The sequence below is a fragment of the Nicotiana tabacum genome, chromosome 11, assembly GCF_000715075.1.
Source record: "Nicotiana tabacum cultivar K326 chromosome 11, ASM71507v2, whole genome shotgun sequence".
In the NCBI taxonomy this organism is placed as follows: Eukaryota; Viridiplantae; Streptophyta; class Magnoliopsida; order Solanales; family Solanaceae; genus Nicotiana; species Nicotiana tabacum.
Genome location: NC_134090.1, coordinates 69,045,831 through 69,117,919, shown reverse-complemented (window position 1 = coordinate 69,117,919; position 72,089 = coordinate 69,045,831). Strand labels below are relative to the sequence as shown.

The window sequence follows — 72,089 nt, the reverse complement described above, 5'->3', positions numbered from 1 at the left end:
CTTTAAGCCCGTGACGGGCTGGTCTTGTTTGGTAAGACCACGAGCCCGGGACCGTTTAGCCCGGGTCCGGCTGGCGGGCCTAACGGCTATAATTTAAAAAAAAAAATTTAAAAAAAAATAGCCCAACGGCCATATTTAAAAAGTAGCCGTTTGGGACTTTTTTTGACCGTTTGGTAGTTTAGAAAATGGCCATTTGGCCCCCAAACTTTATATAATTACACTTTTCCCCATTTCTCAACTATAAATACCCCCTCATTCTTTCATTTTTATTCACCAATTCATCAATATCTCTCAATCTCTATCAATCTCTCTACTACAATTACTTAATCTATTGTTGAAATTTCGTGAAAAATTGTGAAGTTGTTGAATTGAAGTTTTCAAGTGTTCAACGATTTTCAATTTTCAAGAAGTTGTTCGGCAATCCAGTAAACTCGTTTCAACTCTTACGTTGTAAGAATATATTTTTGTGTGGTTTAGATTGCATAATTATAATTAATATGGCATTTTCTTTGAAAAAAATGTTTGGTAAAGGAAAAGATAAAACCGGTGAAAGTAGTGGCCAACCAACTACCCTTCCCCCGGCTCCCCGACCTAGAAAAGATAAGCAAGTTGAAAGTAGTCGCCAACCTAGACGTCCTCCTCCTTCTTTAATTCTTGATAGTGATCACCCTTGTTTTCAATTTACCGATAGTGAATTTTACCATAATGTTGCACCAGGTGAAAGATTAGATGATGAAATTATGAATGCTCTTTATCCTAATGAAACCATCTTAGAAAATAATGAGGAAAATGAGGATGATGATGAAACCCAAGCACCGGATTTAGATGATACACCAACTAGTCTTCTTAATAACCCAACTGATGCACCGGTCGACCCACCTGTAGAAACTCCTACTTTTAATAGAGAACCTGCTAAACGCCTAGAAACATCATTAGTTTGGAATTTTTTTACTCAAGTAAGAGAACAAAATAAGGCTATACTGAACTTTCTATAACTCATTCCACTACCAGGGTAACATTCCATTTTTTTCTAGATATTGTTAGTCTTAGACTCATTTGAGTTCATTCAGGCTATACTGAACTTTCTATAACTTAGAGAAACCATTAGCTTTCTTGTTTTCATGGGATTAATTCCGGGGACTAATCCATTCTCATCACTTTCTTACTCGCCCTTTCTCGTTCTTACTCATGTCATAAAACTTTGCCACTTTACTATACTTTATCTTGGGACCTATACATATCTATTTATACTATTCGCGGCCTTCCTTCAACTTGCTTGTACCATAGATTTCCTTATGTTATTCTGGAACATCAAGCGAGACATCACATCGTCTCTCACTCTTCTTTACTCTCTTGACTATATATCTCGGTACTTAGAAACCATAGGCTGGAAGGTACACCACTGACGATGCTGCTATCATTCCTGGATATTGAATCCTAGTGCTTCTAGCCTTCTATCCGAAGCATGGACTATTCACGATCTTCTGCCTTTGAGTATCTTGTACGTTGTTTACCTTTACCTTACTTACCTTAAAATATCGCATTGTATCTTTTATCTCTTTCATGACCTCCCTTCTGCATAGGTAGAATTCACTTCCATAACTTTAAGCTCTATTATAATACTTGCACCTCTGGTGCCTATACAATTTGGTGGGAGCTCTATACCGAATTCTTATGAGGCTAGTATTTTTCTAATTGGCTTTATCGTAGAGGCGTTATAGAATATGGTTGTTGTACTATCCCTTTGGTACCTCTGATATTAAGAGTGATCCTGTAATGTTCTCAATCACGATTTCTATAATTTTCTCGGTCCAATAATCAGATTCTTGATTTACATCGTTGATGTATCTCCTTAGTTTCTGCTTTTTTCTGATCAGCCTTTATGTAGGATTAAGCTACCTCCTGATCTACGGTTCATGGTATTAGTTATTACATTTAGCCTTTCATGGGAGCTAAGGAATATCCATGATACAATCCTTTAATAATTCAATCCTTCGTCTATGACCGGGGCTCAATTCTTTCTTTTAACTTATACCGGAATCTTCTATGGCTGTATATACTGCATGTATAAAACTCCAAACTCTTAAGTATGTTCATAACGTAACTAACTCTGGATCATGAATCGAATAAATCTTTTTGTTCCATCTCAGCTTTCTTCAAACGTAAGCAAATACTTTTCATGGTCTTTCTGCCCCCTTTTGTGTGCATACTTAGCTTATCTTGGTGCCCATGCATATTTGAATTCCATACAACTCATATGATCTGGAATATCACTTATGATTTTACCTCGTGTTTATTAGCCACAATAGGTGTCATTTTCTTATAGAGTGCATACAATATTGTTGTGAGACTATTGTTATAAAACCATTTCCTCCTTAGGTCACCCAGCTTAGGTTGAAGCCTTCTTCCTTATTTCCTCAGCTAGTTTTTCGTTGTAGAACTTAGGGAGAACCCTTGACTCTTGCAAAGTTGTGAGCTTATTACGAACCTTTTTATGTCCTTCCTTGCCTATAATTATCTGTAGTTGCTTACCTCCATGCCCTTATGCTTGTAGGGTTGCTTCTGAACTAATATTTTAACTGTCTTCACAGTGGCTTTTTTTTTTAATTTCAGTAACACTCATATGGTACCTTTAACTACCCCGACTCCTATCTGAATATATCTCAAGTATTACAATGACATTCCTATGAGGTTGAATTCACTATATTAGGTTTTACTATGCTTATCATGCATGATCTGCTGATTTGTTTGTGTTCTCTTGTCTAGCCATTAACTAGGCTCTTCTTAAATCAACTACTAACTACTCGTTGGCCCATTCTCATATCAATATTCCATGTAATCTCCCATGGGTTATTTCCTTTGTCTTAAGTTACGTCGCTTACTGGCTCCTTATTTATCAATAACATCTCGGGAAGGAACCCTTACTTCCTCTCCTTGACGCCGTGTTTGCATAATGTTATGGAATTGTAGCATATCTGTAGGCTCTGAATAAGTTCAATCTCGTCCCTTTTTTCATTTTTTATCGCATTCTTCCTTTACCATTTCATATTCCCTCCTTTAGGGGATTACTATGGATCTACGATGACCTTCCTATAGATGTTTTTCCTCTTTATCTTTCGCGTCTTTTCACATCATCAATAACCCTCACTCGCCTTGCGGTAATCCTTCTATACCAAGGATAACAAATTTCCTTACTCACGAGGGAAACACCTAGTGTAACTGGAACCTATAGTCATTTAAGCTTAACTTTTCTCACATTTCTTACTTTTAGGAAGCGTCTTCCTAAATGACCATTCTCTGAATTGCTCATGAATCTTCTTTTGTGGTCCATTCTATTATCGCCGAAATGCAATCTGAAATTTTAATGATGCTGACTATTATCAAATCACTTAACCCCTAAATCATGTTTAGTTTATCTTGTTCACCAGCCCATACTGACTATTACTTTGGGGATTAACTCACCCGTCTGGTAGTCGCGTTGGAGTCACGAACTTATTTCTCGAAATGAAGATATAACTTTATGGCCTATACTCTTTTGTTTTCTGAAGGCCTGACTCCTCTTATCTTTTCCTTCACTTGACTATATATCCTATAATACTGTCATTTTTTTCTACTGTTGTCATCTATGCATCACATCTTACTCATAACGCTTTATTAACTCTCTTCTCATTTCCTGCTAACATTTTTATCTAAAACTTTATTTTGAAATTTTCAACAGGACATTCCTTTGCTTTTATCTCCCCTTGCTCTATCTACTGGCTCTTCGGGTCGCCTAACATTCTTTATTTACTAGGGACGAAAGCCATACTAAGGTAACATTTATCCCTTTAAGGCTTCCAGTGCCTATTTTTATAGTACTAATATCTAGCTGTATTATTTTAGAGTGTACCATCTAGGTGACTCACAAGGAGATTTTGTTTGCGCATTTACAATATCCTTCGGAAATGTAAAGTAATGCAAGCTATCCAACCATCATTTTGGGTTACTCTTACCCTAGCCGGTTCCTGATATTCATCCTTCTCTTAACTGTTTCTGTTAGCTCCCATGGAGCAAAATTGAGATGGGTGTGACGAATTGTACATACCTCTGTTAGAATTGAAGGTATCTCAAAATGCTTATATTTCTCTGCTTGAATTGTAAATACTGTTAATTTTCATTAACCGGGTACCTCGTACCCTTCATTACCTTGCTTCTTTTACTTGCTGAAACTTGTGTCTACCTTCTGATTCTCTTATTCCTTTTTACCGTAAGAGTGGATAGACAATCTTGCCTTAGGTATCCTTATCAAGAAACTTACACATCTTAGTACGCATATGATCTGTTGAATACCTCAAATTTATCCATCAAAGCATGATGCAAAAATCGAGTTCCTCTGAATCAACTCTTCCATAGCTATATCTCTTACCAACCATCTTTCTGAATGTAGGTATCGTCGTATTATGAATAAGATAGAGATCGGAAATTGAATTCTTACAATTGAGCTCTTTGACACGATCTAGAGTAAGAAGAAAGAGTGACAGTCCTAATGTCCTATAGCCTCCTCCTTATAAATGTGGTGTACGACACACCCATAAACAAGACAATAATAGACGCTTATATACTTCCTAGGACAGAACTATTGTGATACCACTTTTGTCACGACCCAAACTGATGGGTCGCGACAGGCACCCGGTACCTTACTCAACCGAGTACCATCATAACGTATCTTTTCATGTCATACTTTCATAGATAACTAAGCCGGAAGGCTGCCGTGCAATAAGTAGAATACAACATGTGATACCAACTTATACATAAGACATACGGACCTGTAAGACCAAAATAACCACTCGTATACTGAACACAGGACGACAAGGCCATACAATTATTTACATACATGACATCTGTCTAAAAGCCTTTAAGAATACATAATTTTCATAAAGGTCAGGATAGAGTCCCGCCATACCAAACAATACATGTCTAAATCATACTAACGCAACAAGTAACTTCGGAGCAAATGAAGCACACTAACATCTTTCGCTGAGCTGATAGCTTAATTGGAGGGCTCTCAACCTGTCTATCGGGACCTGCGAGCATGAAATGCAGCATCCCTAGGCAAAAGGGATGTCAGTATGAATAATGTACCGAGTAGGGAAGGCACATAAATAAGTACATAACAAACATGGAAGAAATATAGAATAAATGACTCAACCTGTAAGTCTGGATAACTTTGTAATTCATGAAATAATTATAGTGTCGTGAATATGCATATGAATGTCATGCCGTGCATGGACATGTTTCATAACATCATCAGACCTCTGAGGGCATCCCATCATATCCTCTTGGCCACTGTGGGCAAAATCATCAACGTTTACCAGCTGATCAAGTGGTGGTACGTATATAACGTCGTAACCTTTTCCCATATCCCATATACATATTGTCACGACCCAAACTGGAGGGCCATGACTAGCACCCGACCACACTTGTCGAGCACCAACGTACATTTCATCTAACCTTCATTATTATCTTTTAGGGCTGACGAGATCAATATAAATGGTAGACCTGGATCATGGACAACCAGCAATAAAATATGATGGCATGAACATACATAGCAGGGGATGACCAGACAATCAAGAAACTACATATAAGGTATGAGCTACCACGCTACTATGAAAGACTATACAACGAAAACTAGCCGACAATGCATACCAAACTATACATGAGCTGACACCTGTCTATGAGCCTCTAAAAGAACATAAGTGCTGCAACATAGCCGGAACAGGGCCCCGACATACCCATAATGTCTATAACAAAAATTTCATACCAAGACCAAGGCAAGTCCGGAGAAGGGATCTCGCCAATCACCGCTGAACTGGACAGTCTACTGTGGTGGGGGAGCTGCACCTGCCTATCTATCAGGACCTGCAGCATGACATGCAGCATCCACAAATAAAAGGACGTCAGTACGAATAAAGTACTGAGTATGTAAGGCAAGGAACCATAAATACGATAAGTAATGTAAGCAAGGATAGAGAATATACAACCTGTAACATTTTAGTACCTCTGAGGGCTACTTACATGAAATGCATGATACATATGTATAAATACATAAACCTTTAAAGCATTCGCCTCTGTGGCCATCATCATCATCATATCGTACCCGGCCATAATAGGCTCGGTAAAAAAACGTACCCGGCCATCATAAGGCTCGGTAGAATCGTACCCGGCTACGTGGAGCTCGGTTAAACCCAACTGATCAGTGGTTGCACAATAGGTGTCGTACCCGGCCAACTATAGCGTGGCTCGGTAGAGTAAAATAGATACATATATATAATGCATTCTCAACTCATGGAATCGCATTCTAAACCTTTCGGAGTGACGTAAGGTCGGTATCCTTTGTACACGTTATTAGGTCTAACTCTTCACTATGAACCTTATATGAATCAGGAAGTACCAACAACATTGATAACATAAGAATAAGAGAAGCAACATTAACATCAATCGTTCCATAAGAGGGAAAACAATGTAAGTACTGCTAGCTTCTAAGAGTAGCGTATCTTGGAAGCTCGTTCATTACATTATATACAATCGGAGTCGTGCAAAAGAAGGAAAGGGATAGCCTCACATACCTTGTATATACTGCCCCAATCTCAAGCTATGCAATTGTCAAAACTCCTTAGTCTACAATAAGTGAAACGATACTATCGTTATCATTTAAGCGTCATAACTATTATGTATCGACCACAACCTATTTTACGATGAAACGGACAGCACCTCCCCTATATATATGATATCACACCATTCAAAACAGTCACCAAACATCCCAAACAACATCAATAATAAACATATTGAGCCTCCCAAAATAGTCCACACACAGCCTAATCACTCCATACATACGACGACCACCGTAGTCGTGTCAAACAACCTGGAAATGTTACGAATAACTATCAGCCCACAAACCTACATATATATGGTGTTTCTACACACCCTTCCTCCTCCAAAACTCCACAAGATAGTAGTAAAATACGCAGCCCAACAGCAACGCAAAACAGTCCACAAAACAATAACATTACTACCAAGCCTTTCGATATATATTTCACAAGTTCTAGCTTCAATGGCTTAGCCGCAACTTGGATAATCTTAAATACATATAGAGTAAGAGGTTCCTTACCTTTATACAGAAAGAAAAACTCCAATTTGACCTTAAATTTCCATGAAATATCCCTCCAATGCTGCCACAACAACAAAAAAGCGAAACTAGCGATCAATTAGTATTTTTCGGCACTAGAATCACTTTAGAAGGCTTGAAATCACCTAGGATTGATATTAATAACATGAGGGAGTATTTACAGAACATAAACCCTTTAAAACAACCTCCCACACGAGCTGGAACGACACAAAAATGAGCAACAACAAGAAGAACAAGAGACTTACTAGCGCCACGGAATTCCCGACACTTGATTTGTGTTGTTTACCCTTTTTTTGAGTCTTGAATCTTGAGAGAACCTTGAGAGGATGTTCCTAGGGTTCTAAGGTCTGAAAATAGTGAGAAGAAATGACTTAAAACGGGTTGGAGGCATCCTATATAGGTCCAAATATCCTAAACCGCCTTAGTGGGCCCCATAGAGAGGTGTTTGGCGCAGTCTCGCGAAAATGCGAATATCTCTCTACTCCAAGATCGTATCGATGAACGGTTTAATGCGTTAGAAACTAGACTCATAGATATTTAATTTGGTTGGTAGATCACCCCGTAATTCCTTGTAAATTATGAGAAAAGATTAGAATCATTTGACCTAATGTTTAAGTAAAATTATGAACCTAAGTTGCGACAACTTTTGTCGACTTTTGTTTCATAACTCGTTTGACGTCAAGACTTATGATACGGATATTATATGATTAAAATACCTTAATAAATGACCTCTTGAGTGTATTAAGCACCTCTAGATTACCTGAAAAATACGAGTTACAACATTCTTGATTCGTTTAACTTCTAATACTTGTTAATCACCCTTATACACTCTTGTATCACTTAAGACCAATAGGATTGACTTCTTATCATCTCAAAGATAATTATTTCTTGGATTTATGTTAACTAATATATGACATGAACTAACACATGTGGATATGGGTTGTAACACCCTCCCCCCCTTAGGAACATTCGTCCTCGAATGTAAGGGTTTATGGGGAGTTTAAATCATCATGGATTCCAATGGAAATTTCCGATCAATTTTCCCCTATAAAATGGTCACTAGCAAAACTTGCAAGTAATTAAGCCCAACATATGGCTTCACAAGGCTACACAAAGCATTATGCGTATTTACATTATCTACATATCACCATTTTGTATTAAGGAGGAGTATTCTCAAATTATTGCTTACCTCATAGAGCCGTTTCACCTTCCAATGTATCCTTTCTTCCACCAGCATCCTTGTTATCTTCATTCTGGAATAAGTAAGGGTATTTAGACTTCATCTCCTCTTCTGCTTCCCATGTCATTTCTTCCATATTTTTGTTCCTCCACAATACTTTGACGGAAGCTACATCTTTTGTTCTCAGCTTGCGGACTTGCCGATCTAATATCTCCACTGGCACTTCTTCATATGATAAGTCCTCTGTAACTTGTACATCTTTGATAAGGACGACTCGAGAAGGGTCTCCAATACATTTTCTCAACATAGATACATGGAATACCGGGTGGACAAATTCCAATTCGGATGGTAATTCTAACTCATAAGCAACCTGTCCAATTCGTCGACGAATTTTATATGGCCCGATATACCTTGTACTCAGCTTACCTTTCTTCCCAAAACGCATAATACCCTTCATTGGTGAGATCCTCAGGAAAACCAATCACCAACCTCAAACTCTAGATCATGACGTCGGACATCAGAATAAGATTTTTGCCTGCTTTGTGCCGTCCTCAATCGCTCCTGTATCACTTTCACCTTCTTAATAGCTTGGTGAATCAAATCTGGCCCATATAATTCTGTTTCACCGACTTCGAACCATCCAACTGGTGATCTACATCTCCTCCCGTATAGTGCCTCGTATGGGGCCATTTTAATACTGGAATGGTAGCTATTATTGTAGGCGAATTCTATGAGTGGAAGATGATCATCCCAATTCCCCTTAAAATCTAGAACACATGCTCGTAGCATATCTTCCAGTGTCTGAATGGTACGTTCAGCCTGTCCGTCAGTCTGCGGATGAAATGCAGTGCTGAAATTTACTTGTGTGCCTAAGCACTTCTGGAAAGACCTCCAAAAGTTAGCCGTAAATTGAGCTCCTCGGTCTGATATAATAGATACGGGCACACCATGAAGCCTAGCAATCTCCTTGATATACAACTTCGCATAATCTTCAGCCGTGTAAGTTGTCTTCACTGGCAGAAAATGGGAACATTTTGTAAGTCGATCAATTATCACCCAGATGGAGTCAAACTTATGATAAGAGCGAGGTAATCCAATAATGAAGTCCATATTAATCACCTCCCACTTCCAGGTCGGAATCTCTATATTTTGAAGCAATCCACCGGGTTTCTGATGTTCTATCTTTACTTGTTGACAATTGGGACACTGGGCTACAAATTTTGCAATAGACTTCTTCATATTATCCCACCAATACTGCTCCTTGACATCATGATACATCTTTGTCGAGCCGGGATGGATGGAATATCGGGATTGATGAATCTCATTCATAATCTTCTCTCGCAACCCTGCCACATTAGGCATACACAATCGGCTCTGGTATCTCAGTGCCCCATCTTTTCCGATCCCAAAAGCCATACTTTTACACTGTTGAATGCTTTCTCTTAATCGTACTAAGATAAGATCTTCATATTGTCGTGCTTTTACCTCGGCTACCAAAGATGATTCTGATGTATTCTGTACAGTAACACCTCCGTCATCAGAGTTTAACAATCTGATTCTCATATTGGCTAGCTGATGAAGCTCTTTAATCAACCCCCATCTACCTGCCTCAATATGTACTAAGCTTCCCATTGATTTACGGCTGAGAGCGTCTGCCACAACATTGGCTTTACCGGGATGATACAATATCTCGACGTCGTAGTCTTTCAATATTTCAAGCCACCTACGCTGCCTCAAATTCAACTCTTTCTGCTTGAAGATGTATTGTAAACTCTTGTGATCTGTGTAGATGTCAACATGGACGCCGTATAAGTAGTGCCACCATATCTTCAAAGCATATATTACTGCAGCCAATTCCAAATCATGGGTTGGATAATTCTTTTCATGCTTCTTCAATTGTCTTGATGCATAAGCAATCACATTCCCACGCTGCATCAATACGCACCCCAAACCTATACCTGAGGCATCACAATATACCACACAACCTTCTATTCCTTCAGGAAGAGTGAGCACTGGTGCAGATGTCAATCGATTCTTCAGCTCCTGAAAACTACGTTCACAAGTGTCAGACCACTGGAATTTGGTAACTTTCTGTGTTAACTTAGTCAATGATGATGATATAGAGGAAAATCCTTCTACAAACCGCCTATAATATCCTGCTAGCCCTAGGAAGCTGCGGACTTCTGATGGTGTTGTAGGTCTCGGCCAATTCTTTACTGCATCGATCTTCTGCGTGTCGACACTAATACCCTCATCAGATATCACATGGCCAAGGAATGCTACTGAGTTCAGCCAGAATTCACATTTGGAGAGCTTAGCATATAACTTACGATCCTGAAGCGTCTGTAATACTATCCGCATGTTCCGCCTCCGAACGAGAATACACTAGAATGTCATCAATGAATACAATCACGAACACATCAAGATAGGGCCTGAATATAGTATTTATGAGATCCATAAAAGTTGCTAGGGCATTTGTTAGCCCGAACGACATCACCAAGAACTCAAAGTGCCCATATCTTGTCCGGAAGGCCATCTTTGGAATATCCTTCTCCCTAACCCTCACCTGATGATACCCTGAACGTAAATCAATCTTGGAGAAATACTTGGAACCCTGGAGTTGGTCAAACAGGTCATCAATTCTTGGAAGTGGATACTTGTTCTTTATAGTAGACTTATTCAACTATCGATAGTCGATACACATCCGTAACAACCCGTCTTTCTTCCGCACGAATAGGACTGGTGCACCCCAAGGTGAAGTGCTAGGCCTAATAAAGCCCTTATCCAGCAAGTCCTTCAACTGCACCTTCAACTCTCGCAACTCTGTCGGGGCCATTCTGTATGGAGGAATAGAGATCGGTTGAGTGTCAGGCAACACATCAATGCTAAACTCAATCTCCCTTTCAGGAGGAAGGCCTGGGAGTTCATCTGGGAAAACATCTGGGAATTCGTTGACCACAGGGATTGATTGTAAAGTAGGCGGTTTCGCCTCCGCATCCCTAACGTGAACGAGATGATAAATGTAACCTTTTGAGATCATTTTCCTTGCCTTAAGATAGGAAATAAACCTACCTTTCGGTGTAGCAATGTTCCCTTTCCATTCAATGACGGGTTCACCCGGAAATTGGAACCTAACCATCTTCGTACGACAGTCAACATTTGCATAGCATGAGGCCAACCAGTCCATTCCCATTATCACATCAAAATCAACCATTTCTAACTCAAATAAATTTACCGAGGTTTGACGACTACAAATCATCACAGTGCAACCTCTATATACCCTTCTAGCAATCACAGAATCTCCTATCGGAGTAGATACCGCAAGGGGTTTACTTATCAATTCAGGTTCAATGCCAAACTTATTAGCCACAAAGGGTGTAACATATGATAATGTAGATCCTGGATCAATCAGCGCATATACATCATAAGAAAACACAGATATAATACCTGTAACAACATCTGGAGACGACTCGAGATCCTGTCGACCTACTAGAGCATAGGTTCGATTTTGAGCACCACTCGAACTCAGCACTGCACCTCTACCCCTACCACGACCTATCGACTGCTGAAAACCCTGTGCTGGAGGTCGAACTAATGAGGAAGAACCAGACACAGATCCAGTTGGCTGAGCCATACCATCACCTCCTCTATTAGGACAATCCCGCATCATATGGCCAGGCTGTCCGCACAAATAGCATGCATCAGAACCTCGACGACACAGTCCAAAGTGGGCCTTGCCGCACTGATCACAATGTGGTATTGGGGGTCTCATCTGACTAGTATCCCTGTGATGTTGCGAGCCAGATGCCCGCGAACTCTGACCTGGACCAGAATAGGATCGATCATATCGAGGCCTCTGAAACTGTGGAGGAGCACTAGCTACAGGTGGCACCGAACTCCTCGAAAACTGTGGCCTGATGCGGCCTCTGAAGTCATCAGAATACCCTGCAAATCTCGCCCTCTTATGCTGGCCTCTATCCTGCTCCCTAACTGCCCTCTGCTGGCGCTTACGATCCTCTAGGGTTTGGGCATAAGCTTGAATACGGGAAATATCCATGCCCTCCACCAAGGAGGCTGTCGTACACTCATTTATCAGATGTAGTCCCAACCCATTCACGAACATATGCACCCTATCACTCATCTCGGCCACCATATGGGGAGAATACCTTGCCAAAGAATCAAACTGCATATTGTACTCTCGCACACTCATATTACGTTGTCTAAGGTTCAAGAACTTATCAGCTCTAGCTCGTCGTATCTCAACTGGCAAGTAGTGACGAAGAAAGGCCTCAGAAAATTCCTTCCACACAGCTAGAGGAGGGTTCGGACCCCTGGATCTCTCCCAACTATCATACCAGAGAACCGCTAAATCCCGTAGCCGATAAGAAGCCAACTCTACTGCCTCTGTATCACTAAAATGCATAACCCAAAGTGTACGATAAACCTGGTCAATAAAAGTCTGTGGGTCCTCCTTGGTGTCTGATCCGGTAAACACTGGAGGGTCTAAATTAATAAAATCACGAACTCTTGTACTAACTAGTTTCTCAGCAGCACCTGTATTCTGCCTCTGAGCCTGAGCAGCTACCAAGCTAGTCAATAACTGCAAAGCACTCCGCATATCGTGGTCTGGAGTGCCAGACGGAGGAACTGGAGGCGCTGGGTGCCTTCTAATATCCTCTGGAGGAGATGGAGTAGATGAGGTATGAGAGGGCATCTCACTCTGAGCCTCACTTTGTCCTGCTCTAACTTGGGCCACCTGACTGGTACCCTCTCCTGCTGTTGTATCAAGCCGTCTACTAATCATTTGCTTCCTAGTCGAAGGCATCACTGAAAAAAACAAGGTGAATATTAGAGACGAACACTTACGACTTAACTCTACGCACGATCTAGATTCAGGAAGAAGGTAACAACCCTAGATGTCATGTAGCCTCCTGATTATAAATGTGGCGCGCTACACATCCATAATCAAGACTCTACTAGACACGGCTCATAGACAACCCCTAGGACTGACTTGCTCTGATACCAAGTTTGTCACGACCCAAATTGGAGGGCCATGACTAGCACCCGACCACACTTGCCGAGCACCAACGTACATTTCATCTAACCTTCATTATTATCTTTTAGGGCTGACGAGATCAATATAAATGGTAGACCTGGATCATGGACAACCAGTAATAAAATATGACGGCATGAACATACATAGCAGGGGATGACCAGACAATCAAGAAACTACATATAAGGTATGAGCTACCACGCTACTATGAAAGACTATACAACAAAAACTAGCCGACAAGGCATACCAAACTATACATGAGCCAACACCTGTCTATGAGCCTCTAAAAGAACATAAGTGCTGCAACATAGCCGGAACAGGGCCCCGACATACTCATAATGTCTATAACAAAAATTGCATACCAAGACCAAGGCAAGTCCGAAGAAGGGATCTCGCCAATCACCGCTGAACTGGACAGTCTACTGTGGTGGGGGAGCTGCACCTGCTTGTCTATCAGGACCTGCAGCACGACATGCAGCATCCACAAATAAAAGGACGTCAGTACGAATAAAGTACTGAGTATGTAAGGCAAGGAACCATAAATACGATTAGTAATGTAAGCAAGGATAGAGAATATACAACCGGTAACATCTTAGTACCTCTGAGGGCTACTTACATGAAATGCATGATACATATGTATAAATACATAAACCTTTAAAGCATTCGCCTCTGTGGGCATCATCATCATCATATTGTACCCGTCCATCATAGGCTCGGTAAAAAAACGTACCCGGCCATCATAAGGCTCGGTAGAATCGTACCCGGCCACGTGGAGCTCGGTAAAACCCAACTGATCAGTGGTTGCACAATAGGTGTCGTACCCGGCCAACTATAGCGTGGCTCGGTAGAGTAAAATAGATACATATATATAATGCATGCTCGACTCATGGAATCACATTCTAAACCTTTCGGAGTGATGTAAGGTCGGTATCCTCTGTACACGTTATTAGGACTAACTCTTCACTATGAACCTTATAAGAATCAGGAAGTACCAACAACATTGATAACATAAGAATAAGAGAAGCAACATTAACATCAATCGTTCCATAAGAGGGAAAATAATGTAAGTACTGCTAGCTTCTAAGAGTAGCGTATCTTGGAAGCTCATTCATTACATTATGTACAATCGGAGTCGTGCAAAAGAAGGAACGGGATAGCCTCACATACCTTGTATATACTGCCCCAATCTCAAGCTATGTAATTGTCAAAACTCCTTAGTCTACAATAAGAGAAACGACACTATCGTTATCATTTAAGCGTCATAACTATTATGTATCGACCACAACCTATTTTACGATGAAACGGACAGCACCTCCCCTATATATATGACTTCACACCATTCAAAACAATCACCAAACAGCCCAAACAACATCAATAATAAACATATTGAGCCTCCCAAAATAGTCCACACACAGCCTAATCACTCCATACATACGACGACCACCGTAGTCGTGTCAAACAACCTGGAAATGTTACGAATAACTATCAGCCCATAAACCTACATATATATGGTGTTTCTCCACACCCTTCCTCCTCCAAAACTCCACAAGATAGTAGTAAAATACGCAGCCCAACAGCAACGCAAAACAGTCCACAAAATAATAACATTACTACCAAGCCTTTCGATATATATTTCACAAGTTCTAGCTTCAATGGCTTAGTCGCAACTTGGATAATCTTAAATACATATAGAGTAAGAGGTTACTTACCTTTATACAGAAAGAACAACTCCAATTTGACCTTAAATTTCCATGAAATATCCCTCCAATACTGCCACAACAACAAAAAAGCGAAACTAGCGATCAATTAGTGTTTTTCGGCACTAGAATCACTTTAGAAGGCTTGAAATCACCTAGGATTGATATTAAGAACATGAGGGAGTATTTATAGAACATAAACCCTTTAAAAAAACATCCCACACGAGCTGGAACGACACAAAAATGAGCAACAACAAGAAGAACAAGAGACTTACTAGCGCCACGGAATTCCTGACACTTGATTTGTGTTGTTTGCCCTTTTTTTGGGTCTTGAATCTTGAGAGAACCTTGCGAGGATGTTACTAGGGTTCTAAGGTCTGAAAATAGTGAGAAGAAATGACTTAAAACGGGTTGGAGGCATCCTATATAGGTCCAAATATCTTAAACCGCCTTAGTGGGCCCCATAGAGAGGTGCTTGGCGCAGTCTCGTGAAAACGCGAATATGTCTCTACTCCGAGATCGTATCGATGAACGGTTTAATGCGTTGGAAACTAGACTCATAGATATTTAATTTTATTGGTAGATCACCCTGTAATTCCTTGTAATTTATGAGAAAAGATTAGAAACATTTGACATAATGTTTAAGTAAAATTATGAACCTAAGTTGCGACAACTTTTGTCGACTTTTGTTTCATAACTCGTTTGACTTCAAGACTTATGATACGGATATTATATGATTAAAATACCTTAATAAATGACCTCTTGAGTTATTAAGCACCGCTAGATTACCTGAAAATACGAGTTACAACATCCTTGATTCGTTTAACTTCTAATACTTGTTAATCACCCTTATACACTCTTGTATCACTTAAGACCAATAGGATTGACTTCTTATCATCTCAAAGATAATTCCTTCTTGGATTTATGTTAACTAATATATGGCATGAACTAACACATGTGGATATGAGTTGTAACACTTTTACTTTCTAATTTTGTATAGTAATGTCGAGTCTTTTGTTATTATACTTTCTACTTTGTATTTGATTTATCAACTTACATATTTTCTAAGACCCATGAATAGATTATAGAATAATATGACACATGGGGAATTAAGAAATAGGAACATCTAGTATTTCTATGAATAGAGTCACTTATGGAAGTTGTGCAATCACTCGTTTAATTTATATCGTATGGATCATGCCAAAAGGAAGAAAGGATAGCCTTAACTTTGGAGTAGGGAAAAATTCGTATAATATTCTTATAAAAGATTGAACTGTACTCCTTTAGAACCGCTAAATTTTACGTTGCTACAGTTCTAACAATTCTCGTTGGAATTATTTGGTTGCAAGAATTTCATTGAAACCTTGTGGGAGAATTTGGTTTCAAGAATTTAGTTGGAAGCTTTTTTGGATGGAGTTTAGCATATGTTATTGTCTTGAATTGTAACGTGAATTGTTTGGTTTTATGTAGGAACTTGAATTGTATGAAGTGCTAACGTTCTTGTTATAAAGTTTTGTGTGCCACCTACACATTTTTTGGGTTAATCTTATCTTATAATTTTATTAATTAATTAGGTAATGTCCCGTTATCCGATAATTAACCAATTACCCACATAATTAGAAATTTTCTCAAACTACTTAAAATACTACCCATTTTTAACACACCTTATGTACCTTACTATTATGGCCATGTGATACCTTGTATATAAATATCGGATATTATAGCTCAGACCGTAGTTTATTCCAAAATGCCAAATTTCGACGAAATTCATTTTCTTCGATTTGCTTACCCTCTCACCTTCACAAATTTACTCGTCACTTGTTTGAAATAGCATAATACTTATAATCTCACAATAATCTCATTACCAAACTTACTTCGATTAACTTACGACGAAACTTTATCGTACAAAAATGCGGGATGTAACATCTCATTTTCGAGCTTCCATTAATTTATTTATGGCGCACTTTCACGTACGAAAACATGTGGTGTAACAAGTCTGGCTCAGGATAATGTGATCAATTAGATTGTGGTTGCACGGATAGGGGCACGAGGTGTTAAATAGTGATTTTGAACAACACCACAACAGTTCTTAGCACGTTTGAGGACGAACATATGTTTAAGTGGGAGAGAATGTAACGATCCCACCAGTCGTTTTGAGCTCTAGTGCATCGTTTTGAAGTTTGAGACCTTAACTTCACTTCATGTATTATGACTTGTACATGTGATCGGAATTGAATTTCGGGAAGTTCGGAGTTAATTTGGAAAGAAAATTCTAATTTCGGAAGCTTTAAGTTGGAAGAGTTGACTAAGGTTTGAGTTTTGAGTAAATGATCTCAAAATCAAGATTTTAAGGTTCCAACGTGTTTGTATGATGATTTTGGACTTGGGCGTATGTCCGGATCGGGTTTTGGATGACCCGGGAGCATTTTGGTGCCTATTGTGGAAAGTTGGCATTTTGGAAGAATTTTATAAATTTGGGTTGAAGAGTATTTTAATGTTATCGATGTCTATTTGAAATTCCGAGCTTAAGAATATCTCTATATGGTGATTCTGGCCTTAGGAGCGTGTCCGGATGTGGATTTGGAGGTCTGTAGGTCATTATGGGGTCAGTTGGCGAAAGTTGGAAGTTGGAGGCTTTTAGAAGTTTAGTCGGGAGTGTACTTTTTGATATTGGTGTAGGATTCCAATTCCGAAAGTTAGAGTAGGTCTGTAATGTCAACTATGACTCGTGTGCAAAATTTGAGGTCATTCGAACGTGATTTGATAGGTTTCGCCATCGGGTGTGGAAGTTAGAAGTTCAATAGTTCATTAGACTTGAATCGATGCACAATTCATAGTTTTGATTTTACTTGGTATAATTTGAAGCCTCGAGAAGGTCCATGTTATGTTATAGAGTGGATCGATGTGATTGGATGGGGTCCCAGGTGCCTCGGGTGTGTTTCGGATGTGTTTGGGTTGTATTGCGCTCTTATTTGATGTTTCAACATCGTTTATCTGGACCTAAAGGGTATCATTTTGATAAAACGACCTTTTATTTGTAATTTGATTGCACCATTAGAACCGTATCATAATTACGGAGTCATAGCAACAAGAATCACCGAATTCCGATGTTGTATGAGAGAGTTATGCCCATTTCCGTGTCGGGAAAAATTGATGATTTTTCGTGCGGACTTTGTTCTTTGCGAACACGAGGGAGGTCCCCGAATGTGAAGAAGGAAGTTTTGGTTGACCTTTCAATGCAGAATTTCTCTTTGCGAACGCGAAGGTTTTCCCGCGAGCGAAGAAGAAAAATCACCTGGGCAGTGTTTTAAACCGAGAATTTTAGTATTTTGGGCATATATTGAGTTCTAGACCTCTGTTTGAGGTGATTTTCGCGGTGTTGTTCTTGTCTCAACAAGGGGGGAAATATCTTACCTTTTATTTTCATTGGTTATTATTTTTATCTGTGTTTGGATTGTAGAAATTGGGATTTTGAGCCCCAAAGTAGAGAAATGATAAATCCTTGACGAAATTTGATGATTTTCGGGATATAGACCATATTAATTATGAGTAATATTTATTTTCAATAACTTTTAGAATCCGTACACGTGGACCCGAGGGTTGACCTTATTGACCTTTCGAGCGAAGTTGGAAATTATTATAAATTGATTGATTATGAGTATTAGAGTATATTTTTATTGTTTGCACATTGCTTGACTAGTTTTGGAGCAATGGGTACTGGTTTGAGGTGTTAGAGTGGCGTGGGAGCCGGTTATATAACTCCGGGACCGAGGTAAGTCTCTTGTCTAACTCTGTGAGGGGAAACTACCCTCTAGGTGTTGTAATTGATACGTGTTACTTGTTGTGGGGGCCATGTACGCACGAGGTGACAAGAGTCCGTATGTAGCTACATTTATGTTATTGTCCGGGTAGACTCAGGTTTACGCCATGCTATAACTGTACTTTTTAGGTTATCTCTTGCTTATTAAATTCTTTTACTTCGCATTACTACATAAGACTAGACATACGTAGAGTGATAGACTTGCTATTGTAGAAATTTGATGAGTTTCAGCCACGGAAAAATTGTACTCTTCTTAAGAATTTCTCCCGCGTTATGCATTCTCATTGAAAGGTTCCCTCAAAGCTCCTTATAACTCACATGTACCTTCGTGATTGGGGTCAAGGACCCGTCAAAGCTTCTTATTCTAAATGGATTGGCCCGTTCACCTCGGCGGGATAGATACATCTATTGTTCTGCCATTCGACCTTCGGTAGTGCACATATTATAATGGGATCGGGTCGTTCGCCTCGAAAATTTTATAATATACTCTCATGGAAATCATGCATAATCTATGACAAGAATTTAGTTTAATTTATGAGTCTTCCTGATTTGAATTATAACAACCTATCTGGTGAGGTCTATTATATATATATATATATAGCTCCGATTGAGGAGTTAATTTCTAATTGAGAGCTTGAGGCTATTGTAGAGAGGAGGACGGTATCACGTATTTACACTTGTTTAATTTGTTTATTTACTCTGCCCCATATTTGTCTACTTCTTACTGTATATGTCTTATTCGACCACTAGTAAGTATCGATGTCGACCCCTCGTTACTGCTTCTCTGGGGTTAGGCTAGATACTTACTGGGTATGTGTTGATTTATGTACTCATGCTACATTTGCTGCACATTTTGTGTGCAGGTACCTATATGTCTTGTGAATTTTTGGGCGTAAAGGTGCGGCTATTGCCAGGACTTACCGTGAGCGGCATTCCATGTTACGATCCGTAGCCTGTAGAGTCTCCATATGAGTTATTTATATTCTTCTGTCTAATTTTTATCTCAAACAGATGTTGTATTTTATTTTGTTTCCTAATTGATGCTCATGCACTTCTAACACCAGGTTTTGGGGGTGCTTATAGGTTGTCCTTTATTGTAGTTGTGAAAACATTATCAATAACTCGATAAATTCCATTTCTTACTATTTAATTGATGAAAATTATGATTTCAAAAATACTAAAATGAGTAATTAAGTTAAAAATTCACTATTGGATTGCCTGACGGTGATGTTAGGCGCTATCACGACCTCTAGTGAATTTTGGATTGTGACAGTATTAGTAGTTTGGCCATTGAGTATGTTGGCAAATATGTATGCATGAAGAACAATCATGTTGATAAGGATGGAGTAAAAAGAATGCAAACTTTAAAGAGGTGCTGCCAAATATAGCACAAGAGGAAGAGGCTCTTCTCTAAAAAATAGAGAAGCGATCAAGAAAAATAATAATTTGGGAGCAGGTGACAGGTTCATCAGCAACTGGGTGTTGGTGACACAGTGCATCAATAAGAGTTGAAGGCAAGTGCTTCAACAAAATTGGGTATTGATGACAAAGTGGATCAACGGGTATTGGAGACAAGTGATTTAGAAAAATTAGGTGTTGATGAAATAGTGCATCAATGGGAGTTGCAGACTAGTGTTTTAACAAATCAGGTGTTGGTGGCAAAGGGCATCAACGTTAGTTGAATACATGTGCTTCAACAAAATTAGGTTTTGGGAAAAAGTGCATCAACAGGAGTTGGAGATAGGTGATTAAACAAAATTAGGTGTTGACGACAAAGTGCATCAACGGGAGTTGAAAACAAGCACTTCAACACAATTGGTTATTGGTGACAAAGTGCATTAACGAGAGTTGAAGACAAGTGCTTCAATGAAATTGAGTGTTGGTAAAAAAGTGCATCAATGGGTATTAAAGACATGTGCTTCAACAAAATTGCTTGTTGGTAGCAAAGTACATCAACAAGGGTTGCAGACATCTACTGTCACGACCCAAACCGATGGTCCACGATGGGCTCACAGTACCTTACTCAACCGAGTACCAATATAACGTATCTTTTCATGTCATACTATCATAAAATAACTGAGCCAGAGAGGCTTCCGAGAAATAGGTTGAATACAATAGGCAATGCCAACTTATACATAAGACATATGGGCCTCTAAGACCAAAATGACCACATGAACACTAAACATATGTCGACAAGGCCAAACAATACATATCTAACTCATACTAACCGAACAAGCAACTCCGAAGCAAATGGAGCGCACCAACATCTTCCGCTGAGCTGATAGCCTACTTGGAGGGCTCTCAACCTATATATCGGGACCTGCGGGCATGAAATGCAGCATCCCCAGGAAAAAAGGGATGTCAGTACGAATAATATACTAACTATGTAAGGCATATAAATAAGTACATAACAGACATGAAAGAAATATATAGTAAATGACTCCACCTGTAAATCTGAATAACTTTGTATACCATGAAATAATTATAGTGTCATGTATATGCTTATGAATGTCATGTCGTGCATAGGTACATGTTTCATAACATCATCAGCCTCTGAGGGCATCCCATCATATCATCTTGGCCATTGTGGCAAAATTATCAATGTATACCAGCTGATCATGTGGTGGTGCGTATATAATGTCGTAACCATTTCCCATATCCCATATACACATATTTACATATATACGCGTCTATAACGCCATCTGGTCATGAGTCAATGCACATGTATAAATGGGTGAAACGCATGAAAAATACATAAAAATCTCAATATTTTTTTCGGATAAACATTTTTCAGCTGCGTATAATTCTGAGACCCATGAACAGAATATAATAATAATTCTCATAGGGAATCAAGAATTGTAAAGACCCGATCGGTCGTTTTGAGAAATTAAGCTCCGTTCAGCGGCATAAGGTCAGGAACAGCTTTAGACTATGAGTATCGACTTGCGTGCATGGTGGAATTCGACCTTCGGATGGTTTAGAGTCAAATTTAGAGAAGAAACCTTGTTTTGGAAGTTAGAACGGTGAAAAGTTTACCGGAATTGGACTTTTGGGTAAACGACCCCGGAATGGGTCATGGATGATCTCAACAGCTTCGTATGGTGATTTTGGACTTAGGCGCGCGTCCGGATTCAGATTTGGAGGTCCGTAGAGTGAATTGAGGTATTTCGGCGAAAGTTGAAGTTGGAAAATGAAGACGTTTGACTCATAGTTGACTTTTGGGATATCGGGGTCGGAATGCGATTCCGAGAGTTGGAGAAGCTCTGTTATGTTATTTTGGACTTGTCTGCAAAATTTGGCGTCATTCCGAGTTGAATTGATAGGTTTCGGCATGAGATTCGTCATTTGAAGATTTGGAAGTTCTTAAGCTTGATTTTTGGTTTGATTCGTCGTTTCGATGTTGTGTTATGTGATTTGGAACTTTGAGAGAGTCCGTGTTAGGTTATATGACTTGTGTGTGTAATTAGACGGGGTCCCGAGGGCCTCGGGTGTGTTTCGGATGGGCTATGAATCCTTTTTCCTCCTTTTTGAACTACTGTTTTGCTATCTGGTATTTCCTTCTTTGCGATCGCATTGCTTGTCCCGCGATCGCATAGCACAAATTTTGGGCAGCATCAATTCCTTCTATGTGATCGCATCATCACCTCCACGATCGCATAGTGTATTCCAGAGGGGTTCTAATTCCCTCTATGCGATCGCATAGCCTTGTTCGCGATCGCATAGTTATGTTCCCTCCTCTTCTGCGATCGCATGACCCCATATGCGTTCGCATAGGCTTTCTTTTTCTGGCCTTCCAATTTTACTCTATGCGATCGCATTCCTTCTCTTGCGATCGCATAGAACAAAATGTCTGGGTAGACAGATTTAATCCCAAATTCGAGGGTTTCACCATTTTATCACATTTTGACTTCTAGAGCTCGGGTCCTGGCAATTTTTGGAGGGATTTTCACCAGGGCAACTTGGGTAAGTAATTCTCACTCGACTTAGACCAATTTCCATGAATCTCCTCTTAATTTCATCCTTCAATTTCAGATTTTGAATTAAAAATGGGTAGAACTTCATAGACCGAATTATTGAGTTTTGAGGGGGTGTTTGACCACCAATTTGAGAGATTTCTATATGGTTAGACTCTTGAGAGTACGAGGGTTATGAAAATGTTAAATTCATCCGGTTCCGAAACGTTGGCCTGAGGGGATTTTTGGTCATTTTACCTAATTTCGCGCTTTAGCTTTGAATTAAATAGTAGAATCAGTTGCTTGAGAGGTTATTTACAATGTGCGATTGAATTGAATAGATTTGGGCCGTTTGGAGTCGAGTACTCACGGCAAGAACGCGGTTGCTAGTTGATTTTAGCCGGTTCGAGGTAAGTATCTTGCCTAACCTTGTGTGGGGGACTTCCCCCTAGGATTTGAGTCTTCTTTGTTAATTGTATTCCTTGTACACGAGGTGACGAGTACGTGCTAGGATTTATTTGTGGCAAATTGTCCCCTTTAGGTTCTTAGACCCTTGAAATCACCGAATATGAGGTTGTTCTTAATACGATTGAGTTCCCTGTTGTTAGTTTCACCTCTACATGTCTTACTTGGAATTTTTTTGCCCTTTTGGTGTATTCTCGTTGCCAAATTGATTTTTACCTTTTTAACTGTGGACATTTACCCTTCTATAGTCACATTATCATTCCTAACTGCTTGTATTTATTTAGAAAACATTATTTCTATCTCTTGTGCAATTAATTGGTCTTAATTGGAAAGAAGTTAGATATCCTGTGTTTAGGTAACATTTTCCTTAATTGTAATTATTCGTTTCATGTTAATTTCCTTGTTGTTGAACTGAGTATTGTGGAACCGCTGTTTCGTATTATTTCTTCCTTGTTGAGTTGTTCTTATTGTGCTTAGTATTTCTCTGTTAGGGTTATTCCTTGGAAGTTAGTTGTACCGTCTTTTGGTGAAGGAAATACCTGATTTGATTCCCTTGCTTTGTTCCTGTATATATTGTCATTTATTGTGTTGTACTTGAGACTGTGATGCACTAGGTTTCTGCCGTGCGGCTGTTGATACTGTGATGCACGAGGTTTCTGCCGTGCGGTTATTGGTACTGTGATGCACGAGGTCTTTGTCGTGCTATTGTTGTTACTGATGTTTTGCACATACGGCGTAATAAGGCGGGATATGTTATATGCTTATGTGTGGGTTGCGCATGTGGCGGAATAAGGTGGGAACATTGTGATGCACGTGTGGCGAAATAAGGCAGTACTTATTATATTATCATTGCACACGTGGCAGAATAAGGTGGGCTATGTCAGGGGTTGATTGTAATGAATTGTAACGACCTGTTGAGGCATTCCTATTTCGTTATTATTGTGATTGTGGGTTGCTTACTTGTATGAGCTTTATCGCTCGGAAGTTGTGAGGAAACATCGTACGTGTGGTCCATTCTCCCATTCATGTTACTAGTTGTTAGAATTCTTGTTAGAACACTTGCACAAGCATACACGTAGTTGAACACTCCCGTTAGAGGTAAATTACTCCTATTTTTGCTAAGGAGGGAGGTATGCCCTCGTTTATCAATTTTATATGTGAGAATGGGCATAGTTAGCCGGTTAGTGGTCAGCATGACTGAGAGACTGATGGGGCATAGGATGCCAAGTGTTAGATTTCAGATGTTGGGTTTTGTGAGTTGTAGGTTGTCCGAGACTTGGTGAAGTTGTGGAAAGAGTGAATAAGACCTTATGTGAACATCATTGTAGGATATGAGTTATAGACTTGTTTTTCCCTTGCGGTGTTGTGACCTTAGGATTTGGATTGTGATTGCCGTCGTTATGCATCGTCATTTATTATTTTCTCGTTGTTACTTGTTGTTCCCTTTCCTTATTGTGAATTGTAGCATTATTGGTTATTTCTTGCAGTCATTACATATTATTATATCATTTCCGTTATTCCTATGATTATACTGCTTATTGACCGGTAGGTGTCTCGAGTGTTCCTCGTCACTACTCCATCGAGGTTAATCTTGATACTTACTAGGCACCGCCATGGTGTGCTCATGCTACTCTTCTGCATATTTTTGTTGTGCAGATACAAGTACCCCCACTCAGTTCTGTCAGCCTTGGAAGAAGGCGTATCGGTAGAGACTTCGAGGTATATCTGCTACGTCCGCAGATCGAGGAGTCCCTTTCCAGCTTTCTATAGTAAGTATAGTTTCTTTCAGTATTTCTCCTTGTATAGACATTCTTGAGTCAGAGCCTCTTATGTATCCCTTAGCTTGTGATTTGTGAGATTTCGGGTTTTGGGAATTTTTGTTAGTTCGAGAGTTGTTATTGTATGTGCCAGGCGGCACCTTAAACATTGATCTATTTTACTAGTTCTGTTTTAATTATTTCTTCCGCAATTTGGTTTATATTTCGCATTGTTAGGCTTACCTAGTCGTAGGGACGAGGTGCCGTCACGATATGTTCACGGAGGGCGAACTGGGATCGTGACAAGAATATAGACACCCCTAGTATCTCTATGAATAGAGTAAATTATGGAAACTGTGCATTTGCTCATTTCATCAATATAGTTTGGACCATGCCAAAAGAAATAAGGGATGGCCTTAACATACCTGGATTAGCGAAAAATCCGTGTGATATTTTTTAGAAGGTTTACACTGTATTCCCTTAAAATTGCAAAATCTCACGTTACTAATTGTGCTAAGAAACCTCATTGGATTTTGTTTGAAGAAATCACGTTATTATTGTAGTAATTTCATTGAAGATTTTGGAGAATGAAACTTATTTGAAAGCCTTTAATAATAGCTAACGTTCCTCCCCCAACTTCGGATGGAAGTCCTTTGATATGGAAAATGTTTGGAATAAAATGAATGTCTAACTTCTGATGGAAGCCTTTTGATATGGAAAATGTTTGGAAAAAAAATGAATGTCTAAACCTTTACATTAGCTTGCCACCTCATAAGAAATGACTAAGAGTCATTTCTTTAGGGTGTGGCTTGCAGCCACGTGGTTATGGGGTGGGAAGGTTTAATCATTCATTTTTTATTCCAAACATTTCCCATATCAAAAGGCTTCCAAGCATTATACACGCGCCACCACCTGATCAGCTGATATACATTGGTGATTTGCCCACAGTGACCAAGATGATATGATGGGATGCCCTGAGAGACGTGATGATGTTATGGCCATATATATGGGATATGGGAAAGGATATGGTGTGATATACGCACCACCACCTAATCAGCTGGTATACATTGACGATTTTGTAAACATTAACACCATTATCAAATACCTCAATAGGGAACTGGATATATACTTAGATATGCTTGAATATCACTTTACGGGAATGAATAACATAGACATCCTTAATTGCTAAGAGTAGAACCACTTGTAGAATAACATTATGTTTACGTATCTTTACTTGGATCATGCCAATATATAGTAGTTTCAAAATTCTTAAACTTACAGGGTCTTACATCCATATATTCATGTATAATTGTCATGGCCCGGATTTCCCACCCTCGGGAGTCGTGATGACACCTACTAGTGAAAGTTAGGCAAGCCAACCAACTGAACTATTTACCTTGTTTCCATTTTTAATCCGATAACAGTTAAGAGCCAACAATTAGATAACAACAAAATTGAATAAGCGGAAGGCTGCATTGTAAAGTTTTAATAATACTGCTAATACCAATCCATAACAAATCTACTCAAGACAGGTATCACAACATCACAGACTGTCTAAGAGTACTACTACAAATAAAGGTCTGAAAGAAATAAATACAACACTGTCTCTGAAAATACATGAAAGAAATAGGAATAGTAGATAGAAGGGGACGCTTGCAGGATTACCTCGGGTCGGCTGATAAACAAGAAACAACAATCTCACTATGGTCCGAAGTCTACAGTACTGGGATCTGCACAAAAGAGTGCAGAGTGTAGTATCAACACAACCGACCCCATGTGCTGGTAAGTGTCTAGTCTAACCTCGGAAAGTAGTAACGAGGCTATGACCAGACCACCAAATAAACTTGTACAGTTAAATCATATACAACGTAAAAGAAGAACAGTAATGTACAGTTAAGTACGGGATGGGGTAACATGTGTCACGACCCAAACCGAATGGCCGCGACGGGCACCCGGTGCCTTACTTAACCGAGTACCAATGTAACATATCTTTCTTAACATGTTATCATGAGTAAATGAGCCAGAAAACCCGTCATGAGATAACAAGAATAAAACATAAGGGAATACTCAACATATGAAGACCCAACATGATATACAAACTAATATATGTGACATACGGGCCTATAAGGCCGACATGACCATTAGTAAACTCAAAACATAGGCCGACAAGGCCATACGATTATCCATACACCTAACATCTGTCTACAAGCCTCTAAGAGTACATAAAATCATAAAGGCCGGGACAGGGCCCCGCCATACCATACCAATCAATACATATCCAAAGCATATTGACCAAATAGGCAACTCCGGAGCAAGTGGAGTGCACCAACACCTTCGCTGAGCTGATAGCCTACTAGGAGGACTGTCAACCTATCAATCGAGACTTGCGGGCATGAAATGCAGCGTCCCCATGCAAATGGGATGTCAGTACGAATAAAGTACCGAGTATGTTAGGAAGGAAAGCTTAAACAAGAACAGTAATGTAAAGAGAGAGATAGAGGAGATACAACCTGTAACATCTGAGTGCCTCTGGGGGTTACTGATATGAAATGCATAATACATACATATACATAAACTTTTTAAAAACATTCGCCTCTGTGGGCATCATCATATCGTACCCGGCCTCAAAGAGGACTCGGTAAAAGCGTACCCGACCATCATAAGGATCGGTAGAATCGTACCCGGCCACGTGGAGCTCGGTAAACCCAACTGATCAGTGTTTGCACAATAGGTGCCGTACCCGGCCGACTATAGAGCGGCTCGGTAGAGTAAAATACATACTATATATAATGCATGCTAGACTCATGGAATCACATTCTAAACCTTTTGGAGTGACTTAAGAACACTATGGACATCCATACCCTCAATATGAACCTTAGTAGGATTCAAGGATCATACATGCTTGCTTAGAATAATTTTATAAGGAAAGAACAACATGGACAACCTTAGTTGCTAGGAGTAGATCCGTTATGAAGTAGCGTATTCATTTCACTTTAGATCATGCCAAAAGAAAGAAGAAAGTGCCTTAACATACCTTAAACCCGTTGAGTCCTTAATCACTTCCAAGCAACTCTTCAAACAAGTCAACTCAATTTATCATAGTATAAGGAGATTCAAAATCAGTGCTGAGCAAAGGCTAAGTCTATAACTTAAGCTAGTAGCTCGTTTACGTAAATTTTGGCAGCATCTCCCTTGTAACAAGGGCCTCCTCCAATACCATATACAAACAACAATGACCAGAGCAATCCATCAATACATAATAATCAATATCAAGACACCATACAACAACAACAAGTCACAACTGCATTACGACGAGCGGCAAGCTCCGATTGGAATTCGTATACCCCTTATCAATCCTTATAGACTTCTTACTTCAACATAATAGTATCATTAACTTGATAATGAAGTCATTAATCAATGATTCCAGCCTTATACCATATATTTATAACAACGAAAATAATCCACAACTTCAACTATCCCCAACTAGCAACTTTATTCACTAGTTCATGTCTAGCCCATCCATTTAACGTAATCAATATCAAGATAACCTTAGGCACAAGCAAGAACATAATATACATACCTCCTACAGTAACTTCAAGTCAAAATCCAAGTTATATTCATTTTACAACAACCCTTAATAGCAATACAACACCATAGAAGTGACTTAAGCTAATCCAAGTATTATCTTGTAGTTTATCATCCTAACAACTTAACCAACATACAAGAAAGATTAAGCACAATTAGTAGGCTATTATACTCATCTTAGACAGCAGCAACAACTTGGAATTTCATCCAAATACAGCCCACAACAATCCTCAATGACAACACAACCTCAAAGAGGTGTTGTTCTTCACTAGAACTAAGTTTTGATGTTGAAATATGGTGTAATCACTTTGGAATCACTTCAAAACCTTGTGGTATATGTTTAGGAGGGTTAGGAGAAGTTTGGAGACGACGTTTAGTTGAAAAATGAGCAAAAATAGGCGTCGAAGTCGTTTATAAATTGAAGTAGGTCAACCACCGCCTAAGTGGGTCCCATTGGGAGCTACTTGCGCGGTCTCGCGAAAACGCGAATATCTCTCTACTCCTATATCATATTGACGAACAGTTTAATGAGTTAGAAATTAGACTCGTGTACCTTCAATTTTGTAGGTATAACACCCCATGATTACAAGTATATTTGGAGAAATGCTCAGATACATTTGACCTAAATTTCAGCAAATTTATGAATGTAACTTGTGATGACCTTTGTCAACTCTTGTTCCACAACTTGCTTGCCTTATAAATGTAGAAAATGAATATCATAAGACTAAAATAACTCATAGAATAACCTCCTTATCATGTTAAGAACCCTAGTCTCACCCCAAAGTACATGTTATAACATTCCAAACTTGTCGACTTTTGACGAAACTTATTTTCTTCAATTGGTTTAGCTTCTAAGATTTCCAACCCTCTTGGTACTCGTTATTCATGATCTTAAATATTTGTAACCTCCAAGGTAACATGATTAACTTACTTTATTTTCTTCCAAATATAATCTCATTTCCGAGCTTACATCAATGACTTACGACGTACTGTCACGTATGAAAACTTGGGGTGTAACATCATTCCCCCCTTTGGAACATTCGTCCTCGAATGTTGACTGATGCGCTTATCAGTTTCATAAACTATGGCTCTTACGAATACTTTAATGCTCATCTTTCCATCTAAGCAACTGTTTTGTGAATAAATCCAAATGCTTGGGCATTCCCCCTTTTTAGGCCTCTTTGTCACGCCATGACATGTGGTCGGAATTCTTCCAACATCGTAACATTTGTTACCTTATGTCATGCAGTATGTACGACTGTGTCCTTGTATGAGCGCCTAGCGACTCGTCTTCTCTTTTTCCTCCATCTTTTAGCCAATCTCTAAGCCTCACTTTATGAACATATACAGAATTATGACAAACTGTCCCTCTAGGCATATATAGGTGTACTGATGTCTTTCGTTTGGTACTTTATCGAACTTAAGACTATTTCTATCTCTTGTTTCATAGCCTTGTATATCTATCCTTATGAATTTACTACATCTAGGTAGGTTATACTATACCTTAAAACTTACTTTGGTTTATTATTACCGAGGTTTGCTACCCAACTCCAGGTTACTCTCTCGCTTCTTATCCTATATGTATAAATCTAAGTCCTTTAGTGCTTCCTCATTATTATTCATCTAAGAATAACAAACAAATCTCATCTCAAACTTTGGAACTTGTACCCATCTATTGTTTATTCACTTTAATGTTGATCTATAATCTATCACTGATAACTTGCAACCTCTTACGTAATACACTGTCACTAGGGCTCACATCCTATCGGGTAACATATGAAGTGATTTTCCTGATCCACCTAGGGATAATACTATACTTCAATAACCGTATTTCATTGCATCCCAACGCGATTCATCTTATGGGGGTATTCTAATCCCGTGCAATTAATGAAATCCCTTTCTCGTTAAATCGTTACTCAATCAAAGGCCTAAGTATCATCCTCTTATCTATCACAATTAGACCCTTATTCTACTGCCAGGGCAGCATTCCATCTCTTCTAAATGCACTTAGTCTCAGACTCCTCTGTGTTTATTCAGGCTGTACCGAGCTTTTTATTACATATGGAAATCATCAGCTCCCTTGTCTTGATGGGTTTAATCCCGAGGACATACATATTCTCGTCACCTTCTCACTCACCTTTTCATATCCTTACTCCTATCTACCTAAAACCTTGTTGCTCTACAATACTTTACCTTAGGACCTACACCGATTTATTTATACTACTCGCAACCTTCCTTTAACTTGCTAGCACCATAAATTTCCTTTCGTGCCTTCTCAGTTGTCCTTAAATGTAAGTAATTACTTTTGCTGGTCGTTCTATCACTTGTTGCATGAATACTTGGCTTGTCATTTTGCCCACGAATACTATAATTTCCTGTACCTCATATGATCTCAAACATCACCTTTGATGGCTTTTTTTTACCATTCATTAGCCATGATAGGTGCCACTTTCTTATGGAGTGTATACAATATTGTAGTGAGACTGTTGTTACAGGATCATTTACTCTTTAGCGCACTATGCTTAGGTGAAAACCTTCTTCCTTATTTCCTCAGCTAGTCTTTCATTATAGTACTTAGGGAGACCTTCTGGCTCTTGTAAAGTTGCGAGCTTGATATATCTTATACCCGAAGGTAATTTTCGTTATTCTTACTCGCCTATAATAATCCTTAGTTACATAAATTTATGCCTTTGTGATCGTAAGGTTACTTCTAAGCTCAAGTTTTTATTGTCTCCTTAGTGGCACTCTCTCTTATTTTCATAAACCTTAAAAATGTACCTTTAACTGCCTCAACTCCTATCTAAAATTTTTTTCAAATGATTGTGATCTCGTATTTGCGAGACTGAATTCACTATGCTGCGATTCACTACATTTATCTTGCATGATCTATTGATTTATCTATGACCTCTTGTCTAGCCAAAACTAGGCTCTTTCTAAATCAACTACTAATTACTCGTTGGTCCATTCTCATATATATATATATATATATATATATATATATATATATATATATATATATATATATATATTCTGCATAATCCCTCTTGGGATATATCCTTTGTCTTAACTTATCTCTCGCCACTAGCTCCTGATGTATCAAGTGTCCATTCACACTTATTTATCAATAACATCCTGGCCGGAAACTTTTACTGCCTCTCCCCGGTGTCGTGCTTGTATAATGTTCTGGAGTCGCAACATATCTGCAGGAACTGAATAAATGCAACATCATCCCTTTCTCCTTTTTACCACATTCTTTCTTTACCATTCCATAGTTAACTGAACCGCTTAACTCCGACTTAATATCATATCACACCATATTCCCCCTTTAGGGGAGTACTAAGATTTAGTACTACGACGATCTACCTATAGTTGTTTTACCTTTTCATATTTGGCGTCTTTTCACATTATCAATGAACCTTAATCGCCTTATGGTAACCTTCTGTACCAGGGATAACTAAATTTCTTACGCACGAAGGTGACACCTACTGTAACTAGCACACTTAGTCCCTTAAGATTAACTCTGCTCAGAGTGCTTTCTTTAGGTAAGCGACTTCCTAAATGGCCTTTAAAGGTTATTCGTCTGTTGTCTATTCTATTATTGTTGGAGCACGATCTTTGAAATTCTCACGATGTCGACCATTATCAAATCCTCTAATCCCTAATTCATGTTCGATTTTATCTTATTCACCAGTCCATACTGATTTTTATTACTCCGGGGTCCTACCTTTCCTCCTGGTAATCACGTTGAAGTCATCAAATCATTTCTCGAAATAAGAATATGACTTTATGGCTTATACTCTTTTATTGCCTTAAGGCTTGTCACCTCTTGTATTTTCCTTTACTTGACTATAGACTCTATCATCGTGTCATATTTTGATTTACTGTTATCACCCATATATCACATCTTACTCATGATGCTTCATTTATTTTCATCTTATTCTCCGGATAATATTTCTTTTGTCTATCACTTTATTCTGAAAACTTCAACAAAAAGTTCTTTCCCTATAAGCTCCCCTAGCTTCATCTCACTGGCTCTTGGGAATGCCTAACATTCTTTTTTTACTCGGGGCTAGAGTCATACTAAGGTAAATATTTGTCCCTTCTAGGATCCCACTGCCTATCTTCTGAAATTTCTGGATATTTCAGTATTCGTATCTGATTGTACTACTCTAGAGTTCACCATCTGGGTGTCTTAGAAGGAGATCTATTACTACATTTGTACCATCTTTTGGAAATGTTAGTTAATGATAGCAACCTATCCACAATTTTTGGGTTACTCTAACTCCAACTGGATCCTGATATCCCATCTTTCTCTTAAATAATATTTGTTAGCTCCCATAGAACATAACTGAGATGGGTGTGGCCAATTGTACTTACCTCTGTCATTGATGAAGGTACCAAAATGCTTATATTTCTCTGCCTAATTTGAAAATATTGATAATCTTCATTAGCTGGGTACCTCGTACCCCTCTTCACCTTACTTCTTTTACTTGTTAAAACTTGTATCTAGATTCTGAATTCCTCATAGATTTTCACCATATTCATGAATAGATATCCGTGCCTTAAGGCTCCTTATTAAGAAACATACACATCTTAGTACACACATGATCTGTTGAAGACCTCACATTTACTAATCATAAGCATGATGTGAAATCAAGTTCCTCTGACTCAACTCTTCCACATCCACATGCAATCTCTTACCAACAGTCTTTGTGGATGTAGGTATCGTTGTATTACGACTAAAGTCGAATTTAGGAGTTTGAATTCTTACAACTGATCTCTACTGCACGATCTAGAGTAAGAAGAAAGAGTGACAGACCTAAATGCCCTGTAGCCTCCTACTTATAAGTGTGGTGCACAACACACCCATAAACAAGACTCAACTAGACACGGCTTGTAGACTCCCTAGGACAGAACTGCTCTGATACCACTTCTGTCACGACCCAAACTGAAGGGCCGTGACGGGCACCCGGTGCCTTACTCAACCGAGTACCAATGTAACATATCTTTCTTAACATGTTATCATGAGTAAATGAGCCAGAAAACCCATCATGAGATAACAAGAATAAAACATAAGGGAATACTCAACATATGAAGACTCAACATGATATACAAACTAATATATGTGAAATACGGGCCTATAAGGCCGACATGACCATTAGTAAACTCAAAACATAGGCCGACAAGGCCATACGATTATCCATACATCTGACATCTGTCTACAAGCCTCTAAGAGTACATAAAATCATAAAGGTCGGGACAGGGCCCCGCCATACCAATCAATATATATCCAAAGCATACTGACCAAATAGGCAACTCCGGAGCAAGTGGAGTGCACCAACACCTTCGCTGAGCTGATAGCCTACTAGGAGGACTGTCAACCTATCAATCGAGACTTGCGGGCATGAAATGCAGCGTCCCCAGGCAAAAGGGATGTCAGTACGAATAAAGTACCGAGTATGTTAGGAAGGAAAGCTTAAACAAGAACAGTAATGTAAAGAGAGAGATAGAGGAGATACAACCTGTAACATCTGAGTGCCTCTAGGGGTTACTGATATGAAATGCATAATACATATATATACATAAACTTTTTAAAAACATTCGCCTATTTGGGCATCATCATATCGTACCCGGCCTCAAAGAGGACTCGGTAAAAGCGTACACGACCATCATAAGGTTCGGTAGAATCGTACCCGGCCACGTGGAGCTCGGTAAACGCAACTGATCAGTGGTTGCACAATAGGTGTCGTACCCGGCCGACTATAGAGCGGCTCGGTAGAGTAAAATACATACTATATATAATGCATGCTAGACTCATGGAATCACATTCTAAACCTTTTGGAGTGACTTAAGAACACTATGGACATCCATACCCTCAATATGAACCTTAGTAGGATTCGAGGATCATACACGTTTGCTTAGAATAATTTTATAAGGAAAGAACAACATGGACAACCTTAGTTGCTAGGAGTAGATCCGTTATGAAGTAGCGTATTCATTTCACTTTAGATCATGCCAAAAGAAAGAAGAAAGTGCCTTAACATACCTTAAACCCGTTGAGTCCTTAATCACTTCCAAGCAACTCTTCAAACAAGTCAACTCAATCTATCATAGTATAAGGAGATTCAAAATCAGTGCTGAGCAAAGGCTAAGTCTATAACTTAAGCTAGTAGCTCGTTTACGTAAATTTTGACAGCATCTCCCTTGTAACAAGGGTCTCCTCCAATACCATATACAAACAACAATAACCAGAGCAATCCATCAATACATAATTATCAATATCAAGACACCATACAACAACAACAAGTCACAACTGCATTACGACGAGCGGCAAGCTCCGATTGGAATTCGTATACCCCTTATCAATCCTTATAGACTTCTTACTTCAACATAATAGTATCATTAACTTGATAATGAAGTCATTAATCAATGATTCCAGCCTTATACCATATATTTATAACAACGAAAATAATCCACAACTTCAACTATCCCCAACTAGCAACTTTATTCACTAGTTCATGTCTAGCCCATCCATTTAACTTAATCAATATCAAGATAACCTTAGGCACAAGCAAGAACACAATATACATACCTCCTACAGTAACTTCAAGTCAAAATCCAAGTTATATTCGTTTTACAACAACTCTTAATAGCAATACAACACCATAGAAGTGACTTAAGCTAATCCAAGTATTATCTTGTAGTTTATCATCCTAACAACTTAACCAACATACAAGAAAGATTAAGCACAATTAGTAGGCTATTATACTCATCTTAGAAAGCAGCAACAACTTAGAATTTCATCCAAATACAGCCCACAACAATCCTCAATGACAACACAACCTCAAAGAGGTGTTGTTCTTCACTAGAACTAAGTTTTGATGTTGAAATATGGTGTAATCACTTTGGAATCACTTCAAAACCTTGTGGTATATGGTTAGGAGAAGTTTGGAGACGAAGTTTAGTTGAAAAATAAGCAAAAATAGGCGTCCAAATCGTTTATAAATTGAAGTAGGTCAACCACCGCCTAAGTGGGTCCCATTGGGAGCTACTTGCGCGGTCTCGCGAAAACGCGAATATCTCTCTTCTCCGATATCGTATTGACGAACGGTTTAATGAGTTAGAAAGTAGACTCGTGGACCTTCAATTTGGTGGATAGAACACCCCATGATTACAAGTATATTTGGAGAAATGCTCAGATACATTTGACCTAAATTTCAGCAAATTTATGAATGTAACTTGTGATGACCTTTGTCAACTCTTGTTCCACAACTTGCTTGCCTTATAAATGTAGAAAATGAATATCATAAGACTAAAATAACTCATAGAATTACCTCCTTATCATGTTAAGAACCCTAGTCTCACCCCAAAGTACATGTTATAACATTCCAAACTTGTCGACTTTTGACGAAACTTATTTTCTTCAATTGGTTTAGCTTCTAAGATTTCCAACCCTCTTGGTACTCGTTATTCATGATCTTAAATATTTGTAACCTCCAAGGTAACATGATTAACTTACTTTATTTTCTTCCAAATATAATCTCATTTCCGAGCTTACATCAATGACTTACGACGTACTGTCACGTATGAAAACTTGGGGTGTAACAACATGTTACGGGGACATCGAATAATAACTGAAGAACAACAAATAAATATCAAGATCACCACAGTTCAATTGAAAATAGTAAGGGAGAATCATGATGCGTGGTACAACAAGTATCAACAAGAAACCAACAATAAAATGTAGAGAAACCGTAACTTAGTTATCAATAAAAATCAGGAAATCAAAGACAAGGGCACGGCATCACCCTTCGTGCTTTAACATTCTCTCACCAAAACAATACACGGCATAACTCTTCGTGCTTTACACTCTTCCTCACCCAAGCAACAATCACAAGGCAAATATGGTAAGGGAATCTATAACATCAAAATAAAATCAAGTAACAACAGAAAATCAGTAAATAACCGTAAAGGAAAACATAGCTCAATTATCAGCAAGAATCAGGAAAATCAAGGACAAGTGCACGACATCAGCCTTCGTACTTTTACTCTCGTCCTCGCCATAAGAATTAATATAAACTGCACGGCATCACCCTTCATACTTTTACTCTCATAGTCACCATAAAATCAATATAATTGGCACGGAATGGTACATCGTGCGGCACGACATCACCCTTCGTGCTTTCCACTCTTTCCTCACAAATCGTACACGGCATCACCCTTCGTGCTTTATCACTCTCTCACCAAAACAATACACGGCATCACCCTCCGTGCTTTACACTCTTCCTCACCCAAGCAACAATCACAAGGCAAATAGGGTAAGGAAATAAAAAAAATTACAGTAAGAATCCCGGCAAGGGAACAATAGATCAACAAACAAGTCCCAGCAAGGGAACAACATCAAAGGAAGCATCAACATCCCGGCAAGGGAGATAATATAATGATTCTCTTCTCTTTTCTACTTTTACTTCACAACTCACTTCACAACTTGAGCCAATGCTCTAAAGGGTTCAATTACCACTTACACTTTCACATTTCATTATACAACTTGAGCCAATGTTCCTCAATGTTCAAACGTTACATTTACTTCCACAAACTTTGCCCAACAATAGAAATCATCACCAAAGCATGAATAATAAAATGAAGTCATAATAATCACAATATAGGACTCACGGGAATACTTGACACCAACGTATAAATACTCATCACCATGCCTATACGTCGTACTCAACAAATATCACATAGCAAGTAGGACTCGACTCTTAATACCTCAAGCTAAAGTTAGACCAAACACTTACCTCGATGCCACGAACACAATTCACGTCTCAACTATCGCTTTACCCCTTGATTCCACCACCAACTCACTCGTATCTAGCCACAAGTTACTTAATTACATCAATAAACGCTAAATGAATCAATTCTAATGCATGAAAATGAGTTTTCTAAAGTTTTACCCAAAAAGTCAAAAATTTCCCCAGGCCCACATGGTCAAAACCCGAGGTTCGAACCAAATCCCGATTACCCATTCCCCCACGAACCCAAATATATAATTTATTTTGAAATCGGACATCAAATCGAGGTCCAAATCCCCAATTTTTGAAAAACCTAGGTTCTACCCAGAGCACCCAATTTCCTCCGTGAAAATCATTGATTTTGAGTTGAAATCATGTGAAATGATGTTAAAGATTGAAGAAACTAGTTAGAAATCACTTACAATTGATTTGGAGAAGAAGTTGGCTTTGAAAAATCGCCCTAGAGTGTTTTGGTTTTGAAAGAGTGTGAAAAAAGGTTGAAATGCGTCTAAGTTATGAATTTACAGGTTGCAGATATCGCAATTGCAATCAGAGTTTGTAATTTCGAACCCAGGATCTGCTAAGCTCGCATTTGCGAAGCGGGAATTGCGAACATACAGTCACATTTGCGATGACAGGCCCAAATAGGGAGCATCGCATTTGCGAAGGAAAATCTCGCATTTGCGAGGAAGGGCTGGTCTGGGCTGTTTCGCATTTGCGACTCAGCCCTCGCATTTGCAAACTCGTATTTGCGAGCTAGGCTTCGCAAATGCGAAGCCTGCAATGCAACAGCTGAAGTCTGCAATTTTTCAAGTCCAAAATCCACCCTGTGGCCTATCTAAAACTCACCCGAGCCCTTGGGGCTCCAAACCAAATATGCACACCAACCTAATAACATCATACAGACTCACTCGTGCATTCAAATCACTAAAATAACATCAACAACTATGAATTTAGCATCAAAATCATGAAATTTCTTAAGAACTTCAAATTTTTCATTTTTCTCAAATACGATCTGATTCACGTCGTTTCAAGTCCGTTTCTTACCAAATTTCACAGACTCATCTTAAATCATATGTAAGACCTGTACCAAACACCAGAACCAAAATACGGGCCCGATACCATCAAGTTTTAAACACATTTCATTTCCAAAAACTCATAAATATTCCAGAAAATAATTTTCTTCAAAAATTCATTTCTCGGGCTTGAGACCTCGGAATTCGATTTCGGGCATACGCCAAGTCCCATATTTTCCTACAGACCCTCCAGGACCGTCAAATCATGGGTCTGGGTCCATTTACCCAAAAATGTTGACTGAAATCAACTTAATTTATTTTAAAGCTGAAATTCATTATTTTTCATAGATTTTCACATATTAGCTTTCCGGCTATGCGCCCGGACTACGCATGCAAATCGAGGTGAGACAGAAAGAGATTTTTAAGACCTCAGAATGCAGAATTTATTTTTAAAACAAGTGATGACCTTTTGGGTCATCACATTAACCTTAATCCCTTCCAAGCATGTCTAAGTATGTGCATTTGCTCGTTTTATCATTTGTTCATAGGTTTCAGAAAATATGTAAGTTGATAAAGTTTATTTCATGATATTAATCAGAGGCATAATGGTCTTATGACGTTCTGAGAGGTTTTATTTACGTACTTCTCAAGCATTACATTCATTTACATGTGCATTTACCCATGACTCAAATGACGTTATATACGACATTCTGAAAGATTTTATTAACGTACTTCTCATGTATTGCATTCATGTGCATTGACCTATGACCAAATGGCGTCATATACGCGTATATATGTATATTATATATATATGGGATATGGGAAAAGGTTATGGTGTTATATACGCACCACCACCTGATTAGCTGGTATACGTTGATGATTTGCCCACAGTGGTCGAAATGATATGATGTGATGCCCTCAGAGGCTTGATGATGTTATGAACACATGTACCTATGCACGACATGACATTCATACGCATATGCATGACACTATAAGTATTTCATGATTTACGGAGCTATCCAGACTTACAGGTTGAGTCATTTACTCTATGTTTCTTCCATGTCCTTAATTAATATTGACTTACTATTATGTTTCAGCTCCGCCTTACATACTCGGTACATTATTCGTACTGACGTCCTTTTGTTGGGGACGTTGCATTCATGCCTGCAGGTATTGACAATCAGTTTGACGAGCCCTCATAGTAGACGAGGTTTGCATTCAGCGAAGGATCGGTAAGACTCCACCTCATTCGGAGTGCAGCCGAGTCTGTGAGTCATCGTGTCAGAGTTTTTCTTGCAGACTTATGAGTAGGCCGGTACCCTGTCTCATTTGATGTCAAACAATCTTAGAGGCTTTGTAGATAGAGGTTCAGTTTGTACAGTATGTTAGAGACCTTGACGGCTCATATGTATTCATGTTTTAAGAAAAATAGTTCAGTGAACTTCAACAAAAGTAGAAGATTGGAGAGAAGTGCTCCAATACAATAAAAGTAGTATACAACTTTGAATTACGAGAGATTGCTGGAAAACTATTTCAGAGTTGTAGTAGAAAATTTAAATTTTTAGGATTTGTTATTTGCTAGTTTATTTAATTCATATCTAAATAGGATTTGTAGTAAGAATTAATATAGGAATAGGCTTTCATATTTTTAGTTGAAATAAGTTTCGTACTATTATAAATTAGGGTATTAGTAGCTTATTTTATGTGTGGGAAATTGTGAAAAGTATTATGAGAAGAATACAGAGCTTTCAATGATTTAATACAATAATTTTCCTTTATTGAACTTTTTATTCATTTTCTCATACTAAAAAAATCATCGAGCATTTGCTTTGTGAATATGCTATATATTTCAAAATTCTAATATCCCTAACATCATGAATCAAGAGTCGAATTTATACAACTTGGAGGCAACTCCGTGCCGGTGGCAGTCCCGTTGGCATTATCACATGACGAGATAGCGGGTCCACCCGCGCCATTGTATACCAAATTGATTTCTGTAAGGTTGATTCCCTGGCAAGGAAATGAAGCACTGCAATTCAAAGTAACAGCTGCCACTGAACTCGAAGTTCCTCTTATGTTATTGAATGTCACGTCCTTGATTTGCACTGAGCTCGCCTACAAAACAAAGGAAAGTGTTGCCATCATGTGATATAAAGAATATCCAACTGAACATTTTCGTTTTTGATGTGACGTAAGATATTTTGTAGAAAAATATTTTTCATGAGATAGTCTTTTTTTTTCTTTTTGTGTGTTTGGAATACTAAAATTATGTTTTTGATCCAAGAAAACATTTTTCATCAAAAGGGAAAAAAGGAGTTCCGTCACTTATGGCGGAAGTCATTCTTTTTATAACTATTTTAAACTTTAAGTTATAGTATTTGCTCTAATTGATACTTAGATATTATTATTAAGCTTTTGTACTCAAGAATTTCATCAAAATATTTTTTGATTTGCTAATATATTCTTAATTTTAATATATATAAATTTATTGGATAATGCTGTGTGCTTAACAACCAAAGACATGTAAATATTATTCCGCAAAATAATTTCTGTCAAAGCAAAGATGGTCTCTCCTTTTTTAGAAACAAAACTCTTCTCTTTTTCTTATCCTGTTCTGTTTCCTTCTCCTTTTACTTTTTGTTTAAGTTTATTTGTGACAAATTAATGAGAAACTATCAATATTATGGAACACACTTGTAAACAATTTATAGTAAGAACTAAGAAATAAAATATTAAGAAAAAGACCTTAGAGAAAGAAAAGAAAGCTAGTGACATTTTAGGTTTACTTTCCCAGATTTGACATCATCATTTTTTCTACTTTTCATTAGATTTTTTATTTTATGGGTTTTCCATTCAAGTTCACATAGGCAAAATACTTAAATCACTCTTAAACTTGACTCAGATTATTAGTAACCTCCCCGAACTATGTCTGATCTTAATTACATCCCTTAACTTGGCCTTTTGAGAGCCATTACCCCCTAGATGTTGATGTGGCAAAAAGTGTGAATGCACTCACCTGCCACGTGAATTTTTCTGTCTATGTGGCATTTTTTTTGAAAAAATAAAATATTTTTTTTTCACCTTTTTAAGAATATTACTTTTTAGATAAAAAAATTTTAAATACAATTTATATAAAACTTGGATAGAACTACGTTATTTAGGCTAAATATTTTTTATTTGGCCAAAATAATAAAATTTTAGTTAATCTTTTCTTGAATTTGACCTAAAAATAAAGATTTATACAATTGAAATAAATAGTCAAGGCATCTAAAAAGTTATAAAAAATACATAGTTTGAAATTAATTATTTTGACTATAATTTTTTATATAGCTCTAAATTACGGTGCTCTATTTTTTTTATACAAATTTTACCTAAAAAAAATAAAAATACACAATTGAAATAAATAGTCATTGCGTCAAAAGAAGAAATAAAAAGAGTGTGCAATTGCAAGAAATTACAAGTGCAATTGTACGCTCTTTTTATTTCTTCTTTTGATGCAATGACTATTTATTTCAACTATGTATTTTTTATAACTTTTAAGATGCATTGACTATTTACTTCAATTGTATAAATCTTTATTTTCGGGTCAAATTCAAAAAAAGATTAACTAAAACTTTATTATTTTGGCCAAATAAAAATATTTAGCCTAAATAATGTAGTTCTATCCAAGTTTTGTTATAAATTGTATTTAAAAAAAATTATGTAAAAAAGTAATATTCTTAAAAAGGTAAAAAAAATATTTTATTTTTCAAAACAATGCCACATAGACAGAAAAATCCACGTGGCATGTGAGTGCACCCACACTTTTTGCCACATCAGCGTCTAGGGGGATAATGTCTCTCAAAATGCCGAGTTGAGGGGGGTAATTAAGACCGTGCATAGTTCGGAGAGGATACTAATAATCTGAGCCAAGTTTAGGAGTGATTTAAGGTATTTTGTCAGTTCACATATATTAATCTACATGAGTTTAAATGAGTTTTCAATATTTAATTTGAAATGCTCTCACAAATTCGTTAATTTTTATATAGGATCTAAAATTATATATACTATTTGAGAATAATCATGAGAATTGGTAAAATCATATAAATATGGCAGATTAGTATATGCATTATTTGTACAAAGAAATAATAACATAATTATTTAATTATATTTTAATTTTTTAAAACCACGCGAAGCGGGGACAATTACACTAGTGTTAAATATAAAGATGGAGAAAAGGACAATGCAAGTACCTCACTGCTGCAAGGAGGCGATGGACAATAATGTTGATCGATAATGATAGGATTTCTAACATTATCCATGAAAATATCCTCAAAATTTATATTTGTGGCACTACCAGACTCCGATGGTGCCCAAGTCTTAATCCTGGCGCCATTTTGAGTAGCAATGAGAGTGCAATTTTTGACATGTATGTCTGTGACGACTTCATTTTGTGTCTTCCCTAAGCTTCCGATGCTTATTCCATGGCCAGGGCCACAAGTGATCCCTGAAATGTTGATGCTTTGGCTGCCGTTGATCATAGATATACAATCGTCTCCAGTGCCAATGTTTGAATCCGAAACTTGGATGTTGGTGGAGACGCCCATGTGAATGCCATCGGTGTTAGGGCTGTCGCCCGGTGCGGTTAGGTTAACATGACTAAATGTCACGTTATTGCACCTAAAGAGGTCGAAATGGAAACTCTTGCTATTGATTGAGTTTATGTCGTGCACCGTCGCATTTTCGATAAAATCTAATTTGAGTGTCTGGTTCAAGTTTAAAAAAATAAGGCATAGAAAGACAATATTAAATTTTTAATAACTTCACATTATAATCACAAAAAGAAATATTTTGTAACCACGTAAATGGTGAAAGAAATTTTGAAATGTCACTATTTTTTAAATCGCTATACTTCTATGATTGAGTAATGCCGTAAATGCACTTTTACGGCAAAACTGGATTTAGTCAAATTATCGATATGCCAAATATACAAATAAGTTTATTCAGAATAAAAATATATCAGAATAAATTAGACAAAAATGACAAATAACATAAAATTTATGCAAAATTAAACTTACAATAGGAAGGGTTGGGCAATTAGAATTCTTGGAAGTATCAAAATAAGGCCAAGCTGAAGCCCCTTGTCCATCTAAAGTTCCGCCTCCTTCAATCTCTAAGCCATTCACATACTGAATGGAAATCCAAGTCGTATTGCAGAATAGAGAAGGATCTGTTGGAGCTTTAACAACTCCTTGGATTTGGAAGGTCATGGATCCACTACATGGTCCGATAAAATTTGCAGCATATACCATGTATTCCCCTGAAGGTATCAAGAATTTGGCTGTTCCATTCCATTGGCATGCATCCTTCCAAGTACTCAAGAATGCCTTCCAAAATAAATCAATAATTAAAAAATAGAGACTTAAATAGATGATTTAGACACTGAATTTTCATTTAGAAATCCGGTAATTAACGACCACAAAAACCGATCAACATTGGTTGGTTTTGGCAAATTACCGATCAAAACACGTCCAAACACGCTTGGTCGCAAAGGTAAAAGGACCAAGGTTGGTCAAAAAAAAAAACAACCAAAGTTGGTCGGTATTTTAATTATGTAATCAAAAGATTTACCATCTGGGAATCGAACCAAGGTGTGTACTCTGGCAGGATACTATTCTATCACTAAACCATTGGTGCATTTTGTTATAAGATTGTCTTATTTTTTATTTATACTCTTTAATTGTATTTTCGCATGAAAATAACCTACCAAAGTTGGTCGGTTTTATTTAAAAATAAAATTACCGACCAAAGTTGTTCGGTTTTTTAAAATGACTGGCCGAATTTACCGACCAAAGTTGGTTGGTTTTTTTAATATTAATTTTTATTTATTTTAATTGCAAATACCCATCAAAGTTGGTCGGTTTCTTGAAAAATAAATTTTGCAGGACTCAAAAATCGTTTCCTTCATTTTTGCGCCAAAGAAAACCGACCAAAATTGGTTGGTTTCGTAAAAAAAGAAAAATTAAAAATTAAAATATTTTGAAAAACCGATCAACTTTGATCGGTTTTTAACTGGTTTTTTGACCGACGAAAATTGATCGATTTTTCTTGACCGATTTTTGTCGAATTTCTAGTAGTGTATACAATGACCATTATATGTAGCCATGTTGCCAAAAAGGGCAACACTAGACATGTAATAATGACTTTTGAATAACGATATAATCTTTTTCTTTTCTTATTTTTGGGATAGTTATACCGACTTTCTTTTTTTATCCCTCCCAAAATCTTTTCACTTTGCTCCATTTATGACCCATACCCATAATCTGATGGTTAGAAGTGGAGGGTGCTTACCATTTAAGTAACCTTCTCTTCTCTTATACCTCATGTTTCAGCATGTAACACATACATTCCTTATGATTTTAGATATGAAGTAAAACTCCTTTCTATAAAGTTTTGTGCAACAAAACACAATATATACTTAACTCTTCAAGTGGAAAGTTCACCTTTTAATTAAGCTTTAACTCTATTGTTTTCGTGTAATAAAACTCTAACCGCACATTCTATTAAAATAATGATCTAATCGTACTATTTGCGTACTTGCAAACATAAAAAATTCATATGAAACATAAGCTAACATTACACATAAGGAAAAACTTGTCTATTTGGGAATTATAATATTTTTTATGCCAAATATGAAAGGAAGTGTGGTAAGATATAGTTTTACTCGTGTGACGATATGACTTTGTTAATATTCTCATCCGTCTAGAATTTGTGCAAGAATTAATACGATAGACACATTTAAAGTTAAAATGGCTGGTTCTCACCTTACTATTATCTGTCTTTCCATCTGCTATAGCACCATAGGATTGGACATTGAAGAGATTCTCCTCTGCACTACTGCACCCAAGAATAAGGTATAATACAAAGGCTATTCCGAAACTAGAAATGAACGCCATTTATTTATTTGGTTTCTTTTTACTTTCTTCATCACTTGTCTTTATATACAACTCCAATTTCCTCATACTTTCAAATGATTATTCATTCATTAATTTTTTACCTTAGTAGTCTTGCATTTAGAAGAATATCATAAAAAAAAAATTTGTTTCTATTACACTAAGAGATTTCTTTAGATGTAATGGATTAATAAGCAAGGAAAGTGAATCGATATCTTGAATGAATATCCTGGTAAGTTTATTAAACCGCCAGCTAGACTTATGAGATCCATTTAGGTTATTCCTTTACAAGAGGATATTCTAGTAACCGAAAAAGATTATAGTTAAAGTCAAGTGAGACGTGAAAGCTTTACATTATTTTTAAATCAACTCAGAATGAATATCTTGAATAATGCCAAGATTCATCCGAAGCAAATTATCACATCAATAATGCTGGAGAGATTTCCCTTACAAAATATATTTTCTTTTAATCGAAAATGTGGAAAGTGTAACGACCCGACCGGTCGGTTTGAATAAGTACAACCTCGTCTCTCCATATACTGCTAAATTCATGCTTCACGGTTCTTATGTAACTTGCCGGGGGAATTGGTTCGGGTTCGGAAAGGTTTTTAAAAAGAATTGAGACACTTAGTCTCCAAGAAGAGAGATTAAGTTGAATTAAATTGACCGGAAGGTGAAATATGAGTAAACGAATCCGGAATGGATTTTTTTTATTATTCCAATAGTTTTGTATGGTGATTTTGGATTTAGGAGCGCGCCTGGAAAATTATTTGGAAGTCCATAAGACAATTCAGCGCATTTTGGCAAAGTAAGAAAGTTGACGTGATCAAATTATATTATTTTATATGTAGAAGAGGTCTATTACCGTGATGGATATCAATTAGATGTGATAGCAAGTGTACGAGGCGTACTATAAGATATATGGGGTCTAAGGAAAGTCCTAAGTCTAAGCCAAGTTGGAAAATTTCATAATACACTAAAGTTGCAAATGAGTACGCACAAGACCTCACTTTAGACGATCATATCTACATATATATAAAGAACTATGGGATGGACAACCTGTCAAATGAATGATATTCAAGTCTAGTTTCTAACGCTTCAAACCGTTCGTCATTTGGACACTTCTACAAGAAATTATGATCAAATTACCGAAGGCTGGCAGAAACTTGCACTACCGCGGGGTCCCATGCGGCGCCCCGTGCGGCGCGCCTGTGGGGAAATTTAGAGAGCATTAGAAAACATTTTCTGAGCACATTTTTCACAGCCGCGGTGCCCCTTGCGGCGCCTCACGCGGTGCGGCTGTACAAAAACGGGTTTTTCTGACCCGACCCCTATTTTATTTAACTCGTTTAGGGTTCATATTTTTGGGTATTTTCTAGTGTTTTAGAGTGAGGAGAGAGAGTTTCTAGAGAGAGGAAGAAGCATAAGTGTTTTGGTTCATCAAAATTTTGTCCAAACCTTGAAATCCCTCAAGTTCTTCATCAAAGAGGTAAGAATTTCTTTTTCTCCAATTCTTCAATTTCGAAATCTAACTAGAAATGGGTAATTAGTAAGATGATTCAAGGATGTTTGAGTATTAGTTATACATGCTTGTAACAATAAGGTTATGGGAAGATTGTTGAGTTCAATTAGGTAAAGATTGGATTAAAAATGGTAGAAATCTTCAAAACTTTAATTGAGGATTTGAAAGGCAATCCGATGTCGGAATTCGATAATTTTTGTATGGGTGAACTCGTATCGAAACGAGTATTCGGATTTCGTAAGTTTTTTTGGGATTCATGATGTGGGTCCCGCTATTGAATTTTAAAATAAATTTCGGATTTTATCCGGAATATTAGTAATTTCATATGGAATTAATTCGTACGATTTATATTGAGTATATTGAATTATTATGACTAGATTTGAAGATTCAGACGAATTCGCGAGGCAAAGACTTGTTGGAATTTTGAATTGGTTGCAAAGCGAGGTAAGTATTTGGTCTATCCTTAGCTTGAGGGATTAGGAGTTGTGTCCTATTTGTTATATGTTATTTGTTGAGTACGACGTATAGGCATGATGACGAGTTCTATACGTTGGTATCAAGCATGCTCGTGAGTCTTATGTTATAAATTGTTATGACTCCGTTGTATTTTATTGTGCCTCACATGTTATTATCATCATTGTTCTTTTGCCGGGATGTTTGTTTGATATTATTGTTCCCTTGCCGGAATATTGTTGAGATATCATTGTTCCCTTGCTGGGATGTTTGTTTTGATATTAATGTTCCCTTGCCGGGATGTTTGTTTATTGTTCTTGTTCCCTTGCCGGGATGTTTGTTTGATATTATTGTTCCTTGCCGGGATATTGTTGAGATATCATTGTTCCCTTGCCGGGATGTTTGTTTTGATATTAATGTTCCCTTGCCGAGATGTTTGTTTATTGTTCTTGTTCCCTTGTCGGGATTCTTTGTGATTATTATCGACTTGTAAATGGGAGCGGGTGGTACGCCTACCACAAGATATAATGAAATGGGAGCGGGTGGTACGCCTACCCCAAGATATAATAAAATGGGAGCGGGTGGTACGCCTACCACAAGATATAATGAAATGGGAGCGGGTGGTAGGCCTACCACAATATAAATGAAATGGGAGCGGGTGATACGCCTACCACAAGATATAATGAAATGGGAGCGGGCGGTACGCCTACCACAATATAAATGAAATGGGAGAGGGTGGTACGCCTACCAAAAGATATAATGAAATAGGAGCGGGTGGTACGCCCACTACAAGATAGATGAGAAGGGAGTGGGTGGTACGCCTACCACAAGATAGATGAAATGGGAGCGGGTGGCACGCCTGCCGCAAGACATGAGAAATGGGTTCGGGTTGCACGCCTGCAACAAGATGTTATCTAAAAGTGAAATTTGCCTTTGTTTTCCTTATTCTTGTTAGTGGTTGGATTTTGATTCCTTTATAATGGTGATGTCGTGCACTTTCTACTGCTGTGTTTATTTGTTGTTATCAATTCAAGTGTTTAAACTGTTTGAATTCCTTTACTGTTGTGATCCTTCGTGTTAGAACCTACAGTGTTTGCAATATCTCACCGCATTTATACATATATATACATTCCAATATGTCAAACTTCAATAATTGTTACATCCTTAATTCAATTAGTTTCTCAATTATATCCCCTTAAACCGTTTGAGGTTGTATTTTACTTAAAAGAGAATTTCTACTATGCTTTGATTTATTGATTTCTCGTATTAAAGGTAATAATTCATTTGATATTGTACTTTAATTGAAAAGGGTATTTTCTTTATCAAATGATTTCTAAAAATAACTTCATCTCTTCTTGTTGATTTCCTATTTGGGTTGGAAGCTGTACTCTATATTATGTTAAGTGAATGAGGCTCCTTGAACATTTTTAATTGTATTGGGTTATGGAACCTTTGAACTGAGTAATATGAGGATATTATTGTGCAATTTGAAATAGAAATATGTGGGCACGAGGTGCCGTGAAAATTTAAAAGTGGGCTGAGACCTATATTATTTATGATTATGAAACTAGGCATCACAAGGTGTCCTTTACTCAAAAGAATTATATTCGAAAAATGCTTACTTGGAAGATACTTATTTGAAGGAAATATATTCGAAATATATTTATTGAAAAGCATATTATCTTAGAGATTATTACTTGAAAGATTTATAGGCGAAAGATTTATATTTGAACGACTCGATTAATTGATTGCACTTGTATTTATTATTTGTTGAGAAGCATTTATGGTGTTCTTGTCGCCTACTATTTATATCACTGGTTGATCATTGTTTCCATCATTGTTATCTGCTTCCTATTATTTTGTACACTATATTGTATAGGTTTATTTGGTAGTCTGGTCCTAGCCTCGTCACTACTTCGCCGAGGTTAGGTTAGGCACTTACTAGCACATGGGGTCGGTTGTGCTGATACTACACTCTGCACTCTTTTGTGCAGATCCCAGTGCTATAGATTTCGGACCGTAGTGAGATTGTTGTATCTTGTTCATCAGGCGACCTGAGGTAGTCCTGCAGGCGTCCGCAGGCCTTGGCGTCTCATTCTATCTACTATTCATATTTCTTTCATGTATTTCCAGAGATAGTGTTGTATTTATTTCTTTCAAACCTTTATTTGTAGTACTCCTAGACAGTCTGTGAAGTTGTGACACCAATATTGGATAGATTTGTTATGGATTGGTAATAGCTGTATTATTAAAACTTTACAATGCAGCCTTCCGCTTATTCAATTATGTTGTTATCTAATTGTTGGCTCTTAACTGTTATCGGATTAAAAATGAAAACAAGGTAGATAATTCAGTTGGTTGGCTTGCCTAGCTTTCACTAGTAGGCACCATCACGACTCCCGAGGGCGGGAAATCTGGGTCGTGATAAGTTGGTATCAGAGCTCTATGTTCATAGGTGCTACAAGTCATAAGTGAGTTTAGTAGAGTATTGCGGATCGGTACGGAGACGTCTATACTTATCTTCAAGAGGCTACGAAACTAGTAGGAAAAATTTACACTTCATTCATTCCTTATCATGCGGCATTATTTCAGCTTGAAGCATATATCTTATGTTCTTTTGCATCCACTCAAATATGGAATTGCGCACTATGCCAATGGTTTGTGATACCATAAAAGGTTTATAAGAGAGCCAGAGTTTCACAACCATTGTTACCACGTGTTGTTCAGAATCGAGGTTATGGAAGTGCAGAGAGATATTTCAGTTGTGCGCATGGGAGTGCATCAGATTTTGACATATGGTTAAAATGTACAATCTTAAGAAAGTTTAATTGGTTACGTAATCATCACAAATGGATGTAGATCTAAAGATAGTTAGTGGTATTAGAGACTATGTGGTTCGTATGGGATTTCTAATTAGCGAAGAGTACATACTAGCAGCCAAGACACTGGAAGAAGTGAGTTTAACTGTCATGAGGATGACAAGCGCCAAATAGATGGCTTGAGGTGTCTTATGACTGGTGTCGTACGAGCGGTGAAGGTTAGTATTATGGATTGTCGGGAATGTGACTTATGATTTCGCACCAAGTGAGGGGAGTCCACTATCAACGATCAGATTGCGGGGTCATGTGTTATATTAGTTTTGGCTTGAGCTGTATATATGTGGTATTGAAAGGTTTGTTGAAACTTGTATATGATTAAGAGCTGAGATTTGAATGGGATGATGATGGGACTTTTGGTATTCCCGCGTCCTTAATAATTCTACATTTCAGTATCAGCACGGTCATGGAAACAATTTTAGAATAATCATAGTGCTCCAGTTAATCAGGACACTCGCGTGGGGCAGTAATCTTTAAATGCACCACTGGTATGGGATTTCCTACAATGGATATCCTAGTTATCCGGCACAGTTCAGTATGAACAGTTTGACTGCATATTGGTTGTTATGAATATGGTGATAATAGGAATATCATGAGAAATTGTCCTAGACTTGGGAGAAATCTATTCCATCAGAGTACACATGCCACATACACCATTACAATTATTACTCTACTTACACTACCAGTTAGGGGTGGAGGACAAGTGGGTAGATAGCACCTGAGAGGTGGAGGCCCGACCCATTGATATATTTGCTATTGTATAGCTGAGGTCGCTACATCAGATGGTGTCATTGCAAGTACGATCGCGAGTTATTATAAAGTAACAATTTTCTTAACTTGATTTGGTTCTGAGTATCGAGACAAGTCCTCCTATTGGGAGATTATATAGAGATAGCTATGTCTATCACTATGTGTTGGTCACTAAAGATAGTTGTGAGGCTAAAAGCGGCTTTTATTAATCATTTCATTGAGTTTGATGCAATTCCAAATAATTGATTTCAATTGTGAATTATATTCCCTATCGATATGAGGTTTTTTTTATATGTTGTGATTTTGTTTAACGGAAATTATTTAGAAGAAGAAAGAAAGGAAATGGAAAATTTCAGTTGGCACAATGTACATATTACTTGTGTATGGAGTTGAGGATGAGATCCTCGTACTTTTGTATGATGTGAAATATTTAAACCGGGCTACAAGCTGTGGTGGATGTTATATAAGGACGAGATCCTTGTGGTGAAAAGTTTATGTGTTTAAACTCTCCCTTTGTGAAATTAAAATTTGTAATATAGTACTTATAGGGAGACATGCCTATGAGGCTTATTTGAAAATTCTTGTATGAATATCTCTGTGCATAATTTGCCAATTTGTTTTTTAACTATTGAGTTTTAGCCCAGAAGATAAGTTCCCAGGTGGCGTTAATATGGCTCGTTAATTTGGGTAATTAATTATGAGGTCTTCATGCCTTGTTGTTAGAAAATGGAGGTTTAAAATGAGATTTTTGTTGGCATGAGATTAATTGGCGATTTGTAATCGATTATGAACAACTATTAAGACTAGAGATGTGGTTAAGGTCATACATATGATGTGTTTCATGTCGAAATATCTTTATGACAGTGTCACACTTGTAATGCAGAAATTGATATTATTGATAATACATTGTGGTGATTTGTTGAGTTGTGGATGTGTTGTTAGGAGTTGTTTTGGTGTTACTCTGGCAAGTGGATAGGCCCAATTACAGGGGAGACTCTGCCGATGTTTTTAAAAAAATTGGGAGTTAGAAAAAAAATTTGGGACATTGAGATGTGCGAAGAAAGAGACAAGTTACATTATGTGTTTGAGAGCGGACTCTACTTCTTATTTGAGGATGAATGACCCTAAGTGGGGGGAGGATGCAATGACCATTAAGCACTAATAAAAAGTTGATGCGTGCGCAGGCACGGGTTGCTATAGCCAGGTGAGACTAATATCGTATGATGATGTGAAAATCGGACCTTTTGAAAATGTTCGGGGTGTAAGCAATTTGGTCTTAAAGTTTACAAATATGGATAAAGGAAATAATCTCAATTGAAATGGTGTTGTCGGACTTATTTCGAATGCGGTAATATGGGATCAACCATGAGTGTATGTGTAAAAGTAGAAACATCAAATTTGAAACCTCAGAATAATCTTAGTACGTTCGAGGACGAACGTTGGTTTAAGAGGTGTAGAATATAACGACCTGACCGGTCGTTTTGAATAAGTACAACCTCGTCTCTCCATATACTACTAAATTCATGCTTCATGGTTCTTATGTAACTTGCCGGGGGAATTGGTTCGAGTTCGAAAAGGTTTTTGAAAGGAATTGAGACACTTAGTCTCCAAGAAGAGAGATTAAGTTAAATTAAATTGTCCGGAAGGTGAAATATGAGTAAACGAATCCGGAATGGATTTTTTTGATTATTCCAATAGCTCTGTATGGTGATTTTGGATTTAGGAGCGTGCTTGGAAAATTATTTGGAAGTCCATAAGACAAATTGGCGCATTTTGGCAAAGTAAGAAAGTTGACGTGTTCAAATTATATTATTTTATATGTGGAAGAGGTCTATTACCGTGATGGATACCAATTAGATGTGATAGAAAGTGTACAAGGCGTAATCAGACATGTTCGCGTAGAGGAAGTTGAGCAGCTGGGGTTCAGGTGGAATTGTTATTCGCGTTCGCGGAAGGGAAGTCGCGTTTGTGGTGAGTAAGGGCGCTAAGCCTTCGCGTTCACGAGCAGGGTGACGCGATCGCGATGAAGGAATTTTGGTCAAAGTAAGTTTGTTCTTCGCGAACGCGAGGCGTTGACCGCGTTTGCGAAGAAGGATTTGATGCCTAGGCAGAATGTTCAAATAGCCATTGGTCCGCGATTTTTGGGGTTAACTTCCACCTTTTTTGAGCAATTTTGGAGCTTTTTGAAGAGGATTGATGAGGGATTCAAGGGGAAACACTTGGAGGTAAGATTTATGGACTTAATACTCGATTCTAATGTGGATTCTACCAAATTAATCATGGAATTTAAGCCTAATATTGAAGAACTAGGGCTTGGTATTGGAGAACTAGACTTCAGGATTTGAGGGGCCATTTGTGGTCGGATTTTGGGACTTTTAATATGTATGAACTCGTGGGGTGATAAAGAATCTGTTGATGTAAATTTTATCGAATTCCGAGATGTGGGCACGAGGCGTTGGGTTTGGCCAATTTCGGGATTTGTGTTGTAATTTTATTTCGTCCGAGTGACCTTTGTTCCCTTAGCATATTTTGATGGTTTTGCACTGATTTTGGTTAGATTTGGAGTATCTCGAGGCTGATTCGAGGGGCAAAGGCATCGCGAGCTAAAGATTTGGATCGGGTAGAGGTGAGTAATAATTGTAAATGTTGTCCTGAGGATATGAAACCCCAGATTTGCACATCGTTGTGCTATATTGAGGTGACACACGCGTTAGATGACGAGCGTGGGGTCGTGCACTGTTGGGTATTGTGACTTAGTCCATCCAGAATGATTGTTTTACCGTGTATTTGACTGAAAATTATTTGTTAACATCACATTTTGGGCTGAATGCTATAATCGGGCCTCGTGCCAACTATTTGAACCCTTAGGGGATTTTTATTGATATTTCCTCACTGTTTGACTTTATACTTGAACTCAGTCATGCTATATTCTACTGTTTTCATAACTCAGCCATGTTTACTCTTCTTTAACACTTAAAATGATATTTTAAATGATATTTTGGGCTGAGCATCATGTTTTAATGTTGCTCGAGTGGCTTGTGAAATTCTGACTGAGTAAGGACGAGGGCCTATGTTGTGAGGAAGCACCTGATTATGATTATGAGGCCGAGGGCCTATGTTGTGAGGAAGCACCTGATTATGATTATGAGGCCGAGGGCCTGAGATTTGTAACCCATGAGGTGGCTTGTTGATATGAGGCCGAAAGTCTATGTGATTATGCCACGAGATGACTTGATATTGCGCTTGGGCTGTAAGGGGCCCTACAAGGAGTCTGCACACCCCCAGTGAGCGCGAGTACCCATTGTGATGTGAGATATAGCCCGAGGGGCTGGTGTTGTTCTATGATATTGCCCGAGGGGCGGATTCTGTTGACATTGTGCCTTTCCTAGTTGCTTGTCATTTACTTGCTTAATTGTTAAGAAGGCATTTCAAGAAGTTTAAACTGAACTAAAGTGACTTTACATATTTTTACTGCTTCATTGTTTTTACTGGCTTTTACTACTTCCGTATAGCCTATTGATGTGCCTTTATGTAATTTCTTATTACTTAGTCTACATTTATTATTATTACTCACTGAGTTGGCTTACTCACTTTACTCCCTGCACCCCGTGTGCAGATTCAGGCGCATCAGGTCCTGCTTGCGAGGGTTGAGAGCTTTCCAGCAGATTTCGGAGATTCACTAGGTAGCTGCACGACGTTCGCAGCCCAGTGCTTCTTATTCTATCTTATGTTCTTCTGTTTTGGTTATGTAATAGTGGTGTAGACTCTTTCATACTTGTAGTTTTTTATGATAGATGCTCATGACTGGTGACACATCGATGTCGGGCTATGTCTATTCCGCAATTGTATTATTCACCTTATTTTGGGATTACTATTATTATGCTAAAGACATAGCTTTTATTATTGAATTGCTTAAAAATGAATTGGGAGTGTGTCGGCTGGCCTTGTCTTCGGGAGAGGCGCCATCACGACCGTGTCCGGATTTAGGGTCATGACAAAGATGATCAGAAAGGGCAGTATTTATCACTTAGTTCGGGTTCAGGATGTGAAAGTAGAGTCACCAACCAATCAGTCCATCCCTGTGGTGAATGAGTTTCCCAATGTTTTCCCCGATGAGCTTTTGGGTCTCCTGCCAGAACGAGAAATTGAGTTTTCTATTGATCTACTACCAGATACTCAACCAATATCTATTCCTACCTATAGAATGGCCCCCACAGAGTTGAAAAAGTTAAAGGAACAACTAAAGGACTTACCTGAAAAAGGCTTTATCAGACCTAGTACGTTACCGTGGGGAGCACCTGTTTTGTTTGTGAAGAAGAAAGATGGTTCCTTACGAAAGTTTATTGATTATAGGCAGCTGAATAAGGTGACAATCAAGAATAAGTACCGGCTCCCGAGAATTGATGATTTATTCGATCAGTTGCAAGGTGCCAAGTGTTTTTCAAAGATAGACTTGAGGTCCGGGTACCATCAGTTAAGGGTTAAGGATGAAGATATTCCAAAGACAACATTCAGGACTAGATATGGGCACTTTGAGTTTCAGGTTATGTCGTTCGGTCTGACCAATACCCCAGCAGTATTCATGGATTAGATGAACCATGTGTTCAGGACTTTTTTTAGATCTGTTCGTAATTGTATTTATCGATGATATATTGGTGTATTCTCATTCAGAGGATGAGCATGCTGATCATCTGCATTCTGTGCTCAGAGTTCTACACGAAGGAAAGTTGTATGCAAAATTTTCTAAATGTGAATTGTGGTTGAACTCTGTAACTTTCCTTGGGCATATCATTTCGGGTGAAGGCATCCGGGTGGATACACAAAAGATTGAGGCAGTAAAGACTTGTCCTACACCAACAACACCGACGAAGGTTCATAGCTTTCTCGGTTTGGCAGTTTATTACAGGAGATTTGTGGAAGGATTTTCTTCCTTTTCAGCACCTTTGACAAAGTTGACTCATAAGGGAGCAAAGTTTCAATAGGCTGATGATTGAGAACGGAGTTTCCAGTCATTAAAGGACAGATTAACGTCAGCACCGGTTCTAACGCTTTTATAAGGGACCGATGGTTACATTATCTATTGTGACACTTCAGGCGTTGGGTTGGGTTGTATGCAGCGTGGTAAGGTTGCGGATTATGCTTATAAGAAAACTAAGAAAGCATGGGAAGAACTACCCAACCCACGATTTAGATTTAGCTACGGTGATTCATGCACTAAAGATGTGGAGGAACTACTTGTATGTCATTCATGTTGATATCTATACGGACCATAAGAGACTCCAGTACATCTTCATGTTGATATCTATACGGACCATAGGAGACTCCAGTACATCGTCAAGCAAAAGGAATTGAATCTTCGTCAAAGGAGATGGTTGGAGCTACTTAAAGACTATGACATTGATATTTTATACCATTCGGGGAAGGCAAATGTAGTAGCCGACGCCCTTAGCCGTAGATCTATGGGTAGCCTATCGTATTTATGGACAGAAAAGAGGGGGATAGCCTATGAGGTTCATCAGCTAGCTAGTCTTGAAGTTTGGTTACTGGACTCAGGTGACATTGGAATTACTCTTCAGGTTACGACAACATCCTCTTTAGTAACTGAAGTAAAGGAATGCCAGCACGAGGATCCTATGGTAGTTCATTATAGGGATACCACCCTTCAGAAGGAGAAGACGCCATTTGAAATTATAGGAGATGGGGTCCTCAGATATCGAGGAAGATTATGTGTACCTAATGTTGCAGGGCTGCGTCGGCAGGTTATGGGAGAAACTCCCTATTCTCGTTATTCTATCCATCTAGGAGCGACAAATATTTATCATGACATTAGGGAAGTATATTGGTGGGATAGAATGAAAAAGGATATAGCAAAATTTGTTGCTCAGTGTCCTAACTGTCAACAGGTTAAGATTGAGCATCAAAGACCCGGTGGATTGTTGCAGGCTATGGAGATTCTGACTTGGAAATGGGAAATAATCAATATGGACTTCATCATAGGCTTACCTCGTACCCAGCGTAAGTTTGATTCGATATGGGTGATTGTTGATAGGCTTACAAAGGCAGCCCATTTTCTTCCTGTCAAGACTACATATTCCCCAAAGGATTATGCGAGGTTTTATATTAAGGAGATAGTACGACTGCATTGTGTCCCTGTATCTATCATCCCGGATAGAGGAGCTCAATTTATAGCTAACTTCTGGAGGTCCTTCCAAAAGGGATTGGGGACTCAAGTAAGTCTTAGTACAACATTTTATCCCCAAACAGACTGACAGGCTGAGCGTACTATTCAAACATTGGAGGATATGTTACGAGATTGTGTAATAGACTACAAAGGTAGCTGGGATGATCATCTGCCGCTTAATGAGTTCGCGTATAATAATAGCTACCATTCCAGCATTCAAATGAATCCATACGAAGCTCTTTACGAATGTAAGTATAGATCGCCTATAAGGTGATTCGACGTTGGAGAATCTAGATTACATGGACCAGACCTGGTTTAGCAACCATAGAAAAAGTAAAGTTGATTCGGGATCGACTATTGACAGCTTAGAGTCGTTAGAAGTCATATTCTAACGTTCGGCATCGAGATTTAGAGTTCAGGGTTGATGACTGGGTATTCTTAAAGGTGTAACCTATGAAGGGTATGATGAGGTTGGAAAGAAAGGCAAACTTAGCCCACGGTATATTGGGCCTTATAGGATCATTCGAAGAGTGGGACGAGTAGCTTATGAGTTAAAATTGCCCTCAAAATTGGAGTATGTCCATCCGATTTTTCACGTATCTATGTTACGGAAGTACATTGGCAATACTACCCGAGTGGTGCCCATGGATGATGTACAGATTACAGAGGACTTGTCATATGAGAAAATTCCGGTTGCCATCTTAGACCGACAAATCCGCAAGCTGAGGAATAAGGAGGTAGCTTCCGTGAAAGCACTTTGGAGAAACAACAATGTGGAAGAAATGACTTGGGAGGCCGAGGAAAACATGAAGTATAGATATCCCTACTTATTTTCTCCTCTAGATAAGGGTCCGACTAAGATGTATCATAAGGTACATGTATAAATTTTTGTGTTGGTTATTGTCGTTGGTCATGTGAAGCCATTGTCGTTATTGATAATTATGGTCCAGTGTGGCGTTGGAATATTAAACTTCTATGAGGAGAATTGGTAGTGGTTTTGTTACAAAGGTGACCCTGCCAAAGTTATACTGATCACAGGGAGTTGACTATTCGAGGAAAAATATTTCTAAGGGGGGAAGAATGTTACATTTCGCGTTTTTGTACGTTAAAATTTCGTTTTCAGTTAACCAACGTAGACTTGGGGATGAGATCATCTTGACGCTAACGTACTTACGTTATTTATAACAAGAGATAAAGTAGTGTTATGGATGATAAAGGGGTACACGGATTAAAGGAAACGAGTTTCGTTGAAAGTGGTCAATTTGGAATAAAATACGGGTCGAGCGATAATACCCGATATTTATGAACTATTACCATGCAAGTTACCATATGACCACGGTAGTATAATGTATAAAGTATATTAAAAATAAGTTAAATTTTAAGTAATTTGGGGTAATTTTTAAAATATGCGGGTAATTGGTTAATAACCAGATAATAGGACATTACCCGATTAACTACTAAGTGGATAAAAACTTAATAGTTATCCCCCAAACAATGTGGCAAGAAGCCACCAAGATAAAAAGTGACTAAGTAGTCACTTACTGACACCTAGGAATAAACAAGAATTGGACAACTAAGTTATCTGCTAAAGTAACATCTAAACCAAAAACGATGCCAAAGAAAATGTGATTCTTTCCAAATTGCAAAGAAACAGAAACATTTCCTCTCAAATTGTCAAGGAACCAAAAACATTTTATTCATTTCAAAACCAAGCCAAGTTTTAGTTTAAATCCATTCCTTAGTTCTAAAACGTTAGAAGCAGAACAAATTCGTCCAAGATTTCTAGGGATCTAAGTGTAATTTCGTTCATATTTTGCATAAGAAGATTCGTTCAAATAATTCAAGAAATAGGTATGTTAAGGCCCTCCCTTCTTTCTTTTGTCATGGTCCAAGTTATACTAAAGAAATGAGAAAACACACAGTTTTCACAAATTACTCTATTCATAGAATTATTAGGGGTGTCTATATTCTTGATCCTTTATGAAAATTATTATTATTTTCTGTTCATGGGTCTCAGAATAATATGCAGTTGGAAAAGTGAGTAGGTCTGTTGTGTTATTTGTGATGTGTGTGCAAAGTTTCAGGTCATTCGGATGATGTTTGATATGTTTTGGCATCGTTTGCAGAATTCGGAAGTTTGGAAATACTTAGGCTTAAATCTGAGGGTGATTTGGTGTTTCTAGTTGTTTTGAGTGTTCGATTAGTTGGTATAAGTTTGAATGATAATATGTGACTTGTTGGCATGTTTGGTTGAGGTCCCAAGGGCCTCGGGTTGAATTTGAGTGGTTGACGGAAAAATTATCATAGAGTTGATGTTGCTAATTTCTGCTCCTTCTGTCATTTCTGCACCTGCGAGTTGGGGACCGCAGGTGCAAGGTCGCAGATGCAATATGGAGACCACATATGCGGAATTTGGCCATCAGGAGAAGAACCGCAGGTGCGGTGTGTTGGGCGCATCTGCGGGACCGCATGTGCGGTGCCTGGGCGCAGATGCGGCCTAGGGAATTTAAGTGAAAATCACATATGCGGTTGATTTGACCGCAAATGCGGATTTTTTGCTGCACGTGTGAGATCCCTGGGGCTGAATGTATATAAAGGACCCTTCGCGAATTTTGGTCATTCTTCACAATTCCAACTCGATTTTTGGATCTTTTGGAGGGTTTTGACGAGGGATTCAAGGGGAAACTCGTTGAGGTAATGTTTTTAAACCTAAAACTCGATTCCATGGTGATTTTTCAGTTGATTAAGTAAGAAATTTGTTGGATTTAAGGGTCAAAATTGGGGAATAAGGGCTTGGAACTTGAGAGTTAAAATTGAGTGATTGAGGGGTCAAATCAAGTTAGATTTTGGTAAATTTGGTGTGTATGGACTCGTGAGAGGATAAAGATTCTAGTTTTATGATTTTTTTGGATTCCGAGATATTAGTCCAGGGTCGGGTTTGGCCAATTTCAGGATTTTTGTGCTAATTTTACAATTTTCGTATGGGCTTTGTTTCTTTAGCATATATTAATGATGTGATACTGATTTTGGTTAGATTCGGAGCATTTGGAGGCCGAGTCGAGCGGCAAGGGCATCGCATGTTGGAGTTTTGCTGGTTTGAGGTAAGTAATGACTGTAAATCTTTTTCTGAGTGTATGAAACCCCGGATTGCACATCGTTTCACTACTTTGAGGTGATGCACACACTAGATGATGAGCGTGGGGGCATGCACCCTTGCAGATTATGACTTGGTCCGTCCCGTGCGACTATTAAGTCACACATTTGACTGAAAACTATTTGTACTATTGTGCTTTGGAAAGTATCACTATGTTTAGGGCTGTATGCCATATTTGGGCCTCGTGCCAAGCTGTTTGGACCCTTAGGAGCTTTGTACTACTATTCCTCACTGTTTTGATTTAATATATGCACTCAGTCATACTGTGTTTTACTGATTTCAACTCTACCTTATTTACTCCATTTTGATACTATAAGTGATATTTTGGGCTGAGCACCCTATATTACTGTTAGCCCGAGCGACTTGAGAGGTTTCTAACTGAGTGAGGCCGAGGGCCGGTGTTGTGAGGATATCATAGGATCGGGTTGCGTGCCACAACATGTTGTACTGATTTGTGATATATGAGAGGCCTGATTGATTTATGCCACGAGGTGGCTTGTTATAGCGCTTGGGCTGTAGGAGCTCCCCCGGAGTCTGAACACCCCCAATGACCGCGGGTACCTTAGTGAGTGATGTGATGTTGCTCGAGGGGCTGTTCTTGATTCATGTTATGCCCAAGGGGCTGATTACGAGTGATTGTGAGGTTGCTCGAGGGGCTGGTGCTGATTGATATTATGCCCGAGGGGCGGTTTATGATACATGTCTTACCCGAGAGGCTATTTATTATTTTTATCATTTTTACTCTAAACTTCATTGTATCTATGTTAAAACTGTTAGAAAGACATTTTTCAAAGGAATTTTACAGAAATTGGATTTTAACGAGGTGATTTGATTTATATACTGTTTTGGAAACATAATGTACTCATTGTGGTGTTGTGAAGTGGATTATGTATTTTCTTACGGCTCAATCTTTATTTACTTTTATTACTTACTGAGTTGGCGTACTCACATTACTCCCTGCACCTTGTGTGCAGATCCAAGAGTTGCGGGTCGTGATAGCGAGCGCTAATCTTTCATCCAGCAAGTCCTTTGGTGTCGGCAAGCTAGCGGCATAACGTTCACAACCTTGCTCTTCTCCTTTTATCTTCCTTAGACTATTTTAGTAGTTTCTAGACTATGATAGTCTTCATTATATTTAGACCTTATTAGATGCTCGTGACTTGTGACACCCCGATGTCGGGCTTTTGGTTTACCGTAAAAATGGTAACAACAATTAAATTTGTAAATGGGATTCTAAAAATATGTGATTTATTCTCGAGCTAGTTGTTAGAGCATATGATGCTAAGAACGTGAAGTTTAATGATGAAGTGCCAGCTAAAATAATGCAGTAATCAAACCGAAGGGGCCTGTTGCTCGGATGCAGGACCGGCCAGAGAGGACCTCAGGGTCGAGGTTCGAGTCGGGCTCGAGCTATCGGGGGCAGCCTAGAATGAGATAACAATTAAGGATAGGATTAAGCAAGGCTCTTTACGACCAATATTGAGCGATATAGTGAAGAACAAGTAAGAGGACGTTAGATATTAAAGCGGCCTTGGGCCAGTGAGGACGAACAAGCTAGAAAGAAAAGAGAGAGCGAGGTATTATTGCACTTGTGGAGAAATGGAGCAATATCAATTCCTTACGAGGTAGGGAAAGTCCCCTTTATATAGGATGGGGGACTCGGCTACAAGTATGTGGAGATTAATTACAAAGTATGGAGATGGGATGGCTTGATGCGATGCCTCAACAAAGGCTCTAGATAGGCCGGCCCTGTCAGACTTAGCCGTGTGCCTTGGGAGCTTCCCCCTCTATCTTGGCTTCGGTCTCTGTTTCCTCTAAGTCGGGCTTCGACGAGCCCCAAGGTCAGGAACTTGGTTGTGGCCTCCCGTCCTCGGGGTCCCAAGGCATGCTTCTGAAATGATTCTATAGCGAGAAATCAAGTCTTCTGATTTTGCCGCATACAGATAGTCTCCGCATTTCCCATAATGAAATGATGGGAAATGATTCTGACACTTGCCTCCTCGAGCATCTTTCGGTGATGCCATATCGATGATGCGACTCCTGGCGTGAGCTTTGTGGTTATAGAACATCCACGGGCTCGTGCTTTTCGACCTTATTCATTGCACTCCTGATTCTTGCTTCCCAAGGTGAAGGTACCGCCGTCAGTTCGATTTTCCATGGATGCATTGACTCTGCTCGTTGGTCGATCTTCCAAAGCCTAGATGATCGTGTCGCAACCCCCTATAAATGGGGGTGCCTTGGCTTTGCTTTTCCTATCCTAGTGCCTCTGTTGGCTTACTTACCTATTTCTTCTTATCATCTTCTTTCACCCTTGAATATCATGCTACGGGCTCATGACCTTAAGGCCATTTGGAGAAGTTTCCTTAGACTATGTCATGGCCTTCTTCTGGGGCTTCTGTTCGTCGAGCATAACTATGTTGTCCCGCTACTACTATGGTCGTTAACATGTTTACTGTGGCTGCTGTTGTTGGCCCGAGGTGGTGATGGATGAGGAGTCGATTTCCCCCTCATGTAGACAGTTGTTCGGATTGTGCACCACTACTCACTCTCCTACCTGGGCCTGGTGTGGGACTTCATCCCTAGGGTTTTTTCTCTCCCAAGGGATAAAGTGGCATTACTGGCCGTTGAGGCTGGGGTCCACCGAATCTTTAACCTTTGGCTTCGGCGGGCCATGTCTCTTTTCTCTGCCTACGCTGCATCCCCTCCTTCTCTTCTTCTTCATCTCCTCCTGCGGAAATCCCTCGAAGGATTGAGCTGGGAACCTATGGGAGGTGGAGGTCGAAGGAATCACCCTCAAGGAAACGTGCACGAGGGTGCGGCCCTCAAGGATGCTGATATCGGAGATGGATCCTTGAGGGCGGACCCAGCGCTTGGGTTTCATCACATGTACATCCTTTCGTTCCTCCGCTTTAGGTGTAAACTCCTGTAGGCTTTTATAATTGTATGTAGCGTCCCCTCGAGGGCTGTCGTACATGCATATTTTATGAATATGAATATACTCCATTGACTTCAGCTTTTGATCTTTGCTTTGTTTCTGTATAATCTTATGCCCTTCGAGTCCCCTTGAATGCCTTCTTTTATTCGTTGACTGCTGATATCTGACTTGGGCTCGGGCGTTCTTTCTGATCCTCTGTCGATCGACATGGCTCTCTTTTCAACCCATCGTCGTACTTCGGACCAATCCTAAATTGATCTGATAGGCCCAGGCTACTGAGGACCTCTGAGTTGTATGGAGATAATGCATCGAATTTTGGAGCCTTCAGGAATGTTATCATGAATGAAGGTCAGCTTCGGGTACCTAGGGGTCCCTTTTGATCTTGATATATATAGGCCCCCCCTTTATAAAGTGTATAGGATAGACTTCTGTTGAGGAGTTGCCTGCTGCCTCGGACCTTCGTGGAGCACTCACGATCGAAGCTTCCTCCATTTATAAAAGAGGGAATTACGATACCAGGTACTTGCCTTGCATCGAGTGCTAGTTTTAAAAAACTTCCCGAAGTCCGACTTCTTTGGGTCGGGGATCCTCGAGGTAGGATGCTGTCTCAAGCTTGGAGATAATATGGATGGCCCCTCGGGTCTTGACTTATCGTTGAAGGATGCTATCTGGATCGGGTATCGATCCATCGATCTTTATCGAGGCTATCGGCTTCCCGGGGCTCGCAACGGGTAAGCGAGTCGTCGCTACTTCTCGCATATATGTGGGGCGGCTTCGGCTTCTTCGCATGACCTCACTATTTTTAGATAGTCGCTTTTTGTCTTTGGCACAAGGTACTTCATCTCTTAAGGTGCAAAAAGTGTTGGTGCACACTCTTGCTTTGACCTGTTAGTTTTACCATAGTCATGGAAACCACTTCGGGATCGGTCCGGTAGGGAATGAGAGGTGTTGCTCCCGACGCTTAGGAACCGAGGGAGTTCGCTCGAAAGAAGGCATCCTTGATAAGAGAGGAACACCTAAAGATGGTGAAGAGATATTGCGGGTGGATCGAGGGGGTAACACTGCAGGTGCTTTCCCCATATGAGGGTATTACAGACTTTACTGAAGGATTCTTGAGCGTATACCTATACCCTTTTGCATTTGGCCCCCCTGATTGGGTTGTGCTTGATTTTTGCTTGAAGTATCAGGTTACTTTGGCGCAGATTCATCCATCGTTTTGGCGAATGGTGTTGATGATGAGGTTCTTCACGGAGAAGGCTGGGCTCGAATTCACGCTTAATCACCTCGTTATGCTATACCATCCCTTTCATCATCGAGGCTTCCTAACTCTGAGGTGCCATTCATCCACACCCTTTGTTGTTGATGACGAAGAAGATGGGGACCGAGAGTGGGCCAGTTGGTTTATCCAGGTCCGGACGACTGACATTATCCCAGCGGGGCATTGTCTATTTCCCGAAAGATGGAATCATGCACGTGAGTGGGGCGTCTGGCGCTTTTTCAGATTTTGCCTATAGCAAAAATTAGTTGAGTAATAATGTTGTCTCCCTTGTTGCAGCAACTTCGTGGATGCCGGGCGAAGTCCTCGACCTACCCGGCTGGGTCCGAAAGCCGGTGACCCATTCGACCTGCGACGAGCGCAGGTGGCGAGCTGTATTTTGTACCAAATGGGGAGTGAAATACCAAGGTATGTGGGTATGTTTCCTTTTCCGTGGCCTTTATATATTTGCAGTAATATTTCCCCTTTCATTTGTACTAGATTCACCGTTTGCAAGTATAGGGCGGTTCTTTGGGATGAGGCAGTGCTCTTCTGAAGAGGGGAAGGAGTCATTGGCCTCCGAGCTGAGGGACGATGGCGATAAGGGGGATCGACACCCGCGGTGTGATGGAGCTTTTAGTAGCGTTGGGCAGGACCAAATCTTTGAGGAGAGGGCATCGTCAGAGCCTGATGTTCCCGGAGTATCAGATTCCCGGGCGGCAGTTCCTCCGAGTGAATATGCTCTGCCCGATGTTGGTTATCCTGGGGCCGAAGAGGAAGGATCAACAAGAGTGTGTTCTGACTTAGAGGAAGTCCGTCGGCTTCTCTTCGAGGTGAGTTTAGGTGAGTTTTTTCCTGTATGTCACACCCTCCTCACTTTATTAAGTTTTCCTTGCGCAGGTTTGTGATAGGCTTATGTCTGAGCTGTTGTGTCAAGGGGCCAGGCTCCAAAAAATCCTGAACGAGGGTGAGTCCCTTAGGCTCCTTAACGAGGAGAAAGAGGCGGAGTTGGCGCTTTGGCGATATGAGGCGTATCGGAGCTCAAACTATGAGAGCTATTTGATGAAGCAGGTAACTTCCTGTAGTACGCGCTTCGCTTCTCTCTAACCTTAAGGCTAACCCCTTTTGTTATATCAGCTGCAGAAAAAAAGGCGTAGGCGTTGGAGTACCTCAAAGGCGACGTCAACTGCATTAGAGTTGCTTGTGGGGAGCTAAGGGCTCAGGTGCAGGCTCGTGCTTTGGAGGAGATAAGTGCCTCGGTCAGGGTCCCTGCCTTCGAGGCCCAACTTCGCTTGACTCGTGATAACGCCAAAGTTCAAGCGAACATGATTGGGAAACTCAAATCTGATCTCTCAAAGGTCAGAGCTGAGATAATTGATGCCCAGGCTGAAGTGGAACTAAGCCAGACCAAGGCTAATCAGAAGATGGCGATTCGTATGAAGGATGCTGCTAATGCCAAAGCTAAGATGAAGCCAGCCCTCGACTGGGAGAAGAGGATCAAGGAATATGTTCGTTATAGATCCCGAAGAGAGGTACTCGAGGAGGTCGGTGCATGGGGCTTCGTTCTCTCGAAAGAATTGGCTCAAGCAAGGGCAGATGAGTGCGACGCTCGGTCACTTCTCGCTGACGTCGCGGAGGGCGAATTTCACAAGCTATAGCCCTTTAGTGCGGAGTGTAGATTTCGCCGTTTTGTCACTTTGTTTCTGATATATGTAGAGCATGCTTGTAGATGGAGAATGTGCCCTTTTCGCGCATATAATATATAGGAAGAAACTTGAAGCTTTATTTCTTCTGTACCTCTTTTCTGTTATTACTTTTCAACCGGGCAGGCTGGTTTTGGTATTTGGCGGGATCCTCATAGGTCCGAAACTGGTCAAACAGACCTAGGGGCTCTTAAGTGTGATCCTTGACATGAGCAGGTGCTGGGGCCTCTGTGCTTGGACCGGTTGTTTTAGGCTTAGTCTTCGAGTCGGGCTTCGACTCAAGCCTTCTTACACTTGAATCTTTTATGCCCACTCGGGCAAGCAGTAATTGTTTTTATTTCTTGCCCTGGGGCATTTGCCGTTTCGACTATTTTGGATCCAGTCTCCGAGTCGCATTACAACTCGAGCTTCAATTGACCCTTAAGCTCTTTCCTGCCCGCATGGGTGGATGATGATGGCCTTTTGTGCTCCGGGTCGAAGTGACCTTACAGGCGCATGGCCAGGAGATTCGCTCGGCTGGCGATAGTGGCATTTATGTCGTGCCCTAAGGCATATTGTAGTTTAACTATTCTGGGTCTAGTCTCCAAGTCGCATTGTGACTCGAGCTTTAATTGACCCTCAAGCTCTTTCCTGCCCGCATGGGCGGATGATGATGGCCTTTTGTGCTCCAGGTCGAAGTGACCTTACAGGCGCGTGGCCCAAAGATTCGCTCAGCTAGAGATAGTGGCATTTGTGTCGTGCCCTTAGGCATATTGCAGTTTAACTATTTCAGGTCCAGTCTCTAAGTCGTGTTGCGACTTGAGCTTTAATTGACCCTTAAGTACCTCTGGTTTTCAGATTGGCGATAGTGCCTCTTACGTTGTTTCAGTCATTGAGACCTTTCAATATGTGGCCCGAAGGCTTGTATAGTTAACTATTTTGGATTCGGTCTCCTAATCGGGTTACGATTCGAGCTCATTTTAATCCTTAAATTGTCAATTTTTTAGTTGGCGATAATGGCCCTTATGCTGTTTGGTCGTAGAAACCTTTTAATATGTGACCCGGAGGCTTGCTTAGCTGGCAACAATGGCTCTTACATTGTTTTTTCCCGTGGGAATTTTTGTAGGCTTTGTTTTCCGCTTGTTAAGGTCTTTTGGAATATTTTTGCGTGACCTGTCGTCGGTTCTAGAAGAACCTCGATTTTAAGTCGTTGTCGGTGATGTTTTGAGCACCTCGGAAGGTTTATAGCTCGTAGGTTGAGTAGATCGATGCTTTTGTTATTTGGAGCCGACATGGTCGGAGCTCATATTTGCCTATTGAGGGAAGCCTATTTTAATCGGTTCTTTCTGAAGTATATTCGAAGTTGTGGCTTGCGATTTTAGTGACACTTGGGCATCCCCGAGTCACATTATTTTGGTTGTATCAGCCGTTTTGACTGTAGTCATATGTGTTTGGCCGTAGCCATTTTTGATCCCGAGTGATAGTTTAGGTGTCTACGCCGAGGATATGCCCTTTAGGGATTCTTACAAATGTGACGTATAACCTAAACTTCGGGATTTTCATGCCTGTTGAGGTCTTATAGTTTGTCATGCTTGTTGAGGTGTTACAGTTTGTCATGCCTGTTGAGGTCTTACAGTTTGTGTAATGTAGAATAGATCTGGTTACGTCGAGGCTGCCTGCTAAGGGTTTTATAGTTTCGGGTTTTCCAGCGTATGGCAATTAATGGTAGTCTTTGAGTCATCGAGTTTGTTTAAGCTTGAAGACCGCTTCTCATGAGCTCGCAGTTGCCTTGTGGGGTCTTCTTGAGCCCAGAGTTCCGACCCTGGGGTTGTGCAGTTGTTGAATTGTTGATGCTAACTCTCCGAGTATCTCGGGACGCATTCGGCGGAGAGGCCCTTGGCGCGAGTACGCTGAAATCCCCTTTTCCGAAGTACTAAATGCTGAAAAGATATTCTTTATTGCTTGGCATAAATATATGTTGTAAATACATGTTGTCTCATCGTTTTGATCTCAGCCCGTGTAGGTATGGCTATTTGGACCATCTGATTCATTACAAGGTTCCCTCTTGAAACTCAGTCTGCTAGTTTCGGTCCTTTCGAGGGAATGGTGCCCTTGATAGAAGATCATCGCCCGTCATCTGATTGCATAATAAGGCCTGTGATCTTGTCTGATCTTGCTGGCGGGACCCTCTTTGGGGGTATGCTGCTCTGCTAATAATCTTGTTGGCAGGACCCTCTTTGGGTTTGAAGTCCGATCGATGGAAGAGGGCACGGCGCACCCTGCTAAGGCCTTGGATCTCCGGGTGGAGTTAAAACTTCCGAATGCCCCGGCTGATTACCTGCATATAGGTTAGTAAAAAAATAATGAAGGAGTGAAGTAGTTCTTCCTCACCGCGGGATGTGTAGGTAACCTTTCGACGTTCGGGATGTTTCTGCCATTCCGAGGCGCGAGCCCTAATATAGCCTTTTACTGTGTTCAACAAGGCTTGGCCGAAGATGCGGTACTGCTTACCCTTTGATCCCTTTGAGGGTGGAGGCGTTGATGCCGGCGATGCGTTACATGGTGAGGGATTTCCTCTCGTCGCATGCAGCTCCTTGTCGAATACTTTAGTCCTACCCTTGTCATAGGGTTTCATCCCTTTGGCGGAGTGGTGTCGAAGTTGCCTCCGGGTGGCGTGCCCATTGTCATCTGAATATGATGTTCGTGCCTTGCAAGCTTGGCGTTCCAGTCCGAGCTGAGACGGGTTATATAGAGGGAGCAGTCTTCCTGATTGTTGTGGTGATCGGCGTCTGGAATCCGTCAAAGATTCGAGATGTGGGAGTGACTTGGTTTCGTTAGTCTGAATCGCCCCATTGGCTTTGGTCTGACATTATCGGTATTATTGATTGAACAACCTATATTCATGAACATATATTTTATTTGGAATAGGTCAAATGAGGGAGAGGGTTACCAACGCGTCAATACGAGGTCAAGGCGAAGTCTCGGTGTCCCTTTCCTTGGAAGCAAGGGTGTCCTTTGGAATATTTCCCAAACCCATGTTTCCCCGGTGACGAGCACTTTCACTCTACATTTTATGGATCTTTGAAGGGTGTCACCGCCCCTTCACTGTCATGGTAATACGTCGTGGCTTGTCAGCTTCATTTTTCCCGGTCTCCTTCCTCCCTTAGATCTGGATTCGATCCTAACCGCTCGATGGTACTCGGTGGTGATTTTTTTTGAATATCACGATTGTCGTTCTTTTGTGCCGGTGTCCATTTTTGACTCCGTAGCCGCGCGCGCCCTGCGGTTCCTACGCCGGGCTATGGTTCTTTTGAAGGGGTCTTGGTCGTATAGGTATGAGTCTCTTGGCGTTCTTGTTTTCGCTTAAGGTGATCACGATGTTTGGTAAAGCAATGCTGAAATCGTACTCAGCTGAGCGGTGTTCCCCTGTCGGCTGTGCCTTGTCGAATCTGGTTCCTCTAGAGATTTCTCGGGGATGTTGCCCTCGAGTAATTTCACTATTGTTGCGAGGTAGGTTGCATCTCGTGTCATTTCTCCCATTCGCGGCATATGGATGGTACATCTATCTATTTGGCATTAGTTTCTTTATCAGTAGTCTACTTGGATATACCGAACCTGAGGAGGTTCCCGGACGGTTGTGCACGACCCTGCTCCGTGGTTGGTGTTGGGTGAGGGTATCCGACCAGATCTTGGTTGGGTATCTGATCAAGCTCTATTTGAAATGTCCTGGAGTCATTAGGCACGTTTCGTTTAACCTTCGGGCGGAGGACCGGGTTGTCCAATCGTCCGAAACGGGGAGCGGTCTCATTCATCCTATCAGGGAACGGGACATGACTTCCTGTGGTGCTTTACTCTCTCTTTGTCTGGCCCCAAGTGTGTTGAGCTCTTTCGCCACTGCTTCAATGACATCGATGTGTGCTCTCGCGGAGGGGTCTGCTGATATGGTAACTGAGTTTGCGAGGCCAGGTGCCAGGCTGCGGCGCTGCGTCAAGGTTTCTTTCAAGAGTGTTTACCCAAACTTCCTCAATGAGGCAGACTCGCACTCATCATTTTGGAGGTCGCTGCCTTTGAATGAGAACGTGTAAGTAGTGGTGCGCTCGTAGGGATCCCAATCATCTTCACTACGGTGGGGTCGGTTACCGATCCATTGTTGCTTGATCTCTCGTGTACTCGTTTGGCGTAGGGAGATGTTTCCGGCGCTACTGCGCTGGGAGTCTCCGAGTGACTTTGCAGCTGAGCGATAGCCAACTGATGTGCCTGCAACATTTCAAAAATAACATGAATACTAACTTCTTGTTCTTCCCTGGCCGAGGTTTTTTGAGCTTCATGTTGCTCGATATGTTGTATGCTACCATCGGTGCGCGAGGCTTCTTCGACCTGTTGCGTGCCTTACAAGCCCGCATCCGCTTGAATCAACCCAGATGCGTTATCGAGGTACTGCAGCGTCACACCAGCCACTGGAACAACCACACCGTTTCCGTCGTGATTTTTGGGGCAGTCGTTCTCGACTTTGCTTACCGAGCCAGACATTTTAACCTGAAATCAAAGGATCTTGGACAAGAAAAAGTGTGAAAGATAATGTGTATTTGTGCGATGAAACCAGCAAGAAAATAATCACTATTATTTTTAGCCCCACAGTGGGCTCCAAACTGTTTACCGTGAAAATGGTAACAACAATTAAATTTGTAAATAAGATTTTAAAAATATGTGATCTATTCTCGAGCTAGTCGTTAGAGCAGATGATGCTAAGAGCATGAAGTTTAACGATGAAGTTCGAGCTAAAACGAGGCAGTAATCAAACCGAAGGGGCCTGTTGCTCGAATGCAGGACCGGCCGGAGAGAACCTTAGGGTCGAGGTTCGAGTCGGGCTCGAGCTATCGGCGGCATCCAGGAATGGGATAACAATTAAGGATACGATTAAACAAGTCTCTTTACCACCAATGTTGAGCGATATAGTGAAGAACAAGAAAGAGGGCGATAGATATTAAACTGGCCTCTGGCCAGTGAGGACAAACAAACTAGAAAGAAAAGAGATAGAGAAAGGTATTATTTCACTTGTGGAGAAATGGAGCAACATCAGTCCCTTACAAGGTAGGGCGAGTCCCCTTTATATAGGAGGGGGGACTCGGCTACAAGTACGTGGAGATTAAATACAAAGTATGGAGATGGGATATCTTGACGTGATGCCTCAACATAGGCTCTAGATAGGATGGCCCTGTCAGACTTAGTCGTGTTCCTTGGGAGCTTCCCCCTCTATCCTGGCTTCGGTGTCCGTTTCATCTAAGTCCGGCTTCGACGAGCCCTGAGGTAGGGAACTCGGTCGTGGCCTCCCGTCCTCGGGGTCCCGAGGCATGCTTCTGAAATGACTCGACAGCGAGAGATCAAGTCTTCTGATTTTCCCGCGTACACTTATGTTTTGTTTCTGCACTTGTTATTTAGAATCATGTTATGGGATTTTATTTGATTAATAGCTTAAAACGTTCTGTATTATGAAATATTGGCTTGATTTGGGATTGTGTCGGCTGGCCTAGTTTCACGATAGGCGCCATCACGACCGGGTCAATTTTGGGGTCGTGACAAGTTGGTATCATAGCCTAGGTTACATAGGTCTCACGAGTCATGAGCGGGTTTAGTAGAGTCTTGCAGATCGGTACGGAGACGTCTGCACTTATATTGAGAGGTTGTAGAACCTTTGGAAAAACTTCACATTCTTGAATTCCTGTCGTGCAAATTTGTTGATTCTGGTAACTAAACTTTTATTATTCTATTCTCTCATAGATAGTGAGGATATGTGTTACTGGACAGGATGGACGACCACCAGTACCACCAGTTGTGGCTACTAGAGGTCAAGGCCATAATCGAGGCC

At 39.6% G+C, this 72,089-nt stretch overlaps 1 protein-coding gene across 1 annotated transcript; it reads right to left on the bottom strand.

Moving 5' to 3' along the window:
* Positions 1 to 40,355: 40,355 nt before the first annotated feature.
* LOC107760344 (exopolygalacturonase-like) lies at positions 40,356 to 45,418 on the bottom strand. The gene is made up of 4 exons (XM_075224272.1): positions 45,287 to 45,418; positions 43,541 to 43,849; positions 42,716 to 43,228; positions 40,356 to 40,598 (listed from the first exon to the last, which is right to left on the bottom strand). The coding sequence occupies exons 1-4, from the start codon at positions 45,416 to 45,418 to the stop codon at positions 40,356 to 40,358; spliced, it is 1,197 nt and encodes a 398-aa protein (XP_075080373.1).
* Between the last annotated feature and the right edge of the window lie 26,671 nt (positions 45,419 to 72,089).

Excerpts from the sequence above, each read along its gene's own strand:
- LOC107760344 (XM_075224272.1), bottom strand. The coding sequence starts at position 45,418 with ATGGCGTTCATTTCTAGTTTCGGAATAGCCTTTGTATTATACCTTATT. Across the intron at positions 43,850-45,286 it reads GAAAGACAGATAATAGTAAG|GCATTCTTGAGTACTTGGAA; the intron begins GTGAGAACCAGC and ends TTATTTTGGAAG. Across the intron at positions 43,229-43,540 it reads ATTGCCCAACCCTTCCTATT|ACACTCAAATTAGATTTTAT; the intron begins GTAAGTTTAATT and ends AACTTGAACCAG.